Genomic DNA, 72089 nt, shown 5'->3' with positions numbered 1-72089 from the left:
CTGACCAATTAAGTTACAAGTGCCAAATTAAGGCATGGTCGGCAGATACGTGGGGAGTGATCAGACTGGTGGTCAGTGCAATAATAGTCCAACCAACCTATTTTGGAGAAATGCATCAAATTATATAACACTGATGCTTTGTAAATAGACCACTTAAAATCCAATATATTGGATTTTTTTCCCCCTTTCAAATGCCAAGAGCAAATCATCTGTGAAGGGGAGTAATGTTCCATATTTCCTGATGAGCAGCAGAACAGGCCTTTGTCAATAATGTGCTTCCAAGCTCTAGCTTCCTGTGAGCTGGTGTGTCAAGCCTTTTAGGCTGCTATATTTAGCACACCGCTGCTACATTTTTTTTGCCACAGAGACATTATCTGTCAGTGACTGAGACAACATAGCCCATCAAGCGTTTTCACTTGTTCTGATTTCTAGAAACCAAATGTATCATTCTGTCGCTGACAAAGGTCCCAAACACCACGTCTCTCTCTCTCTCTCGCTCTCTCTCTCTCTCTCTCTCTCTCTCTCTCTCTCACACACACACACCGACCACGCACGCACTTTCCCTACCCCCTTCCACCACCCCCTCCCTTGAACAAGACATATTTCCTACGAGCAGATTTACCAATATTTGCTAAGCAAAGCACAATGCCAGGCCATGTTGTTGCACATTTTGTTGCCCCCCTTCAAATGCACTTTCAGATGCAAATAGGGGGTTGCCATAGTAACTGTGAGCTTAAAAGTGTCTCTCCTTCCAAATGAGGAATAAGAACATTTAAAAAGTGGAACATTCAAAACAATATATTGGAAAAGAAAGCAGAGAGTGGTGTGGGAAGAGGGAAGAGGGAGAAGTGGGAGGAAAGGGAGGGGGAGAGAGAGAGAGAGAGAGAGAGAGAGAGAGAGAGGAGGGTATAATAGGGGAGAAAAAAGGTGTAGATAGAAAGAGGGGCGAGAGAGTAAGAGAGAGAGGGGGAGAAAGAGGGATAGAGAGAGGCAGAGAGGAAGCAGAGAAAGGGTGAGAAAAAGCGAGAGAGAGAGAGAGAGAGAGAGAGAGAGAGAGAGAGAGAGAGAGAGAGAGCGAGAGAAGGGGGGTGGAGGGGGGTCCTTTCCAGGAGTTGGGGCTATAAAAAGAACCACAGCCCTTCAAGGTGGCAGTGGGCTTCACGTCTATTCTCTGCATTGTCCCTCTTCCTGTCACACACACACACACACACACACACACACACAGATAACATCCAGCACTCGCGCAGCAATCCTTTATGCATCGCCAACACACACACACACACACACACACACACACACACACACACACACACACACACACACACACACACACACACACACACACACACACACACACACACACACGCACGCACACACACACGCACACACACACGCACGCATGCACGCGCACGCACTGTCAGCACCAGTGGAATCCACGGCGGCCTGTCATGCATCAAGTGGTAACATTAGAACTATAGAATTGCTTTCGATACACTGTGATTCAGCCCCTCACGGCCCTGAAGTTAAGCTCTTTATTCCCCCCCCCCAAGTGTGAGAAAGTGTAAAAGGACAATCTGTGTGTCCTCAATCAGCTGGAACATGATTAAAGGGTAAGTTCGCAGATTTTCAACCTACATATAAAAAGAGACCGCAGCTCACCTGTTATAGTCGGACGCACTGACAAAATGGGCCACTGAATCATCTGACATTTAGAAAGCGAAAGTCCAGATGCTAACCACTGTTAGTGAGAGTGAACAGGGGATAGCAGGATGACCCCCCAAGCCCCCTCCCCCTCAGAGAAAAAAAAAATATATTATTTGCTCCACAGAGAGAGAATGCGGATACATCACAAAAGGGCCAGAATTAACTCACCCCCTGATTTCAATTCATATTTCCAAGGAAAGAGTGACATTCCTGTCGCAGTCTTTAAAACAGGTCCAGCGGCCGCCACCACATGTTGGGCAGTTTTCACCACGGATCTAAGTATTACTAATAAGCGATCCACGTGTATACATGATAGTTTTAAGCGTACCCTTTAATTACCTTTTGTGTCCCCGTTTCACCTCTCCACCAATGTAGACGCTCAATGCAAAGGCCGCACTCAAATGGGACGACCACTTCTTCAATCACGCCACCACGCAAATACAGTACATGTGTGTAATTAACCTAATTCATGGTTCCAACATGTTGTGTAAAGCGACATGTTGCGCAAATTAGCATGCTTGGAAACGGATTGGGTATAATGGTTGGAATGAATTCAACGCAGCAGCCTGGATGAGCAGCTGTCATCATGGATGTCACTCAGGCCATCACGCGACTCCTCCCCCCTCACACCCTGGATTCGAAGCTTGAACAGTGAACAACCCTTGACCGCTTACCCTGTGTGAGTGCAATGTATTTTATAAAAAAAAACATGGTCGACTCCAGTAACCAAATTACACACAAATAACCGCGATGCCCATAATGCGGCTCGTCCCATCAAAAAAAAAAAAAAAGTGAGTGGTCATTCAGCCTCGAGGTTCGGCCTTAACTCCACCATCTTATCAGTGATCTGTGCCTCTTGGTATGAATTACATTTTTGCTGGCACAGTTCACAGAACCCCGTCGCGGTGGTGTACCTCCTGACAGATACGATTTCGGAAGGCAAAATTGGATTGAGTTTAAAAGAAGAGTTCGGGACCACGGACAGCGCCACCAGTGCAGCTGAACCGCAGCAGCAGCCTGATCGGAGCTCCTCCGTCAGGCATCTGTGCTATTCCATCTGTTCTCTCTGTTAACATCCACCACCACCACCACCACCATCACCTACTTCATCTTAATGTTTTATACAACTGCACTCTTTACAGATTTCATTCTTATTTAATTACTTGCTGCATCTCCTCACTTGCCTTTCTATGACCTATTCCAACTCTGGGTTATTGTATCTTTTACTCCCTTAAGTCCTAGCATTTGACTGTCAGCTGACTGCTGCTATCTGTATTGTTTTGTATTTGTTTAATAAAACCAGAAACTGCTTGTGATATTTAATTTGAATGTTAAATTAATTTTATAGGTGATTATTATTGCAAACTACCTTGATAAAAAAAATAAGATTTTCAATTGACACCTTGGCACACTTAAAAATCTCATGACTGAAATGAGGATTATAAATAGAAACGAGTAATAAACTTCTGTCATGTGATCATAGCACATGTATATCTAGCATTTGCATAATAAAATATGATTGATAACCTGGAAACGTTTTGGTGAGAGAGTACCAGGGATAGTAGGCACAGATTCAGACACTCTTAGTTTTAAAAGGTTGCACAACAATATGTGTTTGGGGAAGTGAGTATCTCTTCGATTTTGATCTGAAATGTGATTTTTCAGCGATAAGCGTTCACGTGTTTGTATGTGGCGGTCTATAAAAACGCTCATTAAAAAGCTGGCAACCCTGCAGTACGCTCTATATCATAATATGCACGCTTGACTATGTACATTAGAGATGTATCGAAAGGCTGACTCAGTTTACTGATGAGGATCTAATTCTTTAATGCCCTTTAGGCTGTGGTGCAGGAAAAAGCAGAAACCCCCTGCTCAGTGGACTCCTGTTGACAGAGCAGATTTGGGATGGTGACTGCAGTCATAGCCCAAAGGCTGCTTGACCACTTCTGTGCGTCTTGGAGGCTTTAACGCCCCAAGGTGCGCGTCCTTCAACAGCAACCTTCAGCAATGTAATAAAAGCATTTCACTCAAACACTACACCCATCCTCTTCTGGGGTAATGTGCTGTGGCTGTGACAGTGCTTTTCCAAAACACTTCCCTCGCACACCCCTGACAATAACACAGCAGATTGAAATGGTAAGTAACTACAAAAGCACGCCGAGGGCGTTATTTGGTTTGAATCCTAATTTGTGCTTAACAAAGCCATGTTAATGAGAGGGCTATCAAACAAGCCAAGCCGCTCTAACCCCAGAGACGCAGTTGCCAAGGTAGGATGCTATTAATATCAACACAGGAATTAAATCAATACGTCAAACAGGGAAGGGGCAGCAACCCTCCGCAAGATGGCAACCTGCAAAGTTTGGCTACAGCCTAAGTTTGCACCTCGAATTGCATGTGACATGAACCATTTTGCGGAGGAAAATCTCAAAATAAAACGAGACGATCGCGCTGTGAAGCCGGGCGATGACGTCACGACCCGAATACTACGGCGCTCGCCGCGGATAATAAAACCCTCGTTGCGGAAATTCTAGGGTGATTATAGTTGCGTGAAAGTAGAACAATTGTTTGTTTCGGGGCTTATTCCATTTCACAAGGCGGCAGAGACTACTTTACGGTGCAAAATCGAGACGGTCGATAACTTGATGCCATTACGTAACACCGAACGACGAGTGAACTCCGATGCCAGAGGGGTCTGTTCGTTGACTGGGAAGAGGAGGAAACTCCCCGCAGTTTACTATTAAAGACAAATCGATAACGAAACACTTAAGTCTGGCGTCACATGTAGCCGGCCTGTGCGAACGCGGCGCGCGGCGGACCGCGTGTCCGCTGCGGGGGGGGGGAACAAACAAAAAAAAAAAAAAAAAAAAAAAAAAAGCGGCGGAGCTCCGCAGGGTCCACACCTCACCTGCTTCTCCAGACTCTCCCGGGCCGACAGGGAGGGCTTGGGCGAGGGCGCCCGGTCGCACACGCAGCCCTCCAACAGGTACAGTCCGGAGGGGCGCGAGCTGGAGTCGCTCTCGAAATAAAAGAGCATGTTCTGCAGCAGGGCGAACCACTTGGCGTGCCATTTCGTGTTGTCCGAGCTCTTCTTGCTCAGGCAGCCTCGCCTCGTCCCGTCCTTCTTCGCCAGCAGAGCCAGGTAGCTGATGTGGCCGTCGTTGAGTCTCATCCCCTTCTGCATCTTGGCCGCGGACCCGAGTGGCGCTAGGGGAGGCTGCGGGGTCCGCGCATGTTCCTGCGGGCAAGTCCACTCGGCGGGGGATCAGCCTCCTCCCGGGTGCCGGTGCTCGCTCCGGAGGAAGGGGGTAAAAAGGGGGACAAGGATGGATAAAAAAGGGACGAAGGGAGAGACGAGAGTGCAGGCCCCGCGCCGCCGCAAAACCAAGCGTTCGCTTGCGCTAATTCCGCACATTAGGGATCACAGCGCAACAACAACCAAAAAAAGACAGCCCGAGCTGCTCATGATGCGCGCGGGAGTGTCCGCGCGCACCGCGTCTCGCTCCCGCAAGGGAAGAAGCGCAGTCACGTGACGCGCCCGCGGGAGGAGCGGATTTCAGAACCTTGGACAGAGACTCCACGCCGAGATAAGAAGAGTCTCAGCGGGTTTTCAGAACCTTGGTAAGAAATTCCACACCAAGATAAGAAGACTCCCAGCGGGTTTCAGAACCTTAGACAGAAACTCCACACCAAGATAAGAAGACTCCCAGCGGGTTTCAGAACCTTAGACAGAAACTCCACACCAAGATAAGAAGACTCCCAGCGGGTTTCAGAACCTTAGACAGAAACTCCACACCAAGATAAGAAGAGTCTCAGCGGGTTTCAGAACCTTGGTAAGAAATTCCACACCTAGATAAGAGTCTCAGTGGGTTTCAGAACCTTAGACAGAAACTCCACACCAAGATAAGAAGACTCCCAGCGGGTTTCAGAACCTTAGACAGAAACTCCACACCAAGATAAGAAGAGTCTCAGCGGGTTTCAGAACCTTAGACAGAAACTCCACACCAAGATAAGAAGACTCCCAGCGGGTTTCAGAACCTTAGACAGAAACTCCACACCAAGATAAGAAGACTCCCAGCGGGTTTCAGAACCTTAGACAGAAACTCCACACTAAGATAAGAAGAGTCTCAGCGGGTTTCAGAACCTTAGACAGAAACTCCATACCAAGATAAGAAGAGTCTCAGCGGGTTTCAGAACCTTGGACAGAGACTCCACACCAAGATAGGAAGAGTCTCAGCGGGTTTCAGAACCTTGGTGAGAAATTCCACACCTAGATAAGAGTCTCAGTGGGTTTCAGAACCTTAGACAGAAACTCCACACCAAGATAAGAAGAGTCTCAGCGGGTTTCAGAACCTTAGACAGAAACTCCACACCGAGATAAGAAGAGTCTCAGCGGGTTTCAGAACCTTAGACAGAGACTCCACACCGAGATAAGAAGAGTCTCAGCGGGTTTCAGAACCTTGGACAGAGACTCCACACCGAGATAAGAAGAGTCTCAGCGGGTTTCAGAACCTTGGTAAGATATTCCACACCTAGATAAGAGTCTCAGTGGGTTTCAGAACCTTAGACAGAAACTCCACACCAAGTTAAGAAGAGTCTCAGCGGGTTTCAGAACCTTAGACAGAGACGCCACACCGAGATAAGAAGAGTCTCAGCGGGTTTCAGAACCTTGGACAGAGACTTCACACCGAGATAAGAAGAGTCTCAGCGAGTTTTCAGAACCTTGGACAGAGACTGCACACCAAGATAAGAAGTCTCATCGTGTTTTCAGAACCTTGACAGAGACTCCACAACAAGATAAGAAGAGTCTCAGCGGGTTTCAGAACCTTAGACAGAGACGCCACACCGAGATAAGAAGAGTCTCAGCGGGTTTCAGAACCTTGGACAGAGACTTCACACCGAGATAAGAAGAGTCTCAGCGAGTTTTCAGAACCTTGGACAGAGACTGCACACCAAGATAAGAAGTCTCATCGTGTTTTCAGAACCTTGACAGAGACTTCACAACAAGATAAGAAGAGTCTCAGCAGGTTTCAGAACCTTGGACAGAGACGCCGCAGCGAGATAAGAAGAGTCCCAGCGGGTTTCAGAAACTTAGACAGAAACTCCACACCAAGATAAGAAGAGTCTCAGCGGGTTTCAGAACCTTGGTAAGAAATTCCACACCTAGATAAGAGTCTCAGCGGGTTTCAGAACCTTGGACAGAGACTTCACACCGAGATAAGAAGAGTCTCATCGTGTTTTCAGAACCTTGGGCAGAGACTCAACAGCATCAAGATAAGAGTCTCAGCAGGTTTCAGAACCTTGGACAGAGATGCCACACCAAGATAAGAAGAGTCTCAGTGGGTTTCAGAACCTTTGACAGAGACTCAAAAAAACATCTCAGGAAGTTTCCAGTTGGTTTTAAAGTCGATGTTTTACGATTAGAAGATAACCTAAATCGTCCAAGGCCTTGCGACCCCTATCCACTCTGTGGGGACCCCTGAGGGGTTCGCGAACCCCATGTTGGGGTCACCACTGTTAATCATTTCACGTTAAACATTTCAATTCAATACTCGATATATGCTTAAGTCATATAGTTAATTAATGCATATAATGCATTTATAACACGCATAAATGTTTATTAGCCCAGTTAAACACATTTTATGTGGACTGAAAGATTCATATAAATTAATCAAACAGTTCATCCTGCAGAAGCTGAAAGTGGTCGTTTCTGATTTGGAGGACCGCGAGATGTGAATTGTTAAACTTCAATAATCAATTGTCTCGCGGCTTCATTCAGTGCTGGGGATATTAGCATATCTAAAATCTGGATTAGCATATCGGGGAGAGGATACGCACAATGGGATGTTTTTATCATGGGATGGTTGCTAGTGGGATCACGTCATGAAGAGGTAACCCACACACAAGGGGCACGGCAGCATCAGGCTGCTTTGTCTATGCGTTATCATTAAAAAGGTACAGGGAGGTAACAGGTTGCAAATGAAAGAGATTCGCCTTTTCTCGTTAATGGATTCACGCTTTTTATTTTGTGTATGTCTGTGTGTATGTTTTGTGTGTGTGTGTGTGTGTGTGTGTGTGTGTGTCTGTTGGAGGGCGGGGGGTATGGTGCAGAATGACAAATAGCATGTAGCGATATACAATCATTTAGCATTAACCCTTTTAAACAAACGTATCCATTAGCGAAACTGAGATTGAAAGGATGATGGTGATTTGTAATTAATTGTGCTTTATTACAGACAACATGGAGGGATGGGTGACGAAGAAGATAGGAGGAAAGGAGATGAAAGGGATCCAACCTTCCATTTTGAGCGTGCCGAGAATGAACCACGCCTTGCTGACCCGAGAGGATGCTCCAGGGTGATTATAATCACAATGTGCAAAGTGTTTTTTGGTGCAAACCTCGGCTTGGGGTCTGGACACCAGCGTGTGCCAAAGAGAGGCGGCGGCGTCTGGAGGAGACATTCTGGCTTGATGCCATGATTCGGCCCTCACATGCATCGTAAGCAAATGCGGCCGTGTCAAAAACGGTCCCGTTCTCCCTGAAAAACAAACATTGTAGGAATGATCCTCTGGCCCTGTGTCACTACTTACAGATAAAGGTGATATCAGTTTATCAGTAGAAGATAAGAAGATGAGTTTACACTTTATTGATCCCCGGGGGGGGAAATTCAGGTCAAAATAAAAACCTGCCTCAAACCCTGAATTATACATAGAATATAAAGGTGCTACTTATACCATGAGTTAGAGTTAGAGTTAGAGTTTTGAACAAAGTATCTAGCAAAGACTGGGAGGAAAGGCGGGGCACACACATAAAAATGTGATTACTTCCTGTAAGATTATTCGCTGCTGTTGTGTTTTTTTGTTATTCAATCCTGTAAATTAAGAGTTTCAGAAATGTTACATTCGAAACACATAAACTCACAAATGATAAAATATAGTCATAGTAATGTTCCTGCAGGAAAAAAAACAAAACACTGCATATTCCGATTTTTTTCAAAGTCATCGACGTGAACGATTCCAACGAACCCTGATGTCCGCACAGGTCTTTTCTCTTTCGGGGGGGGTGTGGTGGCCAGCTCCATCCCTGTCTTCCGTCCGAACGACCTGCGAAGGCTCCGGCCCGCGTCCCTTCCACCAGACTGGCTGTCTGAAGTCTTGTGCCGTTAGGAGACCTGTCATTCTGCGACGGACGAAGCCAAGATGTGAAGTCTCCCGGGAACGGGAATGTGGTCTTGTGGACGCTCACTGACGCTCGCCGCTGAACCATCGAGCGGCGCGCGTGCAACGTGAGTGGCGGCGAAATGGCGACGCACGTCACGTCTCCCGCTCTACAACGTTGGGGAAACTGTCGGACACGGGTGTTTGATTGCTCATTGCGTTCATTTGTTCGGCACATTGCGTCATATAGAACCGAAAGCTCCGGACATGACAACCTTTTGTGCTTCCTGTATCCCACCGAGGACAGTGAGAGGCCACCGTGCATAGCAAATCATATTTGTTTCTTAAAAATATACTTTGAGGTCATAGTAGGCAGTTGTATCTAATTTGGGATGGGGGGTATTATTTCTGAAACACAGTCCGGGACTTGGAAGCAGTGAGTGCATACTCGTGTCTTTTCCTCTCTTGTGGATTTTGGGGGCACAACACAATTCAAATCAAGTCACCTCAAATCAAATCTCCCTCCACCCCACCCCTCTTTCCACAGGAACACGGTAACCCAACACACTTTACACCTACGATGAGGAGTGAAGGCAATGAAAGGATAACGGTTATGATGATAAGAGAGGCCCGGCGTAATTCGGTATTTTTTATTATTGTCAACATGAACTATGAAAATACCAAAACCTACAATACAACTGTCCTAATAAGCACGTCCCATCCGGCCAAGAGACGAGTCGCGGCGCCGCACCGTGGCTTTGGTCATCACAGTCATGGGTGTTGAACTACTCACTGAAATGATGAATTCATAGTGATCGCTTTTTTATCTCGGGGAAAAAAAGTAGCAGTGATTCCAACCCGGAAAATGACAGAACAAGTCATGCGTTTCATTTGGTGGGTTGATTTAAAAAGCGACACACGCAACAAAATCAGCGTCTTGTTCTCCCTGTGGAGCCTTCTGGAGGTGTTTATATGGAATTCATTTCAACACGACGCCAGGGAAGGCTCTCGTAGCGGTTGTTGCGGCCCGGTGGCCAAACAAACCGCTTGGAGCCAGTCTGTGTAGGTTTAGGACGCCGGGGCCTGAGGACCCCTGCTTCAGCGTGGGGACGAGAGCGTGAAGTTGCTTCTGCGTTTAGCCTCCCTAATCATCAGCACAAGAGATTTAACATCACATATCATTGTATGAATTCCACACTGGTCGGCATACTGTATTAGCATGGCCATGGATGTTAACAGATTTGTAGGTGGATGTAATGCGCACACTACTACATCAATAGTTAATCTGAATAACTAATACGAAGATATTGTAAAAGGGAAAGGCTGATTTGACAAAAAAAAAAAGATCGGCCAGCCTTTCTTGAGACTAAAAAGAGAGCGTCCTGTATTGCCGGTGGGAGGGCGGCTCTCTGAGACGCGGCCAGTACTGCGGGCTCTGCGCCTCATGCCAGATACTGCATGCAGGGTCACCACCTGGCTGCAGCTTCCTCCGCCCAGCCAGCGCTTCCACCGCCCAATAGCCTGAGTGCCAGACAGAACCAAACGCAAGCACCTCCCCTCCCACGCATTACCTTGCTGCTCCCAAAACCCAGGAGGGGGAATGAATTGGCTAAATGATGACTCAGATCTTCACTCTGAAGCCCGGACTGCACTGAAAGGATGTCATTGTATCACGTATGTGAGTCTTGTCGGGGTGCTAAACAGGCTTAATTTCGATTCAGTGGCTCTGCAAATGTTCCATTCGGCAGATTTTGAGGGGGGAAACAGATGCCCGATGACGTTTGTTGTTTTGACCATTTGAAAATAGAGTTGCCTGTACAGAAAAAAAACAAAAAACATGTTCTGTGCCTTATTTTCTTTTATTTCACGAGTCCTTTAGACATGTTTTTTTATAAGCCAATTCAAGGCTATCAGCATGTTTTTTTTTCCACATGCATAAGTGATGTAAGTTATCCTATTTCATCAAAGACTGATGCCGAAAACCTAATTCTCTTGTGTCTCTGGTTGGATTATTGCAGTGTTCTTGCCTAAATGAGTTATAGCAAGTCTTGACCCGAAAACTGCTGCCGGAGTGAAAAAAAAAACAAAAAAAACAACTAAGGAGGTTCATATCCATATCCAACCCATCCCGGCATCCCTGCTCCGGTGGCTGCTCCGGGCTGGAGCCGATTTTCAGGCCGCCCCCACCCTGACCCTGCCGGAGCATCTGCCTTCCTGTCTAACAGGTGTCATTCCCACAAGCCGAGCACGCCGCAGTGACAAATGGCTGGCCCTAAGATATATGCTAATGTCATGCAAATGTCATATAGCCGAGCTTGAGGTTAGGCATATTAATGAAAGGCCCGGTGTCACAATCGCCCAGAGAAGTGTGCTCCGTCCTTGACGACTGAGACGCCGCATCTCCACGCGCCAGCCAGGGTCACGGGGCAGCGCCCGGCGCCGCGGAGCACCGCGGGCTCACCAGACACACGCATGGGTTCATGTCAGGCTCACGCCGTTGAATTTGCAGTCCCGGAAACACAAAAACAAAATGCATATTCGTAATTGTAGGAACGAACAGACACAGGGAAACGCTGGCGCGGGGAAGGAGGGAGGATGAGTCAGGAAGGCATCTGTTCATTATTATAATATAGTCAGTGTGGGAGCGTGTTTACATTAAATAGTTAATTATACTTGCGGTCAGGTGGATTTTCCCGAGACAACAATGTGAGTGAGAGGTCTGCAGTGGCCGCGCACGCCCCTTTAAGGTGGGACGTGAGACGTGCGCACCCTGAAACACGGGTCCCCACCGGTTACCCTGTTATGTGTCGAAACGCATTCGGAGCCCCCGCCTCGCTGAAACTTTCTGAAAAGGGCACGAGTTTGAAGAGTTGAGTTCACTTGCAATGTGGAAACTATAGAGGGCGGTAGAGAGTTGTAGTTGACCGCTGTATACACCTTTACAAACATTAAGATTATTCCAACTAGTCAGAATTTGTTTCCTTTTTTTTATGATCAGCAACATCTGAGTCATAAATGTAAAGTGGAGCTTCCATCTGGACGGATAGCGGTGAAAAACAGCTTTCGAAAAGAGGGTTCCTTTAGCAGCACTGCCATCCAACGATCCTCGGTAAAATGGTGCGTGTGTGTGTATGCTACTACCAGCACTAATAATGACAGACAGACAGACAGAGAGACAGACAGACAGACAGACAGACACAAATTATGTTCTGACATAAAATGAAAGATAGTCTGTGGTATATGAAAGTGCTCAGTTATTGTTTGCTTTCTAAACAAAATACAGGTTGACAATTAATTGTATGTGTGTCTGTACTACTACTACTACTACTAGCCCTACCACTACTACTACTACTTATAATAATAATAATAATAATAATAATAATACAAATAAATAAATAAATAAATAAATAAATAATGTTGATAATAATAAAATAATAAACAAAATACAGGTTGCCAATGGATTAATTATTATAATGTTAAACATGTTAAACTGTAATCTCGTCTCTTACTTTTAGTTAAAGTTGTTGCTGCATAATTTCGGAATATCTGTGAATTTCTTCACAGGGTAATACTTGCAAAGAGAGTTACACTAGTCCACATTAGTTATATATTTTGAATGTATTAATGTACCGGCATAATGAGATCAAACATTTTAATTGTGTTAATGTTCTTGTTGAAGGAAGGCTGTCTTTGGGATCTCGTTAAAATAAGAAGTAAAGTTTAGTTAGGGTCTTAAATCACACCCAGGTCTGTTATTTCTATTTGAATCTCTTTCGCCAGACCGCTCAGTGTAGTCTATCATTACATATATAGAGATACACACATTCCAGGAGCAAAAGTTCAGCCTCAATTTTTCTCATGTTCGGTAAGGAGGCCCAAAATGTTTTTCAGCATTTCTCTCTCCACTGAAGACGTCCATATTTAGACTTTCTATTTGTGGCCGCCTCTCTCCACAGTTGCCTTTGTCGTGCCCCGAGGAGGGAGAGCGGGAAGAACTAATGTACCTCCCAGAGTCTGCCTAGCTTTATTTCAAAACCGCAGGAGAAGTGTGCCCGCCGCCCGCAGTGCTTGCACGCACGCGCACACATGCACACACACACACACGCACGCACGCACACACACACACACATGTACGTACACACACACACACACACACACACACACACACGCACACACACACATGCACACACACACACGCACGCACGCACGCACAGATAAAGGGGGCCGAGCAGCAACATATCTGAGAAGCAGAAATGCACTCTGACCCATGTAGACAGTTCACCACCTGCAGCTTTGCATTCAGATCCATGGGAAGTTTAATTTGGTAAATGTTCCCCACTCAAAGTGATAGCAGACACTTTATGATTTACTAGGTTAGAATTGAGAAGCAACAATTTTTTATTAAGAATTAACAAACGCCTCTGCTGCTCTTTTATGCCTCCCGTTGGGTACTGTAGGAGAACTGAACTACAGATGTTATCTAGATAATTGGTGCCACCGTCTTAAAAAAAATATAACCCAACGTGTTAAAGAAAAGTTTGTGTCTCCAAGAAAATCAGTTATTGTTTGCTTTTGTTTTGTTTTACTCAGCATGAATTCATTTACATTCAGATTTATAATTAGAATATTTCTCACGCCGAGGGCGAGTAAAAATTAATGTTTCATATCATCCTCTCGGCCATTTTCTGACTGAATCTGACACGCTTGCACAAATCTGAGCTTTGTAAATTAGTCCCATGTTAAGGGAAAACCAAACTGCACTGATTTTTTTTTTTTTTAGATTCACAACCTGTGAGCATTTTTGGGGAAAAAAAAAAACGACAAAAAAAAACAAACCCCAAACACTTGTTATGTTGTTATGTAGCACTTTCGATAAACGTAACCACAAAACGTGGCATTGTTGGGCTGATGGCGTTCTGAACACTCCCATCATGTTTCCTGTAATGTACCATTTAGTGTGAAAGGTTGGTTTGTCCTTTGTGTGTTGTCCCTTTGTCCTGCAGTGCCTGCTCTCTCTATTTCTACAAAGCACACTGAGGGGGCTTCTCACCCTACGCAAGCCTTTTATCTTTTCATTTTTACGGGTTACGTTTAGTGTTCGGTGCGCGAAATGTGTTGGTTTAAAAAAAAAAAAAAAAAAAGTTTGCCCCTGCTTTATCTTTTGCCAAGCTGCAGAAGAACATTTTATTCCTTTTTAAAATCTTTTTAAATCTGTTATTCATACCATTCATACATTATCAAATCATTATCACGTGGTCACAACCACCAACATTCCCTACGTGGGATAATAAAATCCTCTGACCAGGCCAATGGAGTAAAGGGCCAATGGCCAAAGGGGTAGACGAGAGGTTCTCAACAGTTGGTTCCTGATCCAAAACTGGGCCGCTGGCCCATTTTAAGTGGACCACGGGCATTTACGCAAAGCATTGTCAAAGCAATTCAGCGTTTCAGCTGTTATTTTCCCATTTCCCTCATTAGACAAAACAGTATTTCTTTTAAAATAATCTTTAGTTTTAGTTGAGGTCTTTGATAATTACTGTATCACTGTTCTGAGTTACCGCATACTGCGCTGTATTGTTGTTATGTTCCGTGTTACTGTATTGCTGTGTCGCACTGCTGTATATTGTACTGTATATCTCCATACACACTTTATTCACATGCACTTTACTGCACATATATGTATATATAAATAGCCTATCCCATATACATAACTATTCCGATTACTTGTATTTTGTACCCCCACTCTATATTACCTTTTTGAGTCTTATTTTAGTTTAATTTTATTTTATTTACATTATTCTATTCACTAACTGCATCACGTTTTAGGAATCAGCTAACTTTAGTTAGTTAGGTAGGAATTAGGTTTATTGTGCATAATCTCTGGGTGCACAAAGAAATTTCACTGCATATATGTATGAACGTATGTATATGTATGTGACAAATAAACCACTTGAAATTGAAACAAGTATGAAAGTAATTGCTATAGTTTCAATGGTCTTTTCTTCTTTTTTTTTTTTAGCCCTTACTTTACTTTTTGTTTGTTTTATGTTTTTAACAAGCACAAAGGCATTAGGGAACACTGCACCATTCGTTTTGAGAAATAACACGGAATGGTCCAAATTGTAAATTATGTCTGGGTTGTGACTCCATGACTAAGAGGACGAATCTGGATCCTGGAAACTACTGGAGTTTACCTTGAGAGCTCCAGGGCTCCAGGCCTCCCACTGCCTCCAAGAGGGCTCAGCCAAACACTGACGCTGGAAGTGAATGCGCGACACGTCCTCTAGTGGTCAGTTGCTGGAAGTGACACTGGAAAGCTGTTGGATCCCTGGGCCATTTCAAGCGCCAGGTCCTGATGTGTGCTGGCAGTCCTCCATGATCACATTTCACCCTTCAGTGGACAGCAGGGGTGGAGCACAACAACACCACTAGGACTGCTGATGGTTCTCATCTGTCTAGCACAGAGAAAGCTCAATAAAGCCCTTTTCTACATTTTATCATTGACACATCGCATACTATCGGCTTGAAAAGTATTGTACAGTTTTTAAAAAAAAGGGATATAATTGAATTTGATCAGCATTGCTCTCAGAAATATTTATTTTTCAATTTTTTTTCCCCAGAATCGGTGGATTGTGTCCTGAATTAGTCTCACATGAAGTTTAAATATACCAGATATCTAATCCCTTTTTCTAAATCTGTATTCAAATTGTTTTTATCTGTAATGCTACAATTTCTTGAGAGGGGATTATTGTCATACAGGCATCAATCAGATGAACAAGCATACAAATGCACCCTCCAGACAATAACCATCATACAGTATGTGTACATGCTGAAAACACGCACGCACACACACACACACACACACACACACACACACACACACACACACACACACACACACACACACACACACACACACACACACACACACACACACACACACACACACACACACAAATTCATCGGCGCGGATAGCTTAAGTTGTCATGGACACATTATCCAAACCCTGCATGATTTGTGTCCATGGCAACCAAGTGCTCTTCAAGTGGAATGGGGATGGTCAGGAGGGGATCACACGGTTCAAATGAAAACAATAATGGGCAGACTAAAAAAAAAAAAATCAACTATCTGACGATCAGCGTGCGAGAAGAATCTGACAATTAAGTTTAGACCTTTGATTTTCGAGCATAGAAAATGAAACACGCATTCAGAGAGAGAGAGAGAGAGAGAGAGAGAGAGAGAGAGAGAGATCAGATCAGATCAGATCAGATCTTAAAGTCCGTCCCTGCTAAGACTATGGCTTGAAAGTCAGGATCTGTGATTCAGATCCAAATTTCCATAGAGAGTAAAATCTAACTTGGTCAAGTGAGTCTTTGAACGGTCTTTAAAAAAAAAAAAAAGTTTTACTTTAAACAACCAGGACACATCGATAATACTGTTAAACTGCAACTATAACCATTAAATAAAAGATTAACGGCTGATAACAAATAATAATATAATTTGGTTCTGAATAAATATGAATGGTTATCCACAAACTCCATTTCGGTGTCCTATGTACCATTAACGGTCCCATATCGCTCCATTTATTTTTTTATATCATTCAACAAATCCTACTAAACATGTAATGAGTTTCCTTAAAATATATTTATGTATATTTATGTTTATTTATGTATTTATGTTATTTATGTTATATATGCAGACTTAAACTAAATCTGAATTTGTGAACTATGTACTACATGCTTCATATTCATAATATTGTTTTTGTTTAATATATGTTTTATGCTTACAAACTGCTGCATTACCAACATAAAACCTTTCCAGTTCTCCAATCTCCTTCCAAACATAAGTGTTTCATCAATCTATCACCAATTAAGGATTTTGTGGATAGCTGCAACGAAGCAGGGTGAGCAAGCACAGTAAACTAAACAGGTAACAAATACACTGCCATCCCTCAGGGACGCACTATTAACTGAAAAGGACAATTTGTACAATTCATTTATGACTTAAAAATGTATCCGTCTCGGGTTTGATTCAAAAACCTATACGTGCTTTAAAACGACCAATTATTAAAGCAACAATTATTATCATTATTAATGCAACAACCCACACTCATTACACATATCGCTGAGCAAGAGGTTGACATGAAAATTATTATTATTTTTTTTTTTTTTACAATTTTTCCACACCATATGATTTAAAGGCCTCAAAACAGGACTCATGCATGAGATGACGCAGCGACAATAAAGGGTTTCCACGATTTCCAGGAGTAAAACCAGAAAACTCAAGGTGTGTTTAGTACTGTACCCACTTAACATAATATCTGCATCTACTCATTTTAACATGTTTTTGCATAAAGCCACTCTCTAAGAAGGTGTCACATCATACAACATGTATAAAACAACAATAATCAAACAATTACTTGCCCAGGTCTGACAAACTACACCACTGTGTCTGTGGAGTTATCTGTACACAAAATACACATTTTGTGTCAGGGCAAGTAGCAGGGGCACTTTGTATGCAATAATAATTACGAGGGGGTATTTGCAAGGTTTTGTGTTGTAAGTGGAAGGGTGGTAAGTATATATTTGTATGTACTGTATATTTACTTCTGCACTCTTTCTATTCAAAAACTACCAGGATATTTTAAAAAGTAGGTATTCCTTTCAAAATGTCACGAGGCAGCGTGACATAGGAATTCCTGACGGTTTGCAAGCTTGCTTTCGTAGCGCGGTTATGATGTAGAAGCTTCAAGCATAATTACCCAGCTCCTCGTAAACAGACACGATTCTAGAAAGGTTGAATTAAGCGTCAGACGATTAACATTTCTACATTTTCTGGGCTAGGGTGAGAGCAGCCGAGGGACTAAAGGTCGACGGAATTTGTGACCAGAAGATTGCTGATTCAGACCGTGGCAAAATAAAGGCATAAACATTATTTGTTAATGTCCTCTAAGCAGGAACATCATAAGAATAAATAACTGGCACCTGGTACTTGACCTTATCGATCCATAATCACAATCACCTTCAGAATCAGAATATTCCACCGGCTACATTTACATATGCTAGAAAGCTAAACACTCCGAAATTATTTAGAATAAAAAATATATTATTATTATTATTATAATAATAATAATAATAATAATAATAATAATAATAATAAATAAATACATATTATACAATACAAATGGAGTAAAAATAACATTATATAAAATAAATGAATTGTCAAATATACTGTATACAAATAGCCCAAAAAAAAAAAAAAAAAAAGTACATAACAGAAATAGTTCGACATATATAGAAATATACAAATATACAAAATGTGATCTATAACAGTTACCAGGTAGGCAGCCTTCCATAGGGAAAAGTTGTTTTTATAGTTACTGGACTATGTTTTTATAGTGTCATATCCACCATTCATTATGGACTACGGCAACTGCTGCATGGCTTAAAAAAATATCTCTGGCTATGTTTAAATATATAAATGTCTTTTTTTTTTTTTACAATAATAACGCAAACCGCTCATATAAACGTTACTCATTAAACCGATACAATATATTACCATAGCTGAAACCGCTATACTGCTAGATGTGAGCATCTCTCCGGTTCGGCTTGGTGACCATTGGTGGGAGTTGGAGAGCAAAGGGCCTGGGAATGTGTCCGTCCTAATCCCGGCGAGGGGCAGATGTTTTAGCAGATCTCCTTTTGGCCACAGGATCAGCCATGGTGTCTGATGAACCTAGGAACTCCGGAACTACACAAAGAGAGGCTGAGGCCTGTTTGTTCAGCACCAGACTTTCACACCGGCAAGAGGAACTCAACTAAATAATCAGCGACAAAGCCGGTAAAGACGGCTTCAGCCCTTCCTCTCCCCATGGTATGTTAAGACGTCACAAAACATCAGGAGCAAAATGTCAACCGGGCGGAAGAAGGGTGGGTGTTGCATTGTAGCGAACGGAAGAGAATTCATGCACTTTATGAAGGGAGAAAATCTGGAAAAAGAGAAAACTAATATCGATGTCATGTCTTTTGTTATCCTTAAATTTATCAAATAGGAAATATACTACAGGCCTATTACAAAAGATATTTATGATATATAATTTCTCAAATCAGCGGGGCAAGTTTTCCTCTTCATATTGTATCCATTTTGTTGGCATTATTTTATCAACATTTAAATTCAAATGTGTTTTGGCTTTTTTGCATTTAGGCCGACAGCAGCTCCCTCCTCCAAGTCAAATGAAGAATAAAGGCAATCTAATCTTGTAAGGGAAATACATACAAACACCTATGAAGTATGAAAAGCCACACATTTATTAATAAATTGCAAACTCTCAAAGTTTGCAATTGACAATACAGATAGATCCACAGACAGATGTGTGTGTACTACTACTACTACTACTACTAATATCACTAATAATAATAATCAAACTAAATAAAAATAACAGACAGACAGGCAGACAGACAGATAGACTGACAGGTAGATAAATGTGTGTGGACTACTACTACTATTATCACTTCTAATAATAATCAAAATTAAAAAAAATACCTGACAGACACACAGATAGATAGATGTGTGTGTACTACTACTACTATTATAACTAATAATAATAATAATCAAAATAAATGCAAATAACAGACAGACAGACAGACAGACAGACCTATAGATAGATAGATGTGTGTGTACTTCTACTACTATTATAACTAATAATAATAATAATACAAATAATTACAAATAACAGACAGACAGATAGATGTGTGTATGTTCTACTTCTATTTCTAAAAATAATAAGACAGACGGACAGATAGAAGTGTGTGTACTACTACTACTACTACTAATATCACTAATAATAATAATCAAACTAAATAAAAATAACAGACAGACAGGCAGACAGACAGATAGACTGACAGGTAGATAAATGTGTGTGGACTACTACTACTATTATCACTTCTAATAATAATCAAAATTAAAAAAAATACCTGACAGACACACAGATAGATAGATGTGTGTGTACTACTACTACTATTATAACTAATAATAATAATAATCAAAATAAATGCAAATAACAGACAGACAGACAGACAGACAGACAGACCTATAGATAGATAGATGTGTGTGTACTTCTACTACTATTATAACTAATAATAATAATAATACAAATAATTACAAATAACAGACAGACAGATAGATGTGTGTATGTTCTACTTCTATTTCTAAAAATAATAAGACAGACGGACAGATAGAAGTGTGTGTACTACTACTACTATCACTACTAATAATAATCAAAATAAATGAAAATAACTGACGGACAGACAGATAGATGTGTGTGTACTACTACTACTACTATCATAAGTAATAATCAAACTAAATAAAAATGACAGACAGAGAGGCAGACAGACAGATGTGTGTGTACTACTACTACCACTATCACTTATAATCATAATCTAAATATAGATTATTACATAACAGACAGACAGACAGACCGACAGACAGATGTGTGTGTACTATGACTACCACTAATATCACAAATAATAATAATCAAAATATATAAAAATAACAGACAGACATAAACAGACAGATAGATAGATGTGTGTGTACTACTACTACTACTACTATTATAACTACTAATAATAGTCAAAATAAATAAAAATAACTGACGGACAGGCAGACAGACAGATAGACAGATAGATAGATAGATAGATAGATAGATAGATGTGCATGTACTACTACTACTACCACAACTATCATAAATAATAATCATCAAAATAAATAAAAATAATAACAGACAGACGGACAGACAGACAGACAGACAGACAGACAGGCGGATGCAGTGGACAGTCGGGGGCAGTGCAGCGTACTAAGCGGGGCAGACAGCTGACTCAGCTACCCTCCTGTTGTCTGTGCACTCACTCAACAGCGTCTTTATCCCCGGTGACAGAGCGGAGCCTCGGGGTACAAACATCCCTAGCAGCCATCTGCAAATCCTCCACACCCTGGCCCTGCCGTTCTCACGGATACCCCGCTCCTCACCCACCGTCGCTCTACCTCGCCACACAAGAGTGGAATTATGGGGTGCGACTTCACATGCTTACCTGAGTAGTATTCCAGCCCAAACGTTTTTTTTGTTTTTTTTTTGCTGTATACTGTACCTGTATACTGACTTAAAATTATGTACTTTGGGATGAATGAGGTTTGAAAAAAAGGTTTATTAGATTTTCAATACCACAAAAAATAGTTGAAGTGCATTGGCATTATTTGTTATTTTTCTTGTTAAGGAGCCGCATCCATGACCCTTTCTCCGAACCACACCCAAAAAGTACTACAGCAGGTCCATTAAACAGACAAAGCAAAGACACCACAGGAACATTATTATGACAATTATAAATGGATATCGATAAACCTGATATTCAGACAGGACCCATTCACCCCATCACAGAAGCACTTTTACAAAAACCCCACATATTTTGGAAATCAGATCAGAAATCAGACTTATGGCTGGGTGTAGAATGTTAGGATTTTTTTTGTGATTTAATTTGACTCATCACCTCATTCACCCATTCTGGCCGAGGCTGTTGAATGTTTAATCAAAAGCATCATCGCTGTTTGTTTCATAATTGTGCATGGAGACAGAAATAGATTGAGATGTGTTTGGCGTATGTGGAAGAGACATTTGAACCAATTCTTTATGTGTGCACAAGCCCAAAATAAGTGGAGCAGTGAAACTTTTATTGACAGCCTCTTATCACGTACGGAAGCTGTGAATGATCTACAAAATTACTTTGAGGAAGAGGTTTCCCCTCAAACCAGCTGCTGAAATGGGATAACTTTATTGTCATTGACCACATATTTAACCTTGTAACCATTAAATGATTTTTTTCGGCCTTTCCCAAATCTGTGTTTCTTCCCACAATGGCTGATTAGTAAATGAAAACGGTTTAAATGACATTATTAACCTGAAGTCCATTGAGGACAAGCATCACAATTCAACAAATCAACAAAATAAATAACTGAATTTAGACAGTATGTATTAAGTATTCAGATTCATAATATCCAATTTAGTTTAATATCTAACCACTCTTTACCTATAATGCACCTAAACACAATTTGGAATCATCTAAAAGCGAGACAAAAAAATAAAAATTTGGTAAATTGAGTTGACCATTTGTTGGAAGGTGCGTTCAGCTTCCGGAACCAGCAACAACCCTTCCTCCCTCTCCACAAGAACGACTGAATATTTTCTTATGGAGTGTATCAAAGTATTTTCTCAGTTTTTAAGTGATTGGGTGCACAAGGTAGTCTCAGAAAACATAGAAATCCAAAGACAAGAAGCAAACTGAGAGAAAGAAAGAACCACGATGAGAAGGCAACATTCAGGATAATTCTCACCCTCCCCACAGTCATGTGTCATGTTCTGCTAAGCATAAAGTAGAATAAATACAAACACTCTGATATAAATCATAGTTTACCATTGAGGTGTGTAGGTGTTGATTTACTTAGATTTTTAGATACAAGGCCCCGTGCTGCATGATAAGATAATGAAAACAATGCGAATGTGAAAAATAGTGGCCCTAATAATGTGAGAAACAACATTCGTCCTAATTGATGCGCTGCCCATTTCCCTCAAACTGCTCTGTATTCCGAACACGAGTCGAGATGTGAAATATGGGCTGGGATGGTTTCAGGAAACGCTCCTTGGAACCACAGATAAGAGAGTTAATAAGGCCGAGAAGAGCCGGGGCAAAGATGTGGGTTAAGTCGCTGGTGGCGGCGACGAGCTTAGTCACTGTGGCTGCTCTGATTCAGCTCTTTGCAAGCTCAGACTCATCCACAGGTAATCACAGCACGGGACGCTCTGCTCAGGGCCTATGAATGCTGCGAACCTGCATTCCCCCTACCTGCCCCGGGCTGGTGCCGTGTGCAGTACCTCGGCTCCCTGAGAGAGAGAGAGAGAGAGAGAGAGAGAGAGAGAGAGAGAGAGAGAGAGAGAGAGAGAAAAGGGAACGGGACGCAGAGAGAGAACAGCGAAGGACAAAAAAAAAAAAAAAAAAAAGGAGAGAGACACCTAGAGAGAGGGGTGAACGTCCTAATGAGACTTAAAGCATAAAAGGAAATACAGGGACGGAAAGACGATAGAACAAATAGGTCTTGTTGACAAAATAAAAAGAAAATAAAACAAGAAAAAGTGGAAAGACCGGGAAAGGGCACGGGGGATAATAAGGAGAGAAAGAAGAGAGTGAGACGGAGAACAGACGGCATACCAGTGGGGCAGACTTTCACAATCCTCCATTTCACACACATTCCCATTCAGGCTTTATGAGTGTTCCTCCGCAGGCAGAGATGATCTGAAGATTCGTTGCTGGGGGGGTTGGGGGTGGGGGTGGGGGTGGGGGAGCGCATGCCACTGCCTGCACCTGTACACCAACGAGGGCAGGATACACTGCAATATGAGTTGCAGTCTGTCCCCCGTTTTGAAATTCTGAATTATAAAGCCATAGGAAGTCCGGATTCACCACAACATACTTGTTAGAAAAGCACCAAACCAAAGGCAATGACCCGAAGGCAGCGAGGAGGTATTCCGTGCTCGTGAAAGTATTTGAACGTTATTGCCAACAGACCGGTCTTGTTACGGTCGCCTGTAGGAGATACAGGGAATCAAATGACCATTGGACAAAACAACGTCGGGCAATATAAGGAAGGGACAGAAAGCGGGAAATATGGATAGGGGACTGCTTATTTGTGACGCTAGAAGTTATCCTTTTTGTTCTAAGCGGGCCCCGCAATGAAGCGCGAGAGCTGAGTAAGTGGTCAACTGCGGTGTGTCTTTCTCCACGAGCAGCTGAATACAGGCAGAGTTGACAGGTATATACATATTGGAATGTGCTCCACAGCCACACCTGTGAGGAACACGCCCGCCAAGAATGGCCTCCCACATCCCACTGGCTGAGCTTTCCGTGATTGACATCTGGAAGAATTATTTGGCTCGGGTCCACAGGCCCCGGGGGGCAGGTATGGACGGCTCGGGATTCTAAACCAATGGCAGATGAGAGAAGCCTCCAAGTCAGGTGGGGCTTCAGCGAAATAAAACTCATCAAATGGGGTGTGTCTCAAAAGTTTGTTGGCAGTCGAACACTGAAGGGCTACCGGCGCAAGGGGGGGAAGCGCATCTGCCGCTCCACCAAGCCGAAACCGACGCGCCTCTCTCCCTCTCGGGGAGGAACCGAGCCGCTTCCACCTCCGGCCGGACGGGCTCCAGAGATCCAGAGAGAGGAGGGGGCGTTTTTTTTTCTCCACGGCGGTTTCCCCCTCACTCCGCAGCGACGACCCGGCAGGCAGACGGACGGAGGGACCCGAACGGCGCGACCGCGGAGTGCCAGTTTTAGGGCCGGGGTTTTTTGGAGTACGGAAAGTAGCTACGGTCAATGTTGGTGGCGGACCCTTTTCCCCCAAAGCGCAGAGTCCTGTCGGTTTCTGACGAGGGATTTTTGACTCAGGGGAATAGGTTCTCTTGAGTCGGCGTGGTAAATATGTGTTTATTGTTGTTGCACTATGGTCGCTCACATCTCCTTATCACTTTTCCAGCCCAGCTATCGATTCTATATCCGTTGGACGGAGAACTGATAAGGGCATGTGCCTGACATTAACTACATGTACTCCGGAGTCAACACTTAAATAATCACGGTACAGTAGCGAATACAAAATTGCTGTTTTAATAACATAGCGTTTACCGTACGGTAGCATTTATTCAGCATACACTGTCTTTGGATTTGTAATTTAAGAGACTGAACGAGGACTAAAAATAAGTTTGAAGTAGACGTTCCGACACACCAACATTGAGGTAATGAATTATTATGCAACTTTCTGATTCGTGTACAGCCGTGAAATGCGTCATTCATGTTTTTGATCCCTTTTGACCAAAGAATCAGCAAGATTGTCTTAACACAGCACGATGTGTGTTCCAAAGCTGATGTTCACTGAACACAGATTTTTTGTGGTAAAATGGTCAGTCTGTGCAAGAATGAAAAAAGTTGCAGATTTTGTATATTTATTGCAAGAATATATCTATTAAAACAATTTCGGTTGGCAGCAAAATTATGGCATGTAATATGTGATTTCCAGACGTAACCTTTTAACAACAGTTTGAGGATGATGTAACCGGTGAGCTGGAATACCAGACCAGGTGTGTATACAGAACAAACTTTTTTATCACGCAGACTGGCATTCCTACGCTATAATTAAAGCAAGTTTGATATATATATATATATATATATATACACATTTTTTATCTCATATTCAACTTACAAGAGCAAACAGGATGCTTAAAACACCAGCTATGAACGTGACACACACACACACACACACACACACACACACACACACACACACACACACACACACACACACACACACACACACACACACACACACACACACACACACACACACACACACACACACACACGCAGCATAACAGGAATCTGGTAATGGATGGAAATGAATGCTTTTCTCTGTTTGGTAAAGCGAATCACCTCACCTGAAAATGTGTTGATTCATCAAGAAAACCCTCAAATACCTCTGAGTAATTTGAGAGGACAAAGAAACAAGAAGTGCCTCTGTCTTTTGCAATGTATCTTTCATTTTATGACTTAATCATTTCAACCCAAACACGTGTAATTCTAATGTGTTGCTAACCATATTCCAACCATGTTGTATTACTGCTTCACCATGAGATGGCACCATATAACCATTTACTTTTTAATTACTCACATTATAATGCGTTTTGTGTATTCTATAGCATGTTTGGAACATATTACATCAATGCAAATCTATTGGTTCTTTCACATGTTCATTCATGTATATTTGCGTGTGAAATAAAATGAATAAAGAAATCACTCTTTTGGTGAAGGTGTCATTTAAATTTTGCCAAACCCCGAGGTCAAAAATTGCACATATTTCAAACTTGGAAACAACTAATGGTCCGGTGTAGTAGATTTAACTGTAACATACAGTGTCTGCACTACATGTACATTCTATGGGCTGTCTAGCCTCACTTCGATAAAAATAAACCAATAGTCCTCTCATCTGCGCGGGCATATTTAGAATTGGCCTAATGCCTTAAAGGTTGTTTTTAGCAACTGAAAATGAAAGACTTTAAGATCCCAGAGATTGCACATGCAGTCATTTCTGTAACCAAAATTTACCAAAGCTGCAACAAAGAGACATTACAAATGAATCACCGCAGATTTTAAACAGTGGCAGGGCTGCGTCGGGGCCGTCGGCACGTGGCCACGGGCACATGGACAAAGTGTTCCCAAGCAGCCCAATAAAAGTTTCCTGACTGCATCTCCACCAGCTACTTTGCATCTTACAAATTGATTCGTACGTTGACATTCATTTTGCAATCGGTGAAATATGAGACTGTCGCAATCAACACTTAATGGTTGAGGCGTAGTGACACACACCGCCTCGTACAACGTTCCGGTGATTCCGTTTTTTTATAAGCGCTCGTGGAACGGCGGAGACGAGGCAAACTACAGGGGAGGGGGAGACGAGCCGACGAGCAGGGTTTGAGAATCCAACCAGTTATTGTGTATTGTGGACGTAGAGTAGCAATTTAAAATTCTTGCAATTAAAATGCAAAAAATTCTCTGCCCTTTTAAAATTTTATTTTAGTATTCATTTGGGGCTGGCACCACCGGTTGCATCCGTTACAATTCACATTTTGGGCCGATAAGCAACGTATTGCACATCAGGAATCTGTTCCATGTGAGTCTCCTACTACTGAGTCTTAAGACTACTTTTATCAAAATCTCTAACTCTACAGGTGCTTATTTTTCCAAGAAAGGTTTTAGCTGTAACTGTGATATATACCATGTCTAAATGTACTAACTGTAAGTCGCTTTGGACAAAAATGATGTAATGTAATGTAATTCAATGTGTAACACATGGTAGTCGAAGCCGATGCAGTGGTGTTCTCAATAATAATGGAAAACTTTGCGTGAGGGCGGTCTTTCCTCAGAAAACAAACAGGAGCTTGCATCAATGGCGCTTATCAATGGCCGCGCCTGGAGGGTCTGCCTGACGTTGACGGTCATTTTCACGGCGGCTGGATGGAGAGGGGGGGGGGGGGTGAGCTCCGGCCTCCGTCACAGCGGGGAGAGAGTAGTCTGCGGTGGGGCAAAAAGCGCTCCAACCCCGACCGGAGAGCGTCCGGGGGGCATTTTAACGAGATGTCGAGGGACTGGCCGCTCAAGGGTTCTGGATAGAAAGAGAGAGAAGGGATGCGAGCGCTGCGAGCGGCGGCGAGGATGAATTCGAAAAATGTCGGGACACTGTCGGGAGGGGGGGGAGAGAGAGAGCGAGGACGTCCGGAGATAGCGGACGGGGAGGTGGGTTCGGGAACAAGGCGTAGCGGCGTCGGTGTCGGAATAAAGGGGGGCCGGTGATTTCATCCACCTTCTTAGCAAACCTTCTTATCACCTGAGAGGGAAGAGGGGGGTGGAGTGAACGTGAATGTGTGGATTCCAGTGATGCACGGAGAAGTCCGTGCTACCGACACGCGGAGGGGACGAAGCGGGAGAGCAGGAGCTGTCGGGCGGCGAAGGTCACCTGGGCTTTCCTGTGTGATTTCCTGCGTTTCTCTCTCCAGCGCCCGGAGCCCGAAGCCCTGTCCTGCCCCGTGAGCTCACAGGGTTTCAGACGGCGGAGGCGCAGGGGGGAGCGACGGGGGCCGCGTTCCTCGTGGCGAGCGGGCATTTGGGGGGGCAGGGGCTCAAAAGTATACAGTACACGAAGGGCGGTCATTTCCAAACCACATCCTGAAATGAACGCGACCGTTGGGCTTTCACCCCGTGTTGACGATTCTGCTTCTTCGTGTCAGGAGTCAGTGCGAAGTTTGTCACAGTTTTTTTTTTTGATACTGAAACCCCCCCCCCACACACACACACACACACACACACACACACACACACACACACACACACACACACACACACACACACACACACACACACGTAGCATTACAGCAATCTGGTAAGGAATGGAAATGGATGCTTACGTATTTCCTGTATGTTTTCTACATCGGTAGAAAAACGGATCCAACGACGCCTTTTGACATCAGCTCGAGGTGAAATCTGTTCATCTCAGAGCCAACGTCACATCCAGACAAACATAAAAACTGGATTCCATAACACTGATAATAGGAAAAGGGGAGCATGTCACCATTGATATACTGTACATAATATACTAAAACTTTAAACTTATATACGATAGCAGCGTAATGGAGCATTTCCTTTTATTCATTCATCGCGTTTCATCACCTGTTCCTACCTCTCATTCTTTCAACACCAATCACTGTACACACTTCCCCAGACTTCAAATTGGGCTTTTCTCCCCTTTTTATATTGGGAGAATAGAACAATTGAGGAAAAACAAAACAAAACAGCCCTTCTTAAGGGGACGCGGGGGCTCGAGCTCCCCCCTGTGGCCGGTGTGTGCACTGGCCTGTTTGTCAGTCAGAGCAGGGGCCCGTGGCCCCCTACGGGTCCATGGAGGAATTACAGTTTAAATTGTTTGATATTGTACCTATTGTCACCCAATTTGTTTATCTTCTTCTTCTTCCTCTTCTTCTTCGGGCTGCTCCGGTTAGGGGTCGCCACAGCGGATCATCTGCCTCCCATACCTTCTGTTCTGCGCATCTTCCTCCCTTACAGCAACCGCCTGCATGTCCTCCCTCACCACACCCATAAACCTTCTCTTTGGCTTCCTCTTTTCCTCTTGCCTGGCAGCTCCATCCTCAGCATCCTGCTCCCAAGTATATAATAAAATCACCCTCAACAATTAAGTGAATTTTATTGTTTTTTTTATTGAGTTGTTTTTTTTGTAGCCTAGTTTTGCACTTCACAGGACAGTTTATTTAAGGCATATACAGTTATTATGCAAGGATAAGATGGAGCTATTCCGCCTTCCTCCCTCCCTTGATTATTAAGGTAAGGGTTCTCACCCATGCCTGGATACCCATTAATGGACAGGAAACAACATAAATGCAAAGTACATTATGATAAACCTAAACAAAATACTTCTATGGCTGCCTGTAACATCATTTTTGCCTTGTTGTAGAAAGGACACTTTATCTAACAGTATAGTTTACATTCAAGGAAAGGCCATGCTTAAAGCGCAGAATATCATATGTTGCGTGAAAGAACATGGCAAATAGAATTAATGTTCAATTATGTTGCTCTGCAGCTATAATACAAAGTCAAAACATATAAGAATACTGCTGAAGTTTAGCAATTTCATTACCATTCAAAGGAGCAATAAGTAATATTTTATCGTTCCTTGTGCAAACTCAGCATAACACATTGTGACAAACCCGGGGGCGTAGTTGAGCGGGCTGCGGGAGGAAAGGGGAAGTCAGTGTGGTTGACTGATACTCCCCGCCTCTGTGCCAGCTGTGACCAACTGAATGACTGGCCAATCACAGCAGCTGGGAGGGTTCCTTATATGTCCGTTTGTGTTGTAGTGAGGTGTTGTCCCCGTTGAATGATTCGCGAGAGCGTTTTCTGTCTCAAACTGTGAACATTAAAACCCGCCGTGCCGGCGCTTCTGCACCGCTAACCCCATGTCACGCGTCCTTGTAAGGAACCTGGGTAGCGAACGCGCTACAGTGGCTATAGTCGGCAGGATTCTTGGCAAGGACCAAGTCACAAAATGAAGCGGTCCCCACTGGAAAACCCGGTCAGCCACCTGGCCCAGATGCAGGAGGAGCAGGCGATGCTCCTGCGACAGCACTCAAGACACTCCAGGCCATAGCGCAGACGCAGGAGGTCGACCACAAAGGAATGCAGGAGCTGCTACGGGAACGCCCACCAGCCTGTGGCTAGTGGCGTCCGGACGCTACCGCGAGGATGACGCAGAGCCCTTCCTCACCAGGTTTGAACTATCGGTGGCCTTGGGTGGATGGTCCAGCGAAGAGACCCCCCTGCGTTTTCTCCCCCTGCTTGCAGGGGATGCACAGCAGGTGGCCCACAGCCTGCCAGCTGTTGCCGTGATCACACGGTGGTGAGGAAGGCCATCCTGGACTGGCTGGGGCTGAGACCAGAGGGACACTGGCAGCAGTTTCGAACCATGAACTACACCAGCGCCAGCCGACCCTTCACCTTCGCCCAGCTGCTAAGGGGTGCGGCTAGGCGGTGGCTGCAGCCAGGGGAGAGGACGGCCGACCAGATCGTCAATATCGTGGTACTGGACCCGTTCTTGGGGGGCATCCCGACCCGGACGGCCAGCTGGGTCCGTTGCAATCGGCCTGACACCTGGAGGAGACTGTCACACTCGCTGAGGACCACCTGGCTACCCACTTCCGCCTACCCCGCCAGCCGGAGGTCCGCCGCTCCGTCCAACCCCAGGACCACCGGGGGATAGGAGGATGGCTGGGGCCCAGCCAGGACGGTCGGGCTCCTCAGGCGCTCGGGCAGGGGTGCTGGCTCTGCGGACGTCTCGTCCACCACTGCAGGGACTATCCCTTGATGGAGGTCGGACAGGTTGTCCGGATCGCCAGCATGCCGGGCCCCTCCCGCAGCCATGAATGGACCTACTAGGTACTGGTAAGGTTACAAGGGGGTAGTCACCGGACTTTGATGGACTACGGCTGCACGCAGACCATGATCTGGCAAGGCCTCGTTTGACCCGGGGCTTTGGTGGAGGCATCACGATGGTGGAGCTGAAAATTTGTCGCCGGGGGAAAAATGATTTGGTGCAGGCCGCGGTTAGTTCCCGCCTGTTGCACCCCTTTTTCATTAGGGACAGATTGTATCGGGTGAGCCTTGACACCCAGTCGGGAGAGGAGGCTTACCCAGCTGTTAGTACTGAAAAGCCACCGGAAAATGCTTTTCCAGGCGGCTCACAGCAACCTGACCAACACCTCGGACAGGAAAAAACGCTGCAGAGGATAATGGCACACTTTTACTGGCCAGGCATCTGGGCTGACGTGCGCAAGTAGTGTGCCCCCTGTCCAGAGTGTCAGCTGGTTAACCCGCCAGCCACGTCAAAAGCGCCGTTGAGGCAACTCCCCTTGGTGGAGGTCCCGAAAGACTGGGCATGGATCTCATCGGGCCGTTAGATTGCAGTGCGCGTGGCTATGGCTTTGTGTTAGTCCTGGTGGACTACGTAACCCGATACCCAGAAGCAGTGCCATTGCACAATATTTCTGCAAAAAGTGTTGCCCAAACGATGTTCCAGGTCATCTCCCGGGTCGGGATTCCGAAAGATATTCTGACTGACCAAGGCACATCCTGTATGTCACGTACACTTCGGGAACTTCATGAGCTATTGGCCGTCCTCTCAATCCGGACCAGCGTGTACCACCCCCAGACCAACGGCCTGGTGGAGCGGTTCAATAAGATGCTGAAGAACATGGTTCGTGAGTTTGTGCACGATGATAGCCATAATTGGGATAAAGTGTTGGACCCTCTGTTGTTTGCTGTACGGGAGGTCCCCCAGGCCTCCACAGGATTCTCTCCCTTTGAACTCTTTTTTGGAAGGAGACCCCGCGGGGTGCTAGACCTTATTAAGGAAAACTGGGAGGAAGGTCCTAGCACCAGTAAGAAATTCAGTATGTTGTGGACCTGTGAGCAAAACCCAACACGCTGGGCCACCTGTCAAGTGAGAATTTTCTCCAGGCCCAGGAATGGCAGCGGCAACTGTGTGACAGAGGGACGAGACAGACGGTTTTCACTGGGAGACAGGATGCTGGTTTAACTCCCAATATTCAGCTCTAAATTACTCGCCAGGTGGCAAGGACCCTTCTTGGTCACATGGTGAGTCGGGGAGGTGGATTATGAGGTTGAATGGACTGACAGGCGTCGGGTGACTAAGGTGTATCACCTCAATCTCTTAAAGGCTTGGAGGGAGGGGGCATCCGTCTCGCTGGCAACCTCGGTGATTGTGAGAGACAAGTTGGGCCCGGAGGTTCCAAAAGCTACTAATGAGACCCCGGCCCTTACTACCAGAGGTTCATCCCGGACTTCTCAGAGTTGACCGATTTAACTCGAAAGAGTGCGTCAGAACCGGTCCAGTGGGCGGAGCAGTGTCAGCGAGCGTTTAAGAGGATTAAGATGGCCTTCTGTGGGGCACCAGTATTGCATCAACCTGACTTTACTCTCCCTTTCTTTCTCCAGACTGATGCGTCAGACAGAGGGCTGGGGGCAGTGTTGTCCCAGCAGATGGAGGGGGTCGACCACCCAGTCCTTTACATAAGCAGGAAACTTGCAGACCGGGAGACGAAATACAGCACAGTGGAGAAGAAGTGCTTAGCCATCAAGTGGGCGGTCGACACCCTCTGCTACTTCCTCCTGGGGCGCCCTTTCACCCTCTGTTCGGACCACGCCCCCCTACAGTGGCTCCAGCGCATGAGGGACAGCATTGGCGGATCACCCATTGGTACCTGGCTCTTCAGTCCTTTAAGTTCAAAGTGATCCATAGGCCAGGGGTGCAGATGGCGGTAGCCGACTTCCTTTCCCACCCGGGGGGGGGTTGTTTGGCTGTCAGCCGGACAGTGGCCTAAGTCAGGCGGTGGGGGTATGTGGCAGACTCGGGGGTGTGGTCGAAAGACCCCCGGTTGGCGAAGGGGAAATCAGCGGGTAGACTGACGCTCCCTGCCTCTGTGCCAGCTGTGGCCGATTGAATGACTGGCCAATCACAGCAGCTGGGAGGGTTTTCTTATATGTCTGTTTGTCTTGCAGTGGGAAGAGCAACGGCAGCGAACGTGTGGGAGTGCTTTGGAGGAATCCTGATCGGAGACAGTCCTTAAAGGGTTGTCCTCGTTGAATGATCCACACTTGAGCATTTTCTGTCTAGAACTGTGAACAATAAAACCCGCCGTGCCAGCGCTTCTGACTGCTAACCCTGTGTCACGCGACCTTGTAAGGAACCTTGCGTAGCGAACGCACTACACACATCAGTGGGGCTTCGTAAATGTTGTCGATCAAACCCAGTCAGTTCACTGGTTCCTCGGTGGCTGCTGAGATTTCGAGCTCTCAAAACAGTCAGCACTGTACTCTGTTGCGGAGGACGTGCCCCTCACTCCCGAGACCTGTCTATTGCCACGAAATCCCCATCCATGAAATTACGCTGCTTATACCCCCCAACCCCTTTCAGTTTAATTCACCCAGGCATAGATTAACATTCAGGGACCAGTCCACCAGCGTCCAAGACCCTTTAAGGCAAGCAAGCGGTGAGCACTGGTGCAGTGCTTCAAAGGTGGAGGGAGCTTAGGAGTTTTTTTTTAAACTTTAAACTTGTTGGACGGTTAAGAGGTCTAACTTTAGGATTGACATTACCCACACAAGCAGCTCCCAGGGATAGGAGCAGTGAGAGGTCTGCGTTCCCCTCTTCACGTCATGGAAGAGACCATGTTGCTCTAGTTCCAATGGCTTTCTGTAGCGCTCCTTTGTTACTGATTGCTCCTTTAATATTACAACTGATTTTACTAATGATTAAAAGATAATAATTAAGCAAAATTTGCTATTCATTAATCAGCTTTCACCCATTTAGTAAGCAAAATGTGCTTCTCACACAGAATGTCAAATAATATATACCGTAGAACAAAGAATATTGATATATTCTGAATTTTGTAAGTCGGGTTGTGTAAACAATTGGAGCCCAAATGGACACATTTCTGAGAAAAAGATGTAACTATTATACTTCATGTAGTATTGCTCTGCTGCTAAAAGTGAACACAACAAGGGCAAATTTTGATGTAAATTGGGGCCTGTTCCACAGCACGGTGGGGTTTCGGGGTTAGTTCAGGCCGACCATGGAGGCACTCAGGTCCCACAGCTTCTTGGCGGCATCGTCATCCAGAGCCTGAGGTGCCGGCTGTTTGACTGCACAGTCGCTGTACGATAAAGAACAATGTGACAACAAACAATTGGATTTGAGTGCTTGAATTGGCTGATTCTTGATAAAATAGCAGTACAACAATTGACAATTGACATACAAACAGTTGAGATGACCAGAGAGCATGAAAAATAAATACAGCACACAGCACAGAACAACACTGATTTATCTCAATATGTGATGGAGTGTTGCCTGAGAAATAGGAACGTATAACATAGTGTATATAGCATATACAGTTACATAAAGTATAGTTTTTGATATAAAGGAGCGTTGAAAAAAAGGAACGTTAATGGACCTGTAGTACAATCCTGTCTCACTGGCCAAGCTCTCTTCCACAGCGCAGTAGATTGTGGTTTGAGCCCCCTCCACAGGCGACTTTATCAGCATCAGAAGGGGCTTAGCCAGGATCTTCTGCCACATAGCAAGGGTGGGGAGCAGATAGCGGCCAAGCTCCGTGAGAATAATCCCGGGATGAAGGCTGTACACCGTTACACCAGTACCTGTTGGCAACAATCCATCAAATAAGATTAAAATGTACTTCCGGGGCATTCGATTCAATATGACAATGGAAAAGAGACAAAAAGTGCCCAGTAACACTAGTAGAGCATGATTATAATGTATGACATACAATAATTGTGACAAGATAAGATAAGACATGTTTCTGATGAGACAATACTGAATTTTATAATGGACAAATAAGACAGTTTTCAATGTTCAACGCATTGGTGTTGAACATTGAACATTGCTGCGTTGGAGCCCAGTGAGAAAATAAATATGCATCATAATGGTCAATTTGTCAATACCAAAGCAATCAATGAAATGATGGTCTATATTATTCTTTTGTTTATGTGTAGTAACAAATTTGAAAAGGGAGTTGGTTGAAAAAGGCTGAACCTAACATGTACCCGTATCGCTGCTGAACGTCTGTACGGACTAAAAAGTACCGACTGTACCTTGCAGCCTGGAAGCCAGTTCTCGACTAAAGAGGACATTGGCCAGCTTGCTCTGGCGGTAGCTCTTGTCAGGATTATAATCCTTGTCTAAGTTGATGTCGTCGAAATGTATATTACCTGTGGGGGGAAAGACATTTGATTTGCAGTCCATTTACTCAAGTTCAATGGTAACCGTTGTTCTTATAACACATACATAGGAGAGCAATGTAAAATGACTTTGCTGAACATGTGTTTCATTCCCCACTAGAATTCAGAGGTGCTGGTCATAAGCGCTCAACTATTGAATGTTAATAGAAAAAGTTATTAATTACTTCTTAATAAAATCTCTTTATGAATGAAAAATGTGGGATTTATCAAAAGTCTGTATTCACAATTGTAAGTAGGTTAAATAAGTAGCTTCTCACGAGGTTAAGAAATCCCCTTAAAAGACCATTTCTGGCAAGAAAACCTCCCCATATACTATAGGAGCTATTATTTATGTTAAGTGTTCAAATTACCAATGAAAAAAAACAACAAAGGAATAATTTCTTCCAGAATTGGAGATAAAGGTTTTTGAAAGGTCAAGGGACATCAAAAGGCCCATGTTCATTTTTTTCCATTGCAACAGGTTTGGAATGAAGCAAATATAAAACTACTAAACACAAATGTTCCTCACCATTTTCGTGCGCCATGCTGGAGACGGTAACAATGCGGCTGGGAGCAGATTTCTGTAGCATGTCAACGAGGCAGTTGGTGAGGAGGAAGTGTCCCAGGTGGTTGACGCCAAACTGCATCTCAAAGCCGTCCTCCGTCTTCCACTTCGGACACATCATGATGCCTGGAATTTGAATTATATCAACGTATAGAGAGACATTAAAAAGCTGCAACAGTGGCCATGGTCAACAACAAATATTAAGTGAATATGATGTTATTGATTTGGCAGAAAGCTTTCTTAGAATCATTTTCCCGGGCATTATCCAGGTACGGTTCAATTCGTAAAGTATTGAAACTTCGGAAACTTGAAACTTATTCCACATCTTCTCACTTGATCTTGGTGATTTTTAAAAAAGATGTAAATCCTAACGATCTTTCTTAAACGATGCTGCATAGCCTGGTTATAAAAGCATTTTACATCAGCTCTGTGATTAACATGTCTGCAAATCACTGACGTGTTATTAAGGTAGCTCCTGAAGTATAATGATTAGTATAGATTTATTTACATATATACATTTATTTATATTTTTACTCAAATAAAGTTAATGGTAAAGTTATTGTGTTTGTGTTAATAAATGACCGAGACTATCTGGTCATTTCCAGGTGTTTCCAGGTACCATAGGTTATCTCGACAGACAAGAGATATAATTTACGGTACAGACCAAGCATTTAAATACATCGCAGCATCATTTGATATTTAGGGAGACACCCTAGAGGATAGAGAAGAAAACTTGAGACACAACTGGCTTGAATCCTTATAAACGGAATCAAAGGGATGCAAGCAGAAGCCTCCACATGGCGCATCCCGGGCAATGCCGACGACAGAAACTGTAACACAGTGACTGACTGAAGTAGCCCATTCTGCAACCACTGACTGCCAAGGACAGTCAAGCTCTTCCCCAGACGAGCCACAATGCAGGCATTAGTAGTGACCTCGATCAATGTGGAGGGATGCACTAGAATGAAGGCCGATGTGCTACGTATTATCTGTATGCAGGAGACCCACCTGGGTCCGACGAGCAACTGGCCAACACTACCAGGTTTGAAACTGGTAGCTGAGATACGTCATCCCAAATACGGATCAGCCATGTTTGTGAAGCCCCTGTGGACCTGTTGGTTGCCCCTGTTGGACATCCACACAAACAGATCAGACACCAACATAGAGACTGTTACTATTTGCCTGCCAGAGATTTCCATTACCTCATTGTATAAACCACCTGCCAGCCCCGTTGTATGGCCTGACCTACCACCTAAGTGCAGGAAGAAGTATGCTGTTGTGATCGGGATTTTAATTCCCATCACACAATGTGGGGCTATGATTCTACTAACAGCGAGAGTTGAAAGCTAGATGGAAAACACATGCATGCAGCTGGAGTTGATTGACAAACTAAACTCCCTAAGTCTTTCAGCCGGAGACTAACACACTTTGATCAAGCTTGCCATAACAAAATCAGAAGTCTTCGACGCCACTTCAACCCCAAGAAGGCCAAATGGGCGGTGTGTAACGAAGGGATGAAAAAAGCACTATAAGACGTTGAACCCACACCTGACAACTACACCATGTTTGTACAGGCTGTAAAGAAAACTGCTCGGACTCACATTCCTCGTGGGTGTCGAAAAGAGTACATTGCTGGCCTCGCAGAGGAATCATTGCAGCTGCTGGAATGCTAGGAAACAGAGTTTGGAAATGACCTGTTTTCATACACCACTACAGAGCTTGGTGATGCATTCATGGAATCCCTGGGGAAGGAGAGGCGGAAACCTGGCCATTATCTCATTGATAACATCAACATGACCCAGAACAGCAAAAAAAGCCTGGTCCACCATTCAGAAACTATATGGTGATAAGATCACACCAGCTAATATATCCGACACGACACCAAACCAGGTCGGGGCCACCTGGTGGCCAACGGGAGATGAGCAGAAAGGCGCAGGGCTAAAGGAAAACATCATTCCACAATCATTCCGGGCAACCAGCAGAACATGTCCATGCTAACCAAGCCCTTCACCTTGGAGGAGTTTGAAGCAGGATTTGGCACCCTGAAGCTGGGAAAAGCTGCGGGTCCCGATGACATACTTACTGAAATGATTACTCACCTAAGCCCAGTCGCCAAACAATGATTTATGAACATGCACAACAATTGCTTCAGGACCCAGCACATTCCAGCTATCTGGAGGAAAGCGATTATCATTGCTCTACTAAAACCTGGAAAAGATCCCAACCTCTCCAAAAGCTACCGGCCCATCTCACTGCAAGGTATCACCTACAAGCTGTTAGAGAGACCACTCCTTAGCCGACTATCCCCTCAGGCAGACGCTTAGCTAATCAAAGATCAAGCTGGATTCAGATCTGGAAAATCATGCACAGGCCAACTGCTAAACCTCACCCAATACATCAAAGACGGCTATCGAAAGAAGCTGATAACGGGCATTGCCTTTGTTGATCTGTCAGAAGCTTATGATACCATCCAACACAGGATGCTGATAAAAAAAAACTCTTCGACATGACAGCTGACGCCAAACTATGTAACGTTATAAGATGTCGTCTGAGCAACCGGATGTTCTACGTCACAGTCAATAACAGGAAAAGCAGATGGTTCCACCGGACCAAGGGGCTGCCACAGGGCAGCGTCTTGACCCCTCTCCTCTTCAATGTCTACACCAGCGACCAGCCCCTACCAGAAGGATGCAGCAGGTTTATCTACACAGATGACCTAGCCATGGCAACACAGCAGCTGAACCTCCAGGAAATGGAGTCAACCTTTGAACGAGGCCTCTCAGATATGTCAGCGTACTATCTGGAAAACCACCTGCGCCCAAACCCTGGGAAAACCCAAATCTGCAGCTTCCATCTCAAAAACCGAGAGGCTAAACGGGAGCTCGACGTAACTTGGGACGGTATAAAGGTCAAAAACCACCAGCACCCAGTCTATCTGGGAGTAACTTTTAATCGTACCCTCAGTTACAAGGCGCACACCCAAAAGAGAGCCAAGGTCTCTCGGCCTTCTACGACAACTAACAAACTCAAAGTGGGGGGTTCACCCAAGTACACTGCTTACATCGGCACTAGCCTTGTGCTTCTCCACCGCTGACTATGCCTGCCCAGCATGAAGCAGATTGTGCGATGCACGTAAACTAGACCCTATCCTCAACGAGACCTACAGGATAGTGACTGGGTGCATCAAAACAACCCCTGTACACTGCCTTTGTGGCATTGCTCCCCCTGACATTCGTAGAGCAATCATCACAAAAGCTGAGCACACAAAGCAGGCTAATGATAACCGCACTCACTCCATGAGCACTCTGCTGCCGAGAAAGGCCTCAGCTCCAGGAGCAGTTTCCTGGAAACCACTGAAGTACTGGAGACAACTCCAACCGATGCCAGGATTACTGAATGGCAGAACCAGTGGAGTAGCCTTGGCAGCCAGACAGACAACCCAGTGGATGGAGAGAGGCATCGCCCCAGACGAATGCCGCGCTACCGGCCGTTTTCAACCTTGGCCCGTCTGGAAAACACTGGACCGCCTGCGGGCCAGCGAAGGACGCTGCAAGGTGTCCGTGAAGAAATTGAAAATAACAACTTCTGATGCATGCATTTGTGGTGAATCCCAAACCATGGAACACATCATGAGATGTAGCCAGGCTCCACAATGCACCGGTCGAATGACAATGACCTGGTCGAAGCAAATGCCGCTGCGCTCGCCTCCGCCAACCACTGAAAAGACGTGACATAGAAGATGGCCTGACACGAGGAAGAAGACCTGAATCAAATGGGAGCGGCCCTGACCTGCATTGTTGATGAGGATGTCCAAGCGTTTCTCGTTGTCCTTGATGTTTTTCGCCAGGTCTCTGACAGACTGCAGCGAGGCCAGGTCCAGCTTCTTCACCACAACGTTACCGTTCCCACTCCTCTGCCTGATCTCATCAGCAGCCATGTAGGCTTTGGGCAAGTCCCTGCAGGCGAGGATCACCCTGGCGCCTAGGCACGAATACGAAGGGGGGAAAGGTCACATTGGTAAATAGCTTAGTAGCACATTTATATAGATTCTAACAACATAGACAGTAGTGCAAAAATGTCCTTGAGCTGGAGAAAAATTACACAAAGACAAATGTGACAGCTCAAGGTTATTTATCAACTAAACCAACATTTATTTTGGATAAACAAAACATTCCCTTCCTAATAAATAAAACCAACCTCGACAGGCCATATCCACGGCTGTCTCTTTTCCAATGCCAGTGTTGGCTCCGGTTATCAGGACTGTTTTCCCATCCAGCCTAACCTTGCTCCGACACACCCCGCCGGCCATCCACCTGCGAACCACAAACAGGCTGGCCCCTTTCACAAAGAAAAGAGAGAAGTAGACAAAACAATAAAATGCATTACAAATGTATTTTACCATTTACAGGGCCAGCGTCCAGCGCTATTTGCTGTGGGACAGTAGATGAGATAATCCCATTACGAGGTTTAATCAATTTCTAATAAAAAAACAAAAACGATTAAAGTATTTATTGGACCTAATTATGTCGATGAAATCTGAAGATAAACACAGGGGGCTAGATATCTCCCATCTGCCATCTCTGTCATGATGCAGTTGTCAAGTAGTATATATTATAATAATAATATTACATATTATGTAGTAAGTAGTAATTCAAGCAAAAAATAACTAGGCACTTCTGGCAACTTATTTTTCATAGCCCATAAAATCTTAATCTAAAAAAACATTAAATTCAAGATTCAAGAGGCTTATTTGTCACATGCATATACATACGATCATACATATATGCAGTGATGACATTTCCGTGCATTCATATATGACTCTATGTATATGTATGTGACAAATAATCCCTTGAACTTCAAAATGCATATATGTATGAATTGTATGTATGAACATGTATAAACATGCATGCATATCCAAATATATATTATAATAATGTATTACACACATGTAGTACACTTTTCTGGCATTCCCAGGAAGAAATTCAGCACTAGCAGACGTGACACAATGAATAATGAATTATGTGTAGCATTGCAAACAGTATGAAATGTGTGCGTTTGTCTTCGGCCGTGTCTCCCAAGGCCGTGCATAGAGAGCTGTGCCGCTCCATTCACCGTGACGTTCCTTTCGGCTCACCTGCCACCGCGGCTACGGCGAGGGCCGTCGCGTGCTCCCTCACGTAGAGCCGGATCGCGTCCGCGTAGTTTTGCATCGCGTCGATTCAAGGGATCAGGGAAAAGCACAATGGAAAATAGAGCAAAACGCGAGGAAAGAAAATCGGCCCCGGCGCCGTTAGTACCGAGACATCCACGGACGGTGATGGCGGGGGACCGGTTGACAACTAGTTGCGCAATACAATACAACTCCCGCCGGCACCGGGAGGAAGGCGTCCACACGGCGACTTAACCACGTGACGACATCACCACGTAACGGCGGTACCGATTGACCTAGACGTCTCACCCCTGGAATAACACTACAAAAAAAATGCTCCTTTTTTTTATTTTTTATTCCAAGTTATCGTTTTAAGTCTACCCGGTGATTTGCTGCTATTTTACCGACGACAAGATCCCTAACGGGAGCAGCCGGAAGAAGGAGAAGAAGAAGAAGATAACGTCCCGTGATGGCGGAGAGACGTCCCGCCGGGTCGTTTTTACGCTGGACGTTTTCACGTACTTAATAGGGGTGGGCGACACCGCAGGATTTGGTTTCGATCCGATACCGAGTAATACCAGGGAAGAATCACCGATGCCGATACCGATACCGGGGGGGTTTAAGTTGCCATGCGTGACGCGGCACTAGGGATCCGGATCACTTAACCCAGCTCGGCAATAAGAGCCGGCTCTTTCAGGCTCCCGCTCACCCTGCCTGGCTTTTAATGTTATTACCCAAGCGAGACGTTTGTGGGTCCTAGTCAACAAGTACATTATAGGATCATCCTATTATTCCGTCTTGTATTGATTGTAAATCAATCAATCAATCAATCAATCAATCGGCACTCAGAGGGAGGCGGCTCCCAAGTGGGCGTGCCGCGGTGAGGATCTCCCGTTCACCACTCGAACAGTGACGGGCACCGAGCCGCCGCAAGTGACGAAATATATACGTAGAATAAAAAATAAAAAAAGCAATTTTACTTATTTTGGAGAGGGAACTGATCGATTTATGGTATCGAACCCATTGACGCTAGAATCGATACTTTTGGCATTGACCCGCCCACCGCTAGTCCTGAACGGAAGGTCTCGCGGGCTGGTCTCTCACCGCTAAAAAAATAATATATTTTATATGTATCTATATATATATAATATAGTTCTTATTTTATTTTAAGTCCATCCAGGGATTTAGTGTCATTAGAGCAATGAAATAATGAATATTCAGTGATTACCTCAAAATTAAAAAATAAATAAATAAACACTCACTACCTTTAAAATGCGGTTGTAAAAAAAAATATATATATATTTTCTTAATTACACTTTTTTATTTACATTTCAAACGTATGTAATGATTTGACGTTATTGCAGCAGTGATCATATCAAAAACCCCGACACTGCGAAATCCAAACCAAACATGACCCCGGAAGTGCTTGGTCCCGGTGCCACGTCAGTGTCGGTCCCGGCGCAGCGGCTGCTCAGCGCTGAGCGGCGGCGGCGACGCGGAGCCTCAGTTCCGTCAACGCACTCATCGTCCAACATGCGCTGCTTGGGCCTGTGCTGTCTGCTGTTGCGTGTTTTTGCGGCTTCGTGCACAGAGCTGACATTCGAGTTGCCTGACAACGATAAACAATGTTTTTATGAAGAACTAGAGAGCGGTGTAAAGTTTGACATTGACTTCCAAGTAAGTTCAACGTCATTTTCCTTCATGCGCTGTCGCGCTTGTATGTTATCCATCGTCTGTTTAGATGACGTTTAATGCCAGGTTTTTCTTTTTTTTTTAAATATATATATATTTTATTTGGTATTTTAAACTTTAAATTATTTTTTCGTTAACACTTTACTGCGATCGCCTATTTCTGTTGATGTTGCAGCCGTAACACCGCAGTTTCCCGCAGGGGTTGAATAAAATCGAAGTGCTATAATACTGATCTAATTTAATTTTCAGCACATAATGTAATATAATACAGAACATAATACATTTCTGTTGTGGTCTCTGTGTGGCAAAACGCACCAACCTTTGGATCAACACTGCCCCTCCCCCTTATTTGTACTTCTTCTGCAGGGTTAAATAATTATTTCTTATTCATACCATGTGTTCATAAAGGTCGACGTTTCTCATTTAAAACGGTTGATTGAACGCAGAGTCTGTTCATGTGGTCACAGTATACGATGCACGTATAACGCGTTGTTTTCTTCTTTGCTCAGGTCATTGCCGGTGGGAACTATGATGTGGACTCGTTTGTCACAGATCCATTGAACAACATGTTGTATCAGGAGCGAAAGAAACAGTACGACAGCTTCTCTCACACTACAGCCATGAGAGGGGTCTACAAAGTCTGCTTTAGCAACGAGTTCTCCACCTTTACGCACAAAATTGTGTACCTGGACTTCAGAGCCGGGGAGGAGCGCCCTCTCCTCCCCGACATGAACAGAGCGACCGCACTGACTCAAGTGAGACACTAACACTGTGTGGACGAAATGTCTTGTCGTGGTCTGTGTCCGCGCCAAAACTCCCAGATGTATGTAGTTGAATGAGGGAAAGATTCGGGGTAGCAGCTCTGAGTGCCCTCGGCAAAACCAGGGAGACGACAGGTTTTTCAGACTTGAGATTCAAGAGGTTTATTTGTCACATAAATAAACCCCTTGAAGCTTGAAGTCTAAAAAACGTGTGGGACGCTGTTGCCTCCCTGGTTTTGACGAGGGCACTCAGAGCTGGTACTCGATTGGTAAGACAGACAACGCAGCACTTTATATTAAGTCCACATGGTGGAGACAAAGATTGATTGTCAATTTGAATCTATGTCCAAAGTGGATCTTTTAAACCAAAAACACAAATGCTGGGTAGAATTTTGCGCAGGGCATTAAAGTTCACAGGACTCATTTCAGTTGAATGTTGATGTATTTGATCCTGTAACCAGTTTGATCCGGATCCACCTCGACGTTGGAACGTGTTTTACTATCAAAACACAGTGGACAAACACCAGCTATAATCGGGTGATTGCTGGAGGCAGCCAAATTCAAAGAATAAAAGTTTTCTAGGTACACACCCCAAAATAGCTGACACATCCTATTCATCATCCCAATCCATTTACCAAACTTCCTCCAAGCTGTAATTATCAAATTGGCGTAGAGGGCTGAAACCACCGCACTTCATTAATAGCAATTCTGAGTTTTATGATTTTGCATGGGAATTAGATATCTGAAGGATAGGAATAAGAAATTCAAGTGTATAATTAACGCTGCCTTGTGATGGTGAGACATTATCACTTAAAATCAGCCGATCATTTATATTTTTAGTTAGACGGACACATGTGGACTGAAACTATTTTTTCTTAACTTAATTTGGTCATTGTATTGACAGGAAATATTGAACTTTGACAATACCTTGTTTTTTTCTGCTATTAGATGGAATCGGCATGCCTCTCCATCCATGAGGTTCTGAAGGTGGTATCTGACTCCCAGACGTGGTACCGGCTGCGGGAGGCCCATGACCGCATTCGGGCGGATGACCTCCATGAGCGCGTGGCCTACTGGTCCATTGGCGAGACCATCCTGCTGTTCGCCGTCAGTATTGGTCAGGTCCTGATGCTGAGGAGCTTCTTCAGCGACAAGAAAGGAACCGTTGCAGCCACGACATAAGACCCGTCGCCTTGATACTGTGACTGAAAGACTCTTAGGAAGAATTTGTATTTGTCAACACATCGGTCGGTGGATTTGGAGAGGACAAGCATCTTGTATGGCTTTTTAAATACATGTTTTATTGAAAGATGTATTGGAAAACAATACAAAATGGGAAAACCACTTTAGCTGTGTTGAAAAATGACAATACTCTTTCGACCCCACTGAATGAATATTTGTTTTTGTTTTTTTGTTTAAATACTTGAGAAAGCAGGTCAGATAATTATTCCTTTGTCTATAAACTGGATTGTCTTAAGTATTTTCTAGATTTTGATCTTAAATGGTAAATCCAGGTTAAATTGTTGCACATGTGAGCAGTTTGTTGGTTTCAAGTTTTTTTTTTTTTTGTTATTTTTTTATTACCTTAATTTATCGGCAAAAATCCTAAATCTTTGGAGCTTTTTCTAATCTCCATCCCTTTCTTCCTCTTTTTATTTCTTCTACCTCTTTTTTCACATACACACTACACAGTGCCTTGGATTTAGGAAGTTGAATTGTAATGTTATTTTCTTTTTTTTAATTGAAGAATGTTTACTGCTTTATTTACCCATTACATACCTAAGTCTTGGGCAATCAGTTAATTGAATTATGCTACTGTGTCCTGTAATGTAATTCAACTACAAAAGCATTTAATGAAATGCAATTACAAACATGCAACATTAAATCTTTTCTGATATGTCAATCCCTTTTCTGTGTTAGCAGTGTAACAGCTAAAGTTTGCTGGTAAATCTCAGCATTCAATGTACGCTGAAGCACACAGGATTTCCTCTTAGGTTGCATGCGCACACGCACTGGTGCACAAACACACAAACTTTAACAGGCGAGTGAGAGTACACACACAGCGTTTTGGTCGATTATTGTATCGCTGCAGACAAGAAATGGCCAGTGAGCATTGTAGCAGATATCTTCTGGTTCTCCACAGGGTTCAGTGCAATGGGCAATGTTAGTCACACTCTCAACAGATGACTCTGTTGTTGCAGTCCTAGAAGGAACTTTGTTTGGAATATGAGCGTGATTGTTCACATCTCCAACTTCAGTTTCTTTGCGATCCTCTGTTAACCATTTTCCTAGATCAGAATGCAGAAATGAAACCAATAAATAGTCACAGACTCTAGACATGTACGAGATGCAATGCATCATACCATACCATAGGGGCCAAAACAATAAGAGCAGCCCAAATACCATCTTTGGCAACAAACTGATATTTGGAGCAAACTTCCAGCAATGCACGCATGCATGCCCAGTGTTAGCCAAGGCTGTTTTTCCATACCAAATCAGGAGAAAGAATGTCCTGCTTCACAGAGTCAGTATTGACCTTATTTCTGTCCACAACATCTGGAATATTATGTTGGAGCATATTGGGTGATATTGCTGAGAATAAAATAATTGGAAAACAGAAAAGTATAGTGACCTCCACGAGGACCTTTATGATCACCACATGGTCAAGAAAGGTAAATGTACAATGGATCTCCCATTAAAATGCTAAGAAATATAAAATGAAATAAAATAAAAACAGCAATTACCAGTTTCCCATGCTTCTAATGCACACACAATTCCCTTTGCAAAAATCAAGTTATTCCGTGTTCTATAACAAAAACTGATTGGACCAGAGAGCGAGTTGCCCATTTATCAGAGGGTAGATTATCTAATTCTGGTCGGCATTAATATCATGTTAGCGATTATTTTCTTCACATGAAAATCCAAAATAAAGATTCAGAAACAGGCTTTATTGGCCAATACGCTTCCACGTACAAGGAATTTGACTCCGGTTTTCAAAAATCACGAGTAAAACGAACAAATCATTTTAGATTTAAATACAAAAATGAATGCAAACAAATAGTTAAAATAAATGTATTTTTTAACACAACTTTATATAATATAGACATGGCCCATTGCCAGAGATAACGCTGCCCCATATAAAAATATAATGTTACTCATTTCCATATTAAAAATAAACCGTTTCAAAAAATATAAAAAAAAAAAAAAAGGCTTCTCACTTCCGGGGGGGGGGCAACACATTTTTGCTAAAAAAATAAAAATAAAAAATAATGTATTGAAATGAAATAAAATAAAATAAAATAAAATAAAATAAAATAAAATAAAATAAACAGCGCGGGAGTGACGTCATGGCCGCACTTCACTCTGATTATTCGGCAGCCGTTTCCGCTTCCTCTTACCTGACGCGCTGACACGCGTCACCGCCGCTGTCTGCCGTCGGCCATTCATTCGCTCTCCGGCGCTCCGTGCCCTGTCGGTGTCGGTGAACCATGGCCACCTACATCCGAGCTCTGACGTCCGTGACCGGGCGCGCCGCCGCCCCCGCCGCCGCCGCCGCGTTGGCGCCGGCCGCTGCCTGCCAGCGCCATCACCACCTGCTCCACCGGAGGAACTGTAAGTATGCGATGGATTCCACGTTGTCCCGAGGCTCCGTCGGCGAACGGCGCTCACCCTATTTCCACACGAAAGACCGAATGTATGTCTCTAATATGTATTATTATTATTATTATTATTATTATTAATAATAATAAACAGTTTTTATCATTATTCAACGGTTTAACCGCCTTCGCTGCCATGAAGTTGTCAGACGTCAAGGTGACAGGTGCGCGCGACCCGACGTTTCGAGTCACGAGCGATCCCGTGGTGTGATTGGCCAACTCAAGTTCAATGGGAAATATTAACAACAACAATAATAATAATAATAATAATAATAATAATAATAATAACGACGACAACAATGATAATAATGTGTGCGGCCTCTGCGGCGGAGAGAGAAATGGGGAAACATTCGACGGATTGGCTTGTAAAAGAGAGTCGTTTGGGTCCAAAATGAAATGGCGCTGCGGGGACGCGTTAGTTGAGAAATTGTCATTTGACGCGCACACGGGACTAGACTGATATGTTTACATTTGATTGATATGAATTTAGTTGGAAATGTGGGCAAACATGTTTTAGATATATCGTCATTTCTATGTAATACACTTGGCGATACCGCGATGCTCTATTATATGATAAATGAGCCTATGCAATACTCCAATTGACATGAAACCGTTTCTCGATATGAGAGTAAAGTAAGAGAATGGTTCTTATTTATTAATGACAATAATAATAATAACCTTTATTTGTAAGTGATCAAAGACATGTGACAAATAAAAATCTTGAAGAAGGCTGTCAGATAGTGATAGTGAAGTGCCTTTACAAAGTAGAGTAATACAATGATTTATAGAATGAAATCAATTAAAAACAATGTAAGAATAGGCGTTCCTCAGTCAATTATTTACTTATTTCAATGGAGTCTTGCATTATACCATCGTGACACCACCCAGAATGCACAAAATAAAATGAACCCATGTGCTAACTTTTCTTACCTGCGTTTGTCTTTCTCCCTTTCTCTCTCGTCCACTTCGCAGAGACACTCAGACACATAAACATTCACTATGGGTTTCTTTCATTACTGGGCAAATATCTCTGCATTTAAAAATAATAATAACACAAAGTATTTCTGGATCCTACACAATGATCTTCACCCACGAGCCAGTCGTCACACAGACAACTTGTAAAGAAAACACTTATTATTACCACGATTATGCATTCTTGCCATTCTAACATGCCTCTAACGCATCCTGATCCAGGGCAGTCTGTTTAGTGGCTGGAGCCACCCTCCTGAGGCCCCAAGTTCTGTGAGCCAATTGGGTTTGAGATGGTATTAATTCCGCTTTCTTTTAAAAGATTTGTGCTGGTCTGTAAGCCAACAGAGCAGTTCCCAGCGGCTCTTGTTATTCTCCAGCCGTGCGTGGAGTTACTCAGCTGGAGGGCGGTTCTAATTATGCTGAGGCCCTAAAAGACGACAACAGTACGGGACACAATCAGACAGACCAACCCTGTTCTCCCATCTATGATAATGTTGTAATCAATGGTGTCAAAAGCTGCACTCGAGTCTAAAAGAACAAGATTTGAAACCTTGTTAACATCAGCACAAGTGTTGAATCATTGATTATTTTGGTGACAGAAGAGTCTGTGCTATGATTGGCTCTGACTGAAGTCCAAAATGTTGTTGTCATTTACAAAGTTGTAAATTTGATTACGGACTACTTCTCAAGTACCTATTTAAAAAAGGAAGGTTTGATATGGGCCTGTAGTTAGCTAGGACCCCACAGTCCAAGTGTGGTTTATTCAACAGTGGTTTCACAACAGCAATTATAAGAGCATCAGGGAAAAGCCCAGTTTCACGTGATTTCCAGAGCAGAGTGTGAGACACTTTTGAAAACTTTATTTTTTTGGTTTATATATATATATATATATATATATATATTAGGGACTGGATCAGAAGTGAAAATCGCTCTGATAGTTGTAATTTTGCTTTTAAAGAACGCAGCAAATTCCTCACATGTTGTGACAAATGCTTGGCTTAAAATATCAGAAAAACAGGGTCAGGATTAAGCAGTTTGTCAATGGTGGAAAACAGTAATCTATGGTTACACCCCACAATAGGCCTAGGGCTTGTGGGACGGATGTGGTGCGAGGTATGTGGGTGGGGGTGTGGCGGGCAGCTGCAATCTTGCTCCTGCTGTGAGGTGCTTCTTGTCCGTCCCGGAAATTTTGATTCCACTCATATTAGCCTACACATACACTCGCACACCAATCCTACTCCGAACAATACTCCACCAGACCAGGGTCTGCGTGGCAGGAGGGGCGGGAGTGATTTGGGATCGACTTGCTTGGCCAACAGCACTTATTGAGCGCTGGGGTTTTCCGGGGTGTTGGCTGGCCGAGGGGGCAGCCGTGTAGACCCCCTGCTGGCTGGGCTCGTGTCCTGGCGGCTTGCGCCTGCTGGTTTCTGGCATTCTGTGTCTTGGTGGGGCTGCGGAGAACACCGCCGGCTGCCTTCCGGGGCCCCCGAGGGGCAGCCTGCTGTTGTAGGTGTGGGGCGGTGGTGGCCGTTGGCCTTTGCTCCCGCTGCGAGGTTTCTCTGCGGTGGGTGCCGGGGGTCCGGGGGCAGTGGAGGGCCCATATATCTGGCGGCCTACTGGGTCCAACGGGGGACGACTTAGATCCAGGTGCCCTGCGCTGAGCACACTGTGCTACATGGATGGGCGCTCGGGGCTTGCAGCCAGGTGGGGTGTCTGGTCTGTTGTGGTCGGATGGACCTCGCTTTTGCACGGGGCGTGGATGGGCAAGAGGGTCATGCCTGCGGGGTGGGCGGTCCGGGCGGGGTGTCGCTCTGTCGGTGTGGGACCTGGCTCCGGGCCTGCGGCTGCGTCTTGTGCCTGCTCCTAGGGCTGGGTTGTATGTGCGCGCCTCAGGGGTGTGGGGTCCCCTCGCGCTCCTTTGGGCTGGGTTGTGCTCCTCGGGGCTGGGCATGGGGGTTGCTCCGCGGGCTTCCGGCTTCTCTGGGGGCCCGGGGGTCTTCTGAGGCTGTGGTGCGGATTGCTCGGGGCTTTCCTGTGGCTGTGGGGTGTCTGTACGGCTGCTGGACTCAGGCGTGGCTTCGGGCCCTTACATAATTCCGACCTTGTACACCAGAACCATTTGGGTCCAGTACACTCACCGGGGGACACTCTCACACTCTCAAACACACACACACACACACACACACACACACACACACACACACACACACACACACACACACACACACACACACACACACACACACACACACACACACACACACACACACACACACACAGGCGGTCTCATCACAGACACGCTCACGCCTCTGGCACCTGCTTTGAACGCACCCCAGCACCCTCCTGGTTACATATCTCTCCTTTTCTTCCTCATTTACTGTCATAATGACAGGAAGAGGTCATGTGCCAAGTTGTTCCAGTTTTCCTGGACCTAATTAACTCTGTTTTTTTTGCTATACACGTTGTCGCCCGATGTTTGTGGTTTTCCGTGTACATGTTGTTTGTTTCTGTTTGTTTTTTTTCCATGTACATGTTGTTGTTTGGTTCTGTGTTTATTTGTGTCACCCGTGGTGGGGGGGAAAAAAGAGTAATCTGGGGTTACTCCCACTCTGTAATAATTTTTTAAAAATTGTCTTTTTCTTGCAGCACGTACAGCATTGTTATATACAAAAAAGCCAATGCCAATGCCAATCATGATTATTTAAATCAGCTAAAAAATAATGGTTTGGATACCTGCAGATGCCACCAATCGCATCAAAGTGGACCAGCCAGTGGTGGAAATGGACGGAGATGAGATGACCCGCATCATCTGGGATTTCATCAAAGAGAAGGTAGATGGCAACCTTGTGAATTGAACAACATTTTATGCCTCAAATATTCATGTTCAAATATAGACCTTATTTGGAAAACTTAAAACTGCAAGTGTCTTTCATAAAGCCAGTGAGGAACAATAGTCCAGTGTGCGGCGTGGACTCTGTCACTCTGTCCTCTTTGGACGTTACTAAACTATCGATTTACGTATATATTTATTTAACTTCTTACCTGGTAGATGTCAGATCTGTTCAGTTGATATTTTGAATCCGTGGTCCACATTACTTTACCGGATTAATGGAAAAATTGATAGGAAATAATCCTTGAAATGTCGTCTGAGCGTCCCTCAAACACTGTAATGTGTGACTGAGTGATGACTTCAAAATAAATGGTGGCGTCCAATAAATAGAAGCCGTGCAATGGCAATTACCCACAGAAATATCACAACATTTTCATAAAAATTACATTTATTACAATATAGACAATCTATTAAACTGAATTTTACAATTGTACATAGAACCAATAAGCTGGACCCTGTGTATTGCTGCCTGCAGCTAAATTTGTTGTTGTTGTTGTTATTATTATTAGAGCTCTTCGTCATACAATGAAGTTTGGATTGGAGCAGAACAAATCATTACCGTCCTTGAGAGTATTTCTGTTGTCTTGACTCTGTTCAGCTGATCCTCTCCAATGTGGACGTGGAGCTGAAGTATTATGACCTGGGCCTCCCCTCCCGAGACCAGACCAACGACCAGATCACCATCGACTCTGCCCTGGCCACCATGAAGTACAACGTGGCCGTCAAGTGTGCCACCATCACCCCCGATGAGGCCAGAGTAGAGGGTATATAACTCATGTAATTCAACTTATTTTCTCCAAATTTCTGCCCATGTCCCTATAAAATGTAGGTTTCCAGCACATATTATCACTTGCTGACCTATTGACCATATATTATTTGAATCATTTCATATGTTTCTGCGAACACGTATAAGGAAAAAACAAATGTTCATGGTTAAGTGTGCATCATTCACACATTTCAAATGAAGTTCTACTTCAAATGCAGATAAACCATTTATTGGGTTTTTAGAGTTTCATTTTGAACATTGGCTTTTGACTCAAGGATATGTAAATAATGCACAAACTGCTCAATTTTCCTTATCGTAGAAAGTCCTCCCCCTTTTTTCCATGTCTTTGGACCAAGAAGGGTTGGAAGAAGTTATGGGTTGTCCTATTTAATCAAAGCGAATGTTACTCCACTCAAAGTAATCTTACACCTGCAATGAGAAAATAGCGTTTAAAAACACAAGCGCGTTTGTGCTTGTACCTCAGAGTTTAAGCTGAAGAAGATGTGGAAGAGCCCAAATGGAACAATCAGGAACATCCTGGGCGGCACTGTGTTCCGTGAGCCAATCATCTGTAAGAACATTCCCCGCCTGGTTCCTGGTTGGACGCAGCCGATCACCATCGGCAGACACGCCTTTGGGGACCAGGTACTAACAATAAAGTTGACTCGTAAATTTTAGGAAGTTTTGAAGAAGGGGGGGGGGGGGGGGGTCCAACATGACAGCTTGTGTGTTTATTTAATTTTTCTCTTACAGTACCGGGCCACAGACTTTGTCATTGACAAACCAGGGAAGTTCAAGATTACATTCACACCGGCTGATGGAGGGAAGGGGAAGGAGTGGGAGGTCTACGACTTCCCCTCTGGGGGCTGTGGGATGGGCATGTACAACACAGATGAGGTACAACAAATTTTTCTTTTGAAGTTACACTTGAATTCAAGTTTTTTTTTTTGTTTTTTTTTGTGTGTCCTATTTATCAAATACCACTCTCCTATCTTGCAGTCCATCACTGGCTTTGCACACAGCTGCTTCCAGTACGCGATCCAGAAGAAGTGGCCTTTGTACATGAGCACCAAGAACACCATCCTCAAAGCTTATGACGGGCGCTTCAAAGACATCTTTCAGGATATCTTTCAGAAGTAAGCCATCGAAAGAAAACTGATTTGATGCATCATTTTGTACCCGAACTTCAAACTGTTATTATTAATAATACACCGATTACAAATTTTCAAGTTCCCATGGAACGTGGCATCAGTTCGTGCGGCCGCTCCTCTTTACATGAGCATTACGTCTAAAAAAAAAGAGTTACATTTTCCGAGTTTCCATTGAACGCAGCATCAGCTCACAAAATCATGCGGTGAGTCCCGGTGACGCGGAAGAATTACTAATACAAGGATGCAGTTGGTAGTATTTTATGACTTTATCCTAAAAATGAGACGGTGGTTGTCTACTACCTGTAGTCCACAGAGTTCTGTCTCACGGTGTCTCTGTGGAAGGAAATCACTCCGTGTGTAAGTTCCATTCAAACAGATTAAACACTGCATGTCCCTCAGAGACATTTCATCAACTTTTTCAACTTTTGGGACTTAAAAAAACCCGACACGATTCGGACCCGTTGCTCTGGAGCTGCAAGCGAACTCCATATGACACAAACACGGGATATGTTTTTGACTCTTTTGGACTCCTTCAGTTTGTGTTACGATTGGCTAGAATGCCGCAAATTCTCAAACCAACGGTTTGGCCGCTTCTGCTCAAATTCCATCTGTTTTTCACTAATTACTCCTCCATTTGTGGGTTGATTTGGATGAAACTTGCGAAGTCCGGGTTCTAACGATACCCCAACCATGTCCGTAGCTGCAACATTTGACAAATGTTGCAGCTATGGACGCGATTATTATTGTGAGAATAATAATGATAATGATAAAAATGGTGACGTGTCACGGTGACGTGTTTTACTGTTCTTTCAGGAACTATAAGCCAGAGTTTGACAAGTTGAAAATCTGGTACGAGCATCGCCTCATTGACGACATGGTGGCCCAGGTGCTGAAGTCGTCCGGAGGCTTTGTGTGGGCCTGCAAGAACTACGATGGAGATGTGCAGTCAGACATCCTCGCTCAGGGTAAACAACAAAGCATCATCTTGTGGATTTTTCCGTCGTGCGACTACGTCGGGTGTGGAAGGCGGTTTGGTCGGCCCGTCAGGCGTCCTTTGGAATCCAGCTTCCCAAAATGTTCTTATGTTTGTTTTGTTTTGTCGCGTCTAACCCGTCGTTGCTGGGCGAGAAAAAGAAGTAATAATAATAATAATAATAATAAAAATATAAAACACAAAGGTATTTAATCGGCGTGCGTATGTGTGTGCAGGTTTTGGCTCCCTTGGACTCATGGCGTCGGTGCTGGTGTGTCCCGATGGAAAGACCATCGAGGCGGAAGCGGCGCACGGCACCGTGACCAGGCACTACCGGGAGCACCAGAGGGTGAGGCCTCGGCCACTCCACACTCGTCGCTCACGGTGTTTCACACGGAGCGGCGTGCGCCGGTTTGAGCTCCGGCACAATCCGTGCGTCTGGTTCCCAGGGGATTTCCGGCCGGCGGCGTCTTATTTAAGCCCTTTATCAAAACCGTGTTTGCTCTCGGTATTTCTCCGACAACGGCCTTTTTGAAATTGTAATCTTAAGCCGAGTAATCCAAACAGTCTCGAAAAACACGTCACAAACAACGGACGTCTGTCTTCAGAGAACAAACGTTGGCTGATAACGGATGCGTGGCTCCGGCAGCTACAGCGACACTACTGCATGTCATTAAATGAGTCTGTCTTTCCTCATGGACCCATCACGGCTGAGTAACCTGACTCAATTCATTGTTTATCACATTTCCTTGTGTGAAGTGATTGACGCCGCTTCTCTCTGACTTGCAGGGAAGACCCACCAGCACCAACCCCATCGCCAGCATATTTGCCTGGACCAAAGGACTGGAGCACCGCGGCAAACTGGATGGAAACCCCGATCTGATGAAGTAATACACACGAGTCACACGACGGGCACATTCAACCCGCTCGACCCGCGTTTTGCTTTTGCTCACGCTTTCCCCCGCTTTTGCCATTTTTGTACATTTCTCAGGTTCTCCCAAACTTTGGAAAGAGTCTGTGTGGAAACTGTGGAGCACGGCGTGATGACGAAGGACCTGGCGGGCTGCATTCACGGCTTGGCCAAGTAGGCTTTTAAGTTTTGTTTTGATTTAAGATAAATACATGAATAAATATCTCCCAAGTGGCTAATTTCAGAAGAAAATGCTGAGTAAAATGCGTATATGCTTCCTGACCGCACGCACGCTCACGCTCCCTCTGCAGCTGCAAGCTCAACGAACATTACGTGAACACGTCAGACTTCCTGGACGCCATCAGGATCAACCTGGACAAAGCTCTGGGCAAGTGAGAAGCGACGCCCAACCCAGACACTTTGTTCCAGCTGTAGTTTTAACATGAACCCGTCTGAAACCTTTTTGAGTCTTTTTATCCAAGATGAAGAACATGTTCCTTGTGCCACGTTGAGGGCTGGGCGATATCAACCAAAAATCATATCTCTGTATTTTTTAGGCTGAATGGCGATGCTCGCTCGCTCTCTCCAACGCAGTGTTTTCTAGGAAGTGGGCTAAGTCAAAGCCACGTGTGAGATGTCACAAGAACATTTATTAAAATAGACTGATCAAAATGACACGCAACGGCAGGGTTTCCTTCCCTGTTTGAAAATATACACAATTGAATCTTTCAAAATGAAAATCCCTCTTATTCCGTTGATGAAGGCTTGAACTTAACATTGAATCTTTTCCATTCTCTAAATAGCACATTGAGCCTACACCGAAACTTAGTTAGGCCATTCTTGGGCCTGGGGAAATTGCCAAAATCGACTAATCACAATATTTTTGGATGAATACCTCGATTACAATAATATAACTATATGTCTCGGATGACTATGGGTGCTTTTATGAGATATTCACAAACAAGCAATACTTGAAAAACACTGATTGGAAATATGGATATTCTAACCTGGTAGGCAGACATATTGGATAGAACGGGTAGAAAATTGCCTTACTTTACTGTAATGCATCTCTACTGCCTTTTAAAAACCACATTTAACTATATCTCGATAATTCAGATAAAGATCCCAGACGATATCTCATGTTTTTTTGGGGTAACAATATTATACTGATATCGCTCAGCCCAATGCCACGCGAGCATTTGTACAGTCTGTCATGGTCTGCATTTGCTCCTCTGCCTTTCCTGTTGGCTTTGCCTTGATGTATTGTGCCGTTCTTTATGTCTGTACTGTTTGACTTATTACTGTTATGGTGCCCTGTCCAAAAATATTTTTCACATGTAATTATAAGAAAAGATCAGTATATGAAATATGTACAATCAGAGATTATGAAATGTTTGTCAGTTTTATGATAGAAATGTAAACCATTGGCCTATATGAATGGAAAAATCATTTTTTACATGCCTTTTATCAAAATAATTATTTAGATAAATTAAGAGATTGTCTTCCCATTTTCAATCAAATCACCTTTGCTGCTCTTGAAGGATGCATTTAATAAATGGCAGGTGTTGGTACAATATCAGTGTGTACAGTCAACCAACTACACCCTCCCATGAGACCACGCTGGTTTCCCAGTGGCTGACCCCTCCAGTAGAAATGAGAAGTTGGGTGTCTGCACCCTGTGGCCAGTGGGTTTGTTGATACTCTTCCTTCTAAACCATTATGACCAAAAAGATGTCCAGTGTCCCGGCTTGGCTGTTTTCATGAGCATTGTTTAATGGAGCTGCAGGATTTAATTAGCAGATGTTGTTATACCACCCTTTTTATTTATTTGTTTTTAAATATCATAAGACATCATTTCTGTCAAATCATCTTTTGAGGGATAGTCATCAATCCCAAACAAATATCACGCGCAAACAGCTCCAGTAGGGGTCACTAATATCTACAGTCGACGGTGTCCGTGAAGCTGTTTGCTCCCGTGGGGCTGGACATCACCAGCAGACCCGGCTCATGGCTCCTTATGTATGGTTCTCTCCCTTCTACATGACATGTTTCCCGCAGGATCCGTACCTTTTTAGTCCTATCGCAGTGTGTTGGTTTGAAACCTCGTACGTGTACAAGAATTGGCAGAGGTCTAATGTGTCAAGAACCTGGCTCGGTGTTTGGTAGTTTACCACTCAGAACAAATTAGACCACATTGTAAAGGAATTTCCTGCGACTTAACCTTTTTCCCCCCTGATGTAATTTGTGCGGCATGCTCCTGCATTCAATTGACACTGAAAGCGAGATTGTTAAGACGGTTTGTAGATACTGGAAGATCCAGGTGCAGATAGGATATTTAATCAATAAACCAAATTGTGTGCTGAGACATTGAGCGATACTGTGATATGAATAATAGTGTCCACTGAGATTCATATCATGCCCTTACCCGTCACAGGGTTGGTCATGACTTTCCAAGCTTCTATTTTTTTCCCCTAGAAGGAATGAGCGGAGCCGCACGGGGCAGAGCGTCCGGGATCCAGAGGAGGCTCTGCCAAACTCCCCTGAAAGACCCGCAACTTAGCTTCTGCTGGCACAATAGAAAATGTGATCAGTAGCACAATGAAAGTTAATCTTTAACTGAAAACATGCTCAACTATCGACACCAGTATGCCTTGGTCAAACGCGGAGACGCCTCTGCCGCAGCATTGGAATCCCACGCTTCAAGGGCGATTGCACAAGTTTTAAGATGAAGATTAAAACACCTCTGATCTCGTCTTACCCTCAGGATAAACAGTGACGTTTCAGCTCTTCTGATAAGTTTGTTACACAATGTCATCATCACTCCTTTTTGAAGCGTTCATTTGGCGTAATTCAACAGCGAGAAACACACCCGATTCCTGGCGGTAACCACGGTGAAACATTCCAAGACAGCAGCCGTCATTTAAACTAGAGAACCTTTATTAAATAAATCATGGTCAATTTCCATGAGGTCCCAGTTTGATATTCCTCATTCCAAAAATGAACTTGAAGACCATTCCTCTGGTTTTAGTGTGCATATCAAGGCTGACCTGCATGGCAGGACAGGGGAGTTGACTTCCCCCAAAATGAAACTATTAACGACAGGACTGGTGTCAATCCACTTTCAGTTCAAATCAAAAACTCTGAACAACGTCCGTCTGTTCGTCCCACGCAGCCGTCCTCTTTGCTTTGTTGGCTCGACGTGGAAACATTTAGTTCGACGCTTCCCTCCACCCCGCGCTGGCGGGAAAAACCTGCATCGACTTGACTGAAAGTGACTTGAACCCAGAACTGAATTCAACAGAGTGCTGAACTACTACAAACAATAATCTTACTGTTGATTCTCCATTCAAAGTTTCTTTTTTTTTTTTTTGTTTGTTTTTTTTACCCCCCCACCCCCCCCTTTGTAATTCCCAATTTGAATTCACAACTGTGAAATACCCAAATCAATTAAACTGCAGTTTACAAAACCTACTGAAAAGGCATATCTGTTTGTGTTAAATAATATTGCCGTTACAGGTGCCTGGAAGATCCTACAAAAATGTCTCCCATCCTCGTCTCCATGAGTTCTTCTTTTTTCTTCCTCTCTCTTACTAATTGAAGACAACCTTCAGTTAAAAACTGAAAAGTTTCAATGAAAAGTGCATTGTTCTGTTCACTGGATAGTTGTTAAAAACTAAAGCAAGTATGTTCACTACGGGGGGGAAATACATGATCGATGTAAAGCTAATCTGTGTAACAAAAATGGTGGAGGAACACACCGAACACCGCAGAACCGTATGTACAGTGGGAGGGCTCACATGGCGGTGATGTGGTTTTACACAATTGGCCAACGGTGGTGCTGTCGCGATTTTGGAAATAAGTGCGGTGGCAAGTCCCTGCGCAGGCGCACGCACACACACACACGCGCACGCACGCATTCTCTCTCACAAATACTCATACACAGCGACTTGTTCTGGTTGAGGATCGGGCAGGAATGGGTGACTACTATTAGGAATTGTTAAGTAAGAGTATTCAAACCTATGAATATGTTGTGACTATGTATCAAACCTTCGATATACAGCGAGTAAATAGGTGACACCGTGAAAGTGTACTTGCAAACATTTTGTCTGGCACTTTCAGTAAAAAATATAAGGTTGTTTTTTTTTGTTTTTTTTTTCCCCAAATGAAGAAATGGTAAACAAATCTCAAGCACATCAAATGTAATTGCGATGGCTGCAATTTTTTTTTTTTCTTCTCTTCTCTTTTTTTCTTTTTTTAAATAACTGATACATACACACAACATACAGATTTGACAGTCCGCCAGAACGTTTGAGTTGGTTGAGTAGTAATTCCGTAAAGGAGCTCCAGAATATGTCGACAGTCTTGGCGTCGCTGGCAGCAACGGAGCTGTAACGTCTCCTTTGAAGTGCGTCACCGTCGCAGCCTCTCCTCAGAGTTCATTAGTTCTGGCTCTTAGAGGCCAAAATGGGAAACAAAACAAAAAAATAAAAATAACACTCCAGTTTCTCCCAGGGGCCCAGACAGCAACTGCTTTTTGTTCTGTCTGGGGAAAAACAACCACGTTTTTTGCAGTTTGTCACCATTCATGGCGTAGTGTAGCTATTGGTATCCTTCCCAAAGTTGTAATATTCCTCCATGTCGTTCATGTTGGCCGTTGTAAGTTTAGTGAGGTTTTGGGAGCCACCATTGTCCATATTGTCTGGTGACGTGAAGTTGAAGTTTTGACCTTCATACTCTGACTGGCCCTCCATTTCTGGAAGAACGTCTGAAATAGAAGCAGTCCAGCACATTAACAAACCACACAGCGTCAAAACAGCATTAAAGCGAGCACATTTCAGGGTTACCGGGGAAACGAGAAAATACCCCAAACGCAACTACAGCCTCTCAAGTTGTCGGGTAAGTTATCGGAGCTTGACTGTAAAATGTGTTCACCTTTTTATTAAGAAGGACGGACAGAAACAGATGTTTCGCCTGCAGGCGTTCGCCAGTGTTTCAGCTTATCCATCGAGTATTATTGTCCCCCCCAAATATGTTTTAATACGCGAGGCCTGGAAAGGTCTCTCTGTCGCTTCAGTTACACTTATCATTTCAACGCACACCTCAGAAGGGCCTATCGCGTTCCTTCCCTCGGCATGAAAATTTATCTGTCATCAGAGCAGGGCGCATACGAGGCTGAGCGGAAGCTGCCCAGAGAGAAATGTTCCCATACATTGCTCCCTTCCAGCAGACGACACGTCCGCAGTCTGCGGCGAGGAGGACGTGGGTCGGACGGCGTAAAAACTGCGCTGGCGGGATGGTTCGGCCCCGCGAGCCTCTGTCGACGCAGGTGTTCAACTTGGTAACGCGGGAAAAATAGACCCTTAACCGCGAGACGGCTTCCGCCCTTTCTGCGGCGTGAAAGAAACGGAACCGCCCGACCGGGGCCCAACAAAGCGGTCGTCTGGTGGCGCGCCCGCGCACGCGTTTCCGGCCGCGTCGCGACTGTGCAGAGTTGTGAACACACTGCGGGCTCGTCCGCCGATCACGGCGGCGGCCCGGCCTTTGAGTTCCCCTACGTCAGTGCAACCCGCCGTGACTGGATAATGATAATAATTAATTTAAAATAACCTTTGTTTGAAAAGCACCGCTCACACATGAAATGCCACTCCGAGTCGCAGTGGGACGACGTGAAAGTGTTACCGAGGCCTTTTGCGTTCCACACCAGTAAAACTGCCCCCAACATTTATTTGAGGAGGGTGCACATCTCTGATCCGCATGTTTTGGTGAGTAGATTACTTACATTTTTTTTTAAGTTCCTGGTATACTCAACTAAACTTTTTGACAAACAATTTGCCATTCACCCTCTAATCCTGAGGAAGCAACAACCAACAGGTCTTTGCTGCTGCCAATTTTCAAGTCCATGCAAGACCTACAACAAAGACGAGGCGTGGGATATATTAGGGAACAAGTGAACGGCCAGTTCTTGAAGTCGATGTGTTGGAAGCAGGAAAACTGGGCGAGCGTAAGGATCTGAGCCACTTTGACAAGGACCACCTTGTGATGTCTAGACGACTGGGGCAGGTCTTGTGGGGCGTTCCTGGTGTGCAGTGGCTGCGATCCCATCGAGCGTCTGTGGGATGTGCTGGAACAACAAGCCCCGATCCATGGGGGCCCCACCTCGCAACTCACAGGACGTAAAGGATCTGCTGCTAACGTCTTGGTGCCGTTGGCGCCATGATGGGAGAGGGAGCGGAGATGATCATGCCAAATTGTACATTCATCGGAGAGGGAGCGATCGGGGCTCATTTTGTGCACCCGTCTGCCTCTCCTACGGCACCGACCCTGCGCCGGCCAGTGATGGGGGGGGGGGGGTCGATGGGCGCGTCAGAACGGTGTTTGTATTTTACGTCTCCTTATGAAACATAACCGTGCGTAATGGGGAGACTTTCTCCGTTCCCCCACCCCGCCTACAGCGATTGTTTTAACCCACCCCCCGGTGCTCCGGGCCACGGCGCGCTGTGAGCCCTGCCGGCAGAGCCCGGAACACCTGACGAGCCCGGACGGAGCCTCTTCTAGAATAATGCGTCTGTTCGTATTTATTGTGGTTTTTCTTGTATGTCTTTTTTTTTAATTGAATGAGCGCAAAGCTGAGGACACAGAGCAGCGCTCCGTGTATGTGGACGTATGACTGCAACATTTTTATAAAAAATACAATTCTGCTGAATTTTCAGATTGGAACAATTACAAGGCCTGAATTTAAATCAATAAGTCAATATTCTACTGTGAAATAGTTAAATGAGGATATGTTATTCATCTCATTTCATCATAACACCGAGGCCTCGCTTACAAGAAAGAGCAGTTTATATGTTGATTGTATACATTTTTGTGCTGGTCATACTATAGAATCATATATTGCTTGTGTTTAGTGAATAATACAGATGATAAGGAACATAAAAATAAAGTTCAGTTTATATATACAATTTTTTACCAAAATTTTATTTGACTATACTTATTAAATGTGCATACTTTCTTTTGTAAATATTAAATTTTTTCTAAATATCATGCGTATACTGTACTTTAAAACTTTTGAGAAATAAACTTTGAAACTTGAGCAACTGTCTGTGTCCCTGAGCAAGACCACTGACTTCCATTCACCCTGCTCCTTGGCTTGAAGGACACCACGCTGGCACTGGGTGTATAACTGCTCTTGCCTAATTTCACTTTTCAGTAAAGTTCAGTAAAGCGCAGCCGAGCTCACCTTGTCCCTCAGGCGAAACGTCCATTCCGTGCTTGACCTTCATGTGTCTGCTGAGGTTTCCCTTCAGGTTGAACTTACTGGTGCAGTAAGGACACTTGAAGGGCTTGCTGCCGGCATGGAGGTGCATGTGACCCAACAGGTTGTACATTCGGTTAAAAGACTTGCCACAAACCTGGAGATAAAAAAAATATATAACGATATCATAAAACGTGATAAACACCTTCATGGAAAAAGTCGTTCACTCAAAGGATTTCACAAAAAAGGCAATATATGATTCGAGGAGGCCTGGGGAAAATGTATTCACTGATGTTGATTTATTAAGGTTGATACTGCTTTCATGATTACAGTCAATGCACATCAGTTCATTTTTAAAAATGTAATCGTAACGGATGGTGCCATAGGGACCACACTCCACAGACCAGTGTTTCAGTCGTTCCACTTCATATAATCCACAACGTGATCCACAACGGGAAAATTCCCAAATTCCTTGAATTTAGGCTGTGACGCTCTCATTTTATATTCCTAACTGATGTTCAAGAGAGACTCCTGCAACTCCCAAACATATTCCACCGTTCCAGGCTTTCACTGCACAACACTAAGGCAGGGTTGCCAGCTCTGTGGTTTTTCTCATCAAAATCACCACTGAAAGAGTGACTTGGGGTTTTGGGGCTAGTTTGTAAATACCACGGAAATTGTCCAGGCTTATCGAATCAATAATAATATTATGTAATTTAATATTACATCGCTTCATAAGGATGGGATAAGAGCGGTGATGGACAAAGCAAGGTTCAAAATTAGCTACACAAACACGAAACAGTCATAAAAAATAGTATTTATCAGCTAGTGATGAACTAGTATTTGTCACCAGTATTAATCAGCTGTTAATAATAATGTTGGGAATTAAACAACAAAACCCGCTTTTGATTCAACACTTATCTCACGGCTTTGTTGGCGTCAAATTCACACACGGTTTACGGGAAAACAAAATAACTCACCTTGCATTTGAAGGGCTTGACGGGCAGATGGACGATCATGTGGGTCTTGAGGGTCTGTTTCTGGATGAAGCTCTTGAAGCAGACGTGACACTGGAAGGGGCGGATGCTGTTGTGGATGAGCATGTGCCTCTTCAGGTTGGCAGACAGGGTGAACTCACGAGAACACACGTCACACTTGTGGCCTTTCATCCCCTGAGGAGCACCAAACAGCGGGGGAAAAAAACAAAAAAATAAAAATCAGTCACCGGGGCAATTTTGACGCGTAAAATCAACAAAGAGGGTTTTAAATGTCTTTGCTGGCAAGAGGGTAGGCCTTTCTGTGAAATGGTCAACGGATTAACCCGGTTTATTCGTGATCGAAGCGGTGCAATGCATGCCAATAAACAGGCGGGCCTGATTAGACGGTTATTTGGTATGAAAGTCCAGTAGAAATTCAAATGATTTCCGAAATTCTTCACGGTAGTTTCTTTGCACCATCAACATTTCGCAGCATCTTTTTTGAGCGCATAAAAACAAAACAAAACCAAACAAAACAGTGCACCGGCAAAGATCCACACCCCACGGGGAAAGTACAAACAAAGCTGAGGCTAGTTCAATACACCTTGCGCCCTGAAGCTAGGGATGAATTTTCATCATGTATATGCCGCACACCACTCCTGCCTACACACTCCACCTCAGGGTCAGTGCCATTGTACATTATAACAGGCCAGCTGTTATATCGAGTTTGGCCTTGACCACTGGCTTCCAGCCCGCAGTTCTTAAAGGGAAACCGCTGGTGTTAGTAAATGTATGTGTCAATCACAGGGCAAACTCATTAGCCAATCACGGCTCTCCTAGTGAGCGCTCAACTCGGTGAAACAATTAGGGAAGCTCAAAGGGCATTTGATTGGTGTGAGTTGGCCATGACGTGAGGTATCATAACAATTTATTTGATGACAATAAACTTTTCTAAATGAATCCTTAAGCTGTGTTTACAAGCTCGGGGGGGGGGTGGTTGTGGGAGAGTGAGTGAGGAAGTGTTCCCGTTACGCGCGGTGTTTTGTTTCGCTCCATAAGGAAACGGAGCAGCAGAGCCGAGCGCAGATCCGGGGCGCCCGTGATCGGCGCTCGGCTGTGCGCACATCGCGGGTGCGCAGCGGACGCGTTCCTCACGAATATGCATATCTTGCCCGAACAAACCGCTACCTTGATGCCCATTCAAAAAAAAACAAAACAAAACAAAACAAAACGTGCCTGATAAAAAGGGCAGCTGCCCTTTTTATCAGGCACGTTTTGTTTTGTTTTGTTTTGGGGATTCAAGGGGCAAAGGGGTTGTTTGTGTGTCTTAATAATAATAATAACTGTCCGGAATGCCCTGGCGTGGAGTCCTCTGCCCTCATGCCGTGGTTGTCCTCTTTAATTGACTTTGCAATAAAATATTTGAATTGGACTTTTCTGACTTCTGAATAGACTTTCTAATGATCTCACACACCGGATAAACAAGCAGATAATTCATAATTCAGCCATCTCACGAGCCGTCGTAACATTAGCAAGAAGGACCTGTTCGGGGCACAAACAAATGGACGGTTTCTAACTATGTTGGTAAGTGGTAAACCATGAGTGGTTGCCTAGCCGTGCAGGTTGGCAGGTTGTTACTCCACCCAGCGTGTTTGTTCCTACTGCCACCAGGGGGAGCAGTGAATTGGGATGGAACAGGGAAGCTCACTTCCATATGGATCTGCCATCGAAATCATTATATCTACACGTCCTGCCCGGTCTGCAACTTAATATGATGGATCTGCTTTAATCAGGATTGTCGTGGAAGTTGGCGACCAGGAAAGAGATGTGGCTTCCCGGAGCAGAGGTGGGTACTGCCCTATACAATTGGAAGGATATTCAACATGCCTCTAAATCCATTGCGCGCCTGACGCTCTGTTTAAATGGGAGGAGCCACCCTCCCGAGGGCCCGAGTTCTGTGAGCCAATGGGGTTTGAGCGTCACTCCGGGTTGAGTCTGTATACTTTCACTGATTTCACCTGATCAGTCCACCAAAATCTGTTTCTGAACAAATTTGAGTCGAGAAATAAGCAATCCAGTTGCTGAATCTTCACTCATACAGTATAAGATCAACAAGGCCTCATTTAAATGTTTGCTCCGACTTTCACAGCGGTGGCAAGAGCAGCGCGGGGCTTGGAGCCCCCGCGGGATACGGCGGGGCTTTTCTGTTTCATTCAATTACGGAAACGTCAGAAAATTAAATAAATACATCCACGGTTTTGTTTGGAGAAACGCGGAGCGGATCACACGCTGCAGCCTACACTGTTGTACAGTCAACTTACCACACACACACACACACACACACACACACACACACACACACACACACACACACACACACACACACACACACACACACACACACACACACTTCCCCCGTCTGCTGTTTTGTCACGGACAATTGTATTTGTATTGTAATTGGTATTAATTCCTCTTTCTTTTAAAAGATTTGTGCTGGTCTGTGAGCCAATAACAGAGCACTTCCTGTGCTTAGCTCTTTAACTTGGATGCTAGCGGGGGGACACGCTCCAGCCGTGGTTGGAGTTACGCAGATGGAGGGAGGTCCTAATTCTAATGTGTTTCAACACTACATAGGACCGAGACAAAGCTGAATGGCTCATTTCATGACAGCGCACAAAAAAACTGACTGGGTTGTCTTCACAGTTTGTGTGTTAGTAGCATGTATGTGCACAAGCACTGAAAAGGTGAGTTTTGCATAATGGGTCCCCTCTAAAATTAACACCCTAAATGGGCCTGCAGTTTGTATGTTAGGTGACAGAACGGTTTTGTAAAGTCTCAATGTCGTGGTTGAGCATGATTAATGTACAATTTGGCATGATCATCCAATCATCGAGGCCTCAATATCAGAGAGAATAGGGCGTGTTTATCTAAAATTGGGTGCCACCTAGAAACACTTTCAATGTGTTTCTCAACGAGGGCAATAACAATAGACAGGTATTGCCCTTGAACTTTTAGAGAAGTGCTTTAATGTAAAGCACTTTGAGTTGCATGCTGTGTATGAAGATGTGTATGAAGTTACAAGGATGATGGCATGGGTTAAATAGTAAAGATAATTGGTATGAAGTTTGTTAGAAGTATTAAGTTATGGTAGGCTCTATGACAGATTGCTTTGTGTGAATCCATCCCATCTCAACATTATCCTGATGATATCATTGATGACTATTAGTAGTCTGCTGTGAATCGGCTCTGTTGACTGGATGAGAGCTGATCTGATGGCCATATGGCCACATTTGCGGGTTCATATCCCTTTAGAATTTCAATAGAGTTAGTCACTTATATCTATCGTCAATAGATTAACCAAAGGTCTTTTCTAATAATCCACGCCTACTAGGAATTTGTTTTTGGATTCATGGCTTCAGGATTTTCTTCCCTATCATAAATAGAAGTTGAAGTGTTAAACCATGAGAATAAAATGATGAGATGGATTTGTAATATTGTGTTTGTTTATAAGAGTAGACCACATATTTTCCATGGCGTATAATGTTAAACTGGACCTAAAACAATCTTCAAATCCACAATACTAGTACGTAGATGAGACATGACGACACATACAGTGGTTGCTCTTACCTGTCTACTTCACTCAGCTCTCAGTGGGTGAAGGACAGATGAACTGTGGAGAGGCGTTTTGTAAAACAGAGGTGTGGCAGCCTCCCTGTGGCGCTCCAAATGTGTCTCTTTTTTTTAAATGTCTGTTTTTGCTCCACACTATTTTTCTTTGTATCTGCTTACATGAAAGAAATGGTAGAAATCTAGACAGTCTAGCGTTGCCTGCGCGTGATATTTACAGTGTGTCTGTGACTAGAGCCGTCAAGGAGTCTGGATGGGGGCTGGAGTGTCCGGCGGAGGTGTCAATACCTTATGAGTGAGCGAGTGCTGCCGCAGGTGGTGGAGCTGCACGAACTCCAGGCCGCACTGGGAGCAGGTGTACGGCCTCGGGCTTTGATGCTTCAGCAGGTGGTTCTGGAGCTGGCTGCGGTACGCAAATGACTTGTTGCACTCGGTGCATTGGAAGGTGTGCGGGCCCTGATGGCTGGTCTGGTGCCGCTTGAGGTGGGCATAGGTGGGAAACTCCATGCCGCACTGGGAGCAAACGTGGCAGCGGCCGCGCTCATGCTTGGCCTCGTGCGCCCGCAGCTCGCTGGGGTACGCGAAGCCGCGGCGGCAGAAGCGGCAGCTGTAGGGCTTCACGTCGGTGTGCTGCAGCATGTGGCGCTTCAGGTGGCTGGTCTGCGTGAAGCCCTTCTTGCACACGGTGCACTTGTGGGGCCGGGTGCCCTGGTGCGTCAGCAGGTGGGTCTGCAGGTGACTGGGCTGCTTGAAGAGCTTCCCGCAGTGTGGACAGGCGTGCGGCTTGATGCCGTTGTGGCCCAGGATGTGCGTGACCAGGTTGTACTTGGAAGTATACGACTTGTCGCACATGCGGCACTTCCAGCGCTTCAGGCCATCGCCCACGTCCACGCAGTACGACTCGTCGATCTGGATGTTGATGTCCAGGCGGTCCACCCTGCGGCCGCCGTGTCTGCGGGGGGGCTGTGGGTGGTGGTGCTGCTGGTGCTGCGCTGCCCCGCCGCCCGCCGCCGGCGCGCCACCACCATCGGTCCACATCATGCCCTGGCCATTATCTTCATAGTCGCCCCCCATACCCATCTCCGCCGAGTCGTAGCTGCCCACCTCGCTGGTCTGGAAGTAGCTGCTGATGGCTTCCTCCTGCTGGCTGGGCTTCATCATGCTGTTCCCCTGGTGCTCCACCTCCTCCACGCCCGCCCGGCCTCCTCGCCCATGACCCCCGATGCTGCGCTGGGCCTGAACCGCCCTGTGGCCTTGCTCTCCACCCCCTCCGCCTCGATGCCCTACCTGAGGGGGTGGGGGGTGTCCGTGTGTGTTTGGCTGCTGCTGGGTGGAGACGTCCCGTTCACATTCTGTGCAGTTCTTGTTGGGAGCCCGCAAGGAGGTTGGATCTACTTGAACCAAACCGCTTCGGGGGGGTATGGTGTTAAGCAGGTGGACGCACGAGCTCATTCCAGAGTTGACTCCTTCTCCCTTTACGTGGGATGAGGACCCGTCGCCGCCTTGGACGCTGTGCCGGTCCGGGATCACCATCTTCACGTCCGTGTGCTGTGGAGGGCCCTGCTGCCACCTCCTCTGGCTGCAGCTGGGTTGCATCTGGCCGTCTTCTCCCAAGTTGTCTCCCAAGTAATCTCCGTTGGCTCCGATGAGCTGGTCTGCGTACTCGTAGTCAACACCGTCTACTGCGGGCGCAGGGGACTCTTTGGGTTCACCAGTGTAGAAGCCGTTGGGTGCGATGGTAGCGCCAAAAACTTCATTCTGGGAGATGAGACCTAGCACGGCGGCCTGGGCCAAGGACAGCACAACTACCGGATCTGTCTGTGTGCCTGCGTCCACCAGCCTGGCCATTACCTTGGGCTCGCATCTACCCAGGCGCCGGCTCGCCTCCTCCTGCAAAAAAAACCAACACACACAAAGCAAAGAGTCAGACAGCGGCTCCAGAGGGAAGCAATTAGCAGCTATCTTGCCAAATAAAATGTTTTCTGGGGTATTAAAGTCTCAAATGTCAACGACAAGTGGAGTTTTTTTTTGTTGTTTTTTTTTTACCCCAGATATTCCAGGGGCATTGAGAAAATAAATACTTGTGTATAATCACTTGTGCGTCATCACTTTTAGATCAGTGATGGTGTGCTTTGTTGTAGCTATAGCCAAGACTTGCTTGGTTGCCATCAAGAAAATAATGCAGACATCTTCCTTTGATTAATCCTCATTATCTAGTCTGATGGTTATATTAACCTAGCAGTCCCTGCAACACAGCCTGCCGTTGCCAGACAAATTGGCAAATGCATATTACTCTGGGATCTCTCAGTTCATTTTTAAGTTTCCAAGGGGCGTTACCAAGTGGCACTGACCAAAATATCTCTGGACGCAATTGGATAAACCTACAACCAATCAGAGCAACAAAACTTGTCACGTAGCGCTGAGCAAGTGAGTTGGTAAATTAACTTTAACTAAATCCTGTCAGAAGTACGGCAAAATCATCTTTCTTATTAACAAAAGCTTTTAACAGAAAATATCCCATCCAGTTTGTGTAATACTGTTGTGAAAGCGGATTCAACAGACTGTTCCACATCAGCGGCAGCCTTCTTGGTAAGGTGCCTCAAAGGCGACAGCGATTTCAACAGACCATTCCACGTCAGCCATCTTGGTAAGGTGCATTCACAGCTCTCCTCTGCATCATCATCGTATCAAACCCACTCCATATTAGATAACAGGTTGTGATTGGCCTGACCCTGGCAAGGTCGGGTGGAAATCTGTTTGAATGGGAGGGTGGCCAGACGTATTCTGCCAGAGCAAATTACATGAGCTCGCAGATTCGTTGCAGATTCCCAGGCTACCTGTAACAGCCAATACCCAATCATTTGTTTCTGACTCCCGTTGCCTACAACCTAAATAGATGCTACTAAAAACCAAGTAAAACACTGAGTGGCACTTTTTGTTGTTTTTTTTTTTTTTTACATATTCTGCAATAGTTCTCCCTGTCCAGGTGGATATGTTTCTACAGTTTGGCTTCAAAGGGGTTTGAGATGTTTCTCCAATCTAACGCAGTAGAACAGCAGTAGGACCAAGGTGTTGAAGCTCAGCGACCAATCTCCAATCTCCCCGAGCCCGTTGTCAAGAGAGGAAAATATAAGACATTGATAGATAGACGGAGACACAAAAGGAAGAGACAGAGTGTGTGTGTGTGTGTGTGGGGGGGGGGGGGTAGTGTGAGTGAAAGAGCATCCGTGGCAGAGAGAAATGTGTTCCCGAGTCAGTGCTTCGGGTGTGAGCATTCTGCCACTATGGTGGGCAGTACAAAGCTAAGGCCCTGACCTGAGATCTGCTGATTGGGCCCAACAACAGTGAAACTATGAAAGACAACATTCCTAATCTAGTGTACCAGTCAAGTCTATATGTGTTTGTGTGTGTGTGTCTGTGTGTGTGTGTGTGTGTCTGTGTGTGTGTGTGTGTGTGTGAGTGAGAGAGAGAGAGAGAGAGAGAGAGAGAGAGAGACAGAGACAGAGAGAGAGAGAGACAGAGACAGAGAGAGAGAGGAAGCAGAAGAGAGAGAGAGAGAGAGAGAGAGAGAGGAAGCAGAAGAGAGAGAGAGAGAGAGAGAGAGAGAGAGAGAGAGACAGAATGACAGACAACCAGATAAACGAGGAAGAGGGAGGGAGAGAGCTTAGAGAGAGGGGAAATACAAGATGGTGAGAGAGAGAGAGAGAGAGAGAGAGAGAGAGAGAGAGAGAGAGAGAGAGAGAGAAACATGGCAAGCAAGGGAGAGAGACTCTCTGAGGGGAGGGGGGAGAGGGAAAAAAAAGAAAATGAAAGAGGAAGGGAGAGGGTGAAGGAGAGATAAGGAGAAGAGGAGGAGGGGGGGTAGAGGAGGGGAGGGGTGGGGGGGGAAGCCGAGAGAGAAGGAGAAAAGGAGAGAAAAGGGAGGGCAGAGGAAAAGAGTGAGAGGGTGAGAGAGATGGGAGGGGGAGAGCAAGTCAGTGAGCAAAAGGGAGTAAGATAAAGGGAGGGAGGGAGGGAGGGAGGGAGAGGGAGAGAGAGAGGAAGGGAGGGCAGAGGGAAAGAGTGAGAGGGTGAGAGAAGGGAGGGGGAGAGCAAGTCAGTGAGCAAAAGAGAGCAAGATAAAGAGAGAGGGAGAGAAAGAGGGAGGAAGGGAGGGCAGAGTGAGAGGGTGAGAGACTGAGAAAGAGAGGGAAGGGAGGGGGAGAACAAGGCAGTAAGAAAAAAGAGAAAGATATAGGAAGAGAGAGAAAAGGGAGGGAGGGAGAGAGATAAGATAGGGAGGGGAGAGAGAGCGATAGGAGAGGGGAGAGAGACAGATAAAAGAGGGAGGGGGAGGAATAGAAAGAGAGAAAGGGAGGGCAGAGGGAAAGAGTATGAGGGAGAGAGAGAAGGGAGGGAGGAAGGGAGGGCGAGAGAGAGAAGGGAGGGGGGAGGTACAGAGAAGGGAGGGGGAGGGAGAGAAAGAGAGAGAGAGAGAGAGAGAGAGAGAGAGAGAGAGAGAGAGAGAGAGAGAGAGAGAGAGAGAGAGAGAAGGAAGGAAGGGGAGGGAGGGGGGAGAGGCAGAGAGCAAACCAAGAGAGAAGGACAGACTGAAAGAAAATGACAAAATGAAAGCCAGACAAAATGAGAGATAGAACGGGCGTCATGGAGTGAAAGAGGGGATGGCAAAGAGTTGACGGAAGAGAGGAAGAACCAGAACGCTGGGGGTGGAAGGAAACAACATGTTAACAGCAACACACAACGTCACCTGCATCATGAAACAGGAACACAAGAACTGAGAACTTTACAAAGCAAACACAAGTCAATGGAATCCATCCATCCATCTATCCATCCATCTATCTATCTATCGATCATCTATCCATCGACATCCTATAACTCGACGGTGTGTTCAGTTATTGGCCGCGGTTGCCATAGCAAACTATTCCCAAATGTGCCGTAGCAGGATACCCAAACTTACCACGCTCCTCCTGCTGTGATGTTTCAGGTGCTTTAAGGACCTCATTCTCCTCGCTGAGGGTGTGAGTGACAACAACGCTGTGCGCTCTGCTGCCATTTATACGTGAGAGGAGGAGGAGGAGGAGGAGGAGGAGGAGGAGAGGCGGAGTCTGGTAGCTCCGCCTCCCTCAAAACACAGGATAGGGACTGTGCCGTTACATGGACACAAAACACACACACCAACCGCACAAACAGCCGAGCACATGCACAGGCTAGACAGCACACAGACGCTCTATCATTCACATTAGTGCATGTTTTGGAATTGAAGGAGGAAAAAAAGAAAAAAAAAAAAATAAGGATACGACTGAGATCGTACATCACAGATACACACTCCTGACGTCTTGATAGTCCAATGATGAATGTCACCTCAAGTCACCTCAAAGTCGTGACACACACACACACACGCACACGCACACACACACACACACACGCACACACACACACACACACACACACACACACACACACACACAAATAAAATAAACAAATCTTCCATTCCTCCCTCTCCATTCAGCTTCTGCTGGTTGTCAGTATCATCTGCCGCTTATTCCGTTCCTGTCTTCCGGTTTCTGTCTGTCTGTCCGTCTATCTCTCCCCATCTTTGTTCCTCTCTCGGTATCTCGTCTCTGTCTATCAATCCCTCACTGCCTTTGTTTGTCTCTGTCTTTATCTCTCTGTCTCACCCCCTGTTTCTCTCAGACTCGGCCTCCCTTTGTTTCCCCCCCCTTTCTCTCTCATTTATCAAATGGGACTCATGAGTAGGGGAAAAAAAAAGTATTGGAAGATTGTTTCATGCACCGGCTTAGATACCAGAATTTGATAGGAGAAGGAAGGGGAGGAGAGAGAGAGAGAGAGAGAGAGAGAGAGAGAGAGAGAGAGAGAGAGAGAGAGAGAGCGAGCGAGAGATGGATGATGACTGACAAGGAGAAG

At 44.9% G+C, this 72089-nt stretch overlaps 5 protein-coding genes across 6 annotated transcripts in view; 2 read left to right on the top strand and 3 right to left on the bottom strand.

Moving 5' to 3' along the window:
* Window positions 1-4885, bottom strand: part of LOC307228217 (ras-specific guanine nucleotide-releasing factor 1) — a gene marked incomplete at both ends in the record, with an annotated part of 31126 nt that extends 26241 nt beyond the window's left edge. For both annotated transcript variants that reach the window (XM_079997802.1, XM_079997803.1), the window contains one exon: window positions 4610-4885. In XM_079997802.1, coding sequence (XP_079853928.1) covers window positions 4610-4885 — 276 coding nt within the window. The remainder of the gene's footprint in view (window positions 1-4609) is intronic.
* Window positions 4886-33484: 28599 nt separating this feature from the next.
* On the bottom strand, window positions 33485-40574 carry LOC307227697 (retinol dehydrogenase 13). Its single transcript, XM_079997107.1, has 7 exons — window positions 40523-40574; window positions 39586-39726; window positions 39178-39369; window positions 35353-35514; window positions 34698-34814; window positions 34040-34244; window positions 33485-33742 (listed from the first exon to the last, which is right to left on the bottom strand). Exons 2-7 carry the CDS (start codon window positions 39695-39697, stop codon window positions 33646-33648), a joined length of 885 nt encoding a protein of 294 aa, XP_079853233.1. The 5' UTR covers window positions 39698-39726; window positions 40523-40574; the 3' UTR covers window positions 33485-33645.
* Window positions 40575-42037: 1463 nt separating this feature from the next.
* Window positions 42038-44893, top strand: tmed3 (transmembrane p24 trafficking protein 3). Its single transcript, XM_079998348.1, has 3 exons — window positions 42038-42214; window positions 42739-42984; window positions 43939-44893. The coding sequence occupies exons 1-3, from the start codon at window positions 42071-42073 to the stop codon at window positions 44170-44172; spliced, it is 624 nt and encodes a 207-aa protein (XP_079854474.1). The 5' UTR covers window positions 42038-42070; the 3' UTR covers window positions 44173-44893.
* Window positions 44894-46425: 1532 nt separating this feature from the next.
* Window positions 46426-55884, top strand: LOC307228050 (isocitrate dehydrogenase [NADP], mitochondrial-like). The gene is made up of 11 exons (XM_079997547.1): window positions 46426-46602; window positions 50358-50449; window positions 51107-51272; window positions 51759-51919; window positions 52028-52171; window positions 52274-52410; window positions 53239-53390; window positions 53635-53747; window positions 54188-54285; window positions 54390-54482; window positions 54620-55884. Exons 1-11 carry the CDS (start codon window positions 46479-46481, stop codon window positions 54702-54704), a joined length of 1365 nt encoding a protein of 454 aa, XP_079853673.1. The 5' UTR covers window positions 46426-46478; the 3' UTR covers window positions 54705-55884.
* Window positions 55885-56799: 915 nt separating this feature from the next.
* On the bottom strand, window positions 56800-68012 carry znf710b (zinc finger protein 710b; the record flags this gene model as incomplete). Its single annotated transcript, XM_079997997.1, has 4 exons — window positions 56800-59073; window positions 61546-61717; window positions 62541-62732; window positions 66453-68012. The coding sequence occupies 4 exons, from the start codon at window positions 68010-68012 to the stop codon at window positions 58892-58894; spliced, it is 2106 nt and encodes a 701-aa protein (XP_079854123.1). The 3' UTR covers window positions 56800-58891.
* Window positions 68013-72089: the final 4077 nt, after the last annotated feature.

Source organism: Zeus faber (assembly GCF_960531495.2).
Source record: "Zeus faber genome assembly, chromosome: 3".
Lineage (NCBI taxonomy): Eukaryota > Metazoa > Chordata > Actinopteri > Zeiformes > Zeidae > Zeus > Zeus faber.
This window is presented reverse-complemented; position numbering and strand designations above follow the sequence as displayed.

Bases quoted from the DNA above. Each gene is read 5' to 3' on its own strand.
- LOC307227697 (XM_079997107.1), bottom strand. From the start codon at position 39,697: ATGGCCGGCGGGGTGTGTCGGAGCAAGGTTAGGCTGGATGGGAAAACA. The intron at 34,245-34,697 runs GTACAGTCGGTA...TGTTGCCAACAG, and splicing joins ACTGGCTTCCAGGCTGCAAG to GTACTGGTGTAACGGTGTAC. The intron at 33,743-34,039 runs GTCCATTAACGT...TTTATCGTACAG, and splicing joins GAGACAGGATTGTACTACAG to CGACTGTGCAGTCAAACAGC.
- tmed3 (XM_079998348.1), top strand. From the start codon at position 42,071: ATGCGCTGCTTGGGCCTGTGCTGTCTGCTGTTGCGTGTTTTTGCGGCT. The intron at 42,215-42,738 runs GTAAGTTCAACG...TTCTTTGCTCAG, and splicing joins AGTTTGACATTGACTTCCAA to GTCATTGCCGGTGGGAACTA. The intron at 42,985-43,938 runs GTGAGACACTAA...TTCTGCTATTAG, and splicing joins GAGCGACCGCACTGACTCAA to ATGGAATCGGCATGCCTCTC.
- LOC307228050 (XM_079997547.1), top strand. From the start codon at position 46,479: ATGGCCACCTACATCCGAGCTCTGACGTCCGTGACCGGGCGCGCCGCC. The intron at 52,172-52,273 runs GTACAACAAATT...CCTATCTTGCAG, and splicing joins GCATGTACAACACAGATGAG to TCCATCACTGGCTTTGCACA. The intron at 52,411-53,238 runs GTAAGCCATCGA...CTGTTCTTTCAG, and splicing joins TTTCAGGATATCTTTCAGAA to GAACTATAAGCCAGAGTTTG.